A 72,089-nucleotide genomic window follows, 5' to 3' on the forward strand; every position below is an offset into this window, starting at 1 on the left:
CACAAAAAAGCCAGAAAATTGGGTGGGTTTGAAAGAGAGCTATACAAACAAGGATGTCATGAAATATATCTCTTTTTCCTCCTTCCCTCCCTTTTGACTGGAAAAGAAAAAACACTATCAAGGGAGGTGAAGAGGAGCGAAAACTATATCATATATTGCAAGCAATGGCCTCCAGGCTCTGCTGGTCAGCTTGACCTCATTATAAGCCGAGGGAGGCTTTTTCAGCTCAAAAAAGGGGCTGAAAAACTCTGCTTATCTTTGAGTATATGGTAGTCATGCTAGCACAGCAGAAAGCAGGAAAATGTTGTTATATTCTCAACTTCAAACTGCCTAAGGCAGAGAAGCTAGAGCATCTAAATGCAAAACATTCAGGATTCGTTCTGTGCTAGTGTAAGTAGTTCATAACAGTACAAAACCACAAAGTTCACTTTCCAGTAAAATACTAAAAGCAGGTAATTTAGGAGAATTTTAACAGAAACCTATTATGCAACCATAATTTCAGCCCCAAACATGCCTGTGGATATATTTTCTAACAACATTGCCTCTGCAAGTAGAAGATCTTCCCAGTATTGCATTAGAACTGCTCCCAAACCACAATGAAAGGAAACTCAGCCACTTGCCAAATGGCAAACACTTCTGTGGTGCTTATTCAAAACCAAGTTGCCAATCCCAGATTGAATTAATTTTGAATCTGTTTAAAAACAAGTCCCAAAGAGATTTACACCTCCACCATCAAAGTAGTTTAAAAACAACATGTATATTCAATCTTCCTTTAGTTTCACTCCAAATTTTGAAATGCAGACTAATTTGGCCAGATGGTGTTAGATGAATAACGTGTACAGAAAAATATCCAAAATATAGGGCAGGATAGGAAAATGGGATTTATTGCACAAAATTGTGGAAACGCTACAATTATAATAAAACATATTCCATGTGAATATAGTCTAACCTCCTAAAAGATTTGAATGTGAATTCAATTGTTCTTCTGAACTAGCGCAGGCACATTGAATCAAAGGAAAATTTAGACTTGAGCCTGGATGTATAGCCAAGTCATGCACTGTGATCCTAAGAGTGAATGAAATTCTTCTCCTGTTATAGCAGATGTGCCCTTTCTGATCAATCAGACCCTGCCAGAGTCATATATGACTTAGTGACCTTCAAATCTCAGTGAAATACCAAATGTCACAACAGAGTTCCTGGCAAGGGCAAGGTTTGTAAGTTATAACAGGGTTCCATTCAAGGTACAGGTTTTGACTGTTAAAAACTTAAACAGTTTAGTGCCTGATTACTTTAAGGACTACTTCCAACTGCATAGTGTTCCCGCCCTGAGTTACTTAGCTTTAGGAGGACAGATGGATATCTAAGAGGAGAGATGTGATGCACCACTTTTAGGGGCTTTTCTTGAATTTTTTTTCCTCCTGATCACCTAATTCTTCCTGGTGTTTTTATTTGCGTCTTCTAAAAGACATTTGCCTGACTGTTATAGTGTAACCGGTTGCTTTATGCTTTGTACCAAAAAGCTAAGAAAAGTCGGGCCTTCTTACTTGTGTAAAATACCACCAGGAAATCCAGAAAGGCAGAAAAAAAGAATCTTGTCTGGAGACCTGCTGCCAATAAGAATTGAAGCTGGCCCAGGTCACAGTGAGCTTCTGGCTAATTGTGTAGCTTGTTGTCAACCTTTGCAGCATGAAAGACAGTTGCATCTGTCAAGTAGGAAAATTAGATACCACTTATATATGTGGGGAGGCTAATTTAACTAATTTACAAGGCCATAAAAATCTCCAACAAGTGACAGCTCCCGTGGTGGCCAGAAAAAGTTGGAATGTTAAATAGCCTCTGACTGTCTGTCTATATGTGTTGTGTGTCTGTGGCATTGAATGTTTGCCATGTATATGTACATTGTAATCTGCCCTGAGTCCCCTGCGGGGTGAGAAGAGCAGAATATAAATACTGTAAATAAATAAATAAATAAATAAATAAATAAATAAAGGGGCAAAGGCCATGGCCTGTGTCAGCTGATGGAATGCATCTGAATCTGTGGCCAAAGAATTTGCCTCAATGTTGTTGTTGTTCATTCGTTCAGTCACTTCCTACTCTTTGTGACCTCATGGACCATCCTATGCCAGAGCGCCCTGTCGGCCGGCACCACCCCCAGCTCCTTCAGAGTCAAGCCTGTCACTTCAAGGATACCATCCCTCAATGTGTTAAGGGCAAAAAAATACCTCTTGTGATGTGATGGTAAGTCTTCTTGATAAATTAAACAAATAATATGATTTTTAGACAGCAGCAAATAATGACATTTTACAGATATTTGTCTATAGGAGATAAAGACTGTAGCTTATAGGAACATGTGAACCCCACTGGCTATTTTGAGGCATCAGTGTTGCATCACCAACTTTTATTGGGGGAAGGGGCAGTTAAAAATTGAATAAAAATATTTATTCTTCCCAAAAAGGCAAAAGAGCACATCTGGGCTATTTTAGGTAAGGAATATTTTTTAATAAGTAGATGCTAAACTAGACATCAATATCTAGTAAACTAGAAGTCAGCTTCTAGTTTTTTTCCTTTTTAATGCCTCTTCAAGCCTACTGGGACAAAAATGTGCTAAAACTGACTCCACACTTTAAGGTGTTTGCATGTTCTTTTTTAAAAAAATAATTGGGATGAAATTGTTTTAATTTGTTTGGAGACTGTGCCCGCTTAGATTGCAAAGACAAGTTTCATGAAATCTGTTTCCAGAATGTAACAACTGGACTAGGATATTTTTACTGTTCCAAATTCTTTCTGGTATTCCACTGGTTACAAACACTATATAACCACTAATTGTGCCATTATATTTGTCATTGTAGAAATAAATATTCAGCTCCTTTTTACACAATGAGTCATTCCTCCACATGTGCAACCATGTTTTGAAGCACCAGAGTACTTCTCATATCAAGGACAAAGGAACTCCTGGATGTTATATAGCAGGAGAAGAAAGTAATAGCTTACTTTCCAAGAAAGTCATAGCTTTTTTTTCCTCGATACAAAAACTGCTGCTAGATAATGTCAATGAATCCTCTGCCCCACCATCACTAGTTGTCCATGAGAATATGCTCTGGTACTTTAAGATTAGGTTGTACACAGAGGAAAAAGAAGAAACGGTGAGGTTTTACCTTCAAGCAAACCTGCAACTACCACCCATCCTCTCACTGTCATGGTCACCAAATGTGTGATTTTCCAACTCTTATCCCACCAGTTGTGGATTTATCCCACCAGTTGTCATCCCACCAACTATGAGGATTTCTCTTGGGAAATCCCACCACTGTGGCATAATATGAAGTTTCCACAGACCCACTGTGAAGATTTTCAAAGTGCTCACTACAAATGTAAGGGGGGGGGGGGGCTTTCCCTACCACTATTACACCAACATATCCCTACCATTGTGGCATATGCAGGTGCATTTTTTAATCCTCAATAGATTATACTCATCTATATTAAATGTCAGTAACTGATGCTTTTCTGAAGTCAAGCTCTCCAACAGCTAGCATTTCCGATGTCCATATATATATATATATATATATATATATATATATATATATGAGAAGGTTTATTGACACAAAGCATAGTACATAACACAGGTGCAGATTTATTACTTTTCAAACACCCAACTCCCTCCCTCATTCAGATTCTTACTCAGCTTAAACTCCTTTCTCTCAATTCAACTGAAACTCTATTTTAAATTGCATTGTACTCAAACCTTAGACTAACAGAATTTACCACTCAAACTGAATTCCCAACTGTCATATTCACCAACTTTCATATGCAGGCCTAATGGCAATTTCCTCAAAAACTCCACCAACCAGCATTGACACCAACATTATATTATCTCTCGCCCACAAAAGCAACTTATTTCAAATTTTAAAATACATAAAATAAATCAAACAACATTTTCAACTGCAATCTCCTGATTTCACAAAGGTCTCAGTGGGGATTTATATTATGACAATAGTGAATAGAATGTTTTCTGTAATGTTTTTCCGAAGGGCCTATCGGAGTATCATCAGTGGTTTGGCATCTGCTAAAGTTGCCAAGACAATTAGGGGAAATTGTTCATAATATCTGCTCTCCCACTCTATGACTAGTCAATCCAATTATCAACAACGGCTGCTATGGGAAATCAGATGCTATAGAGATGTACAAAACCCAATAATGATAGCACTTTGGCCATATTAGACCCATGACAATTAGCAATTTTGAATCTAGATAAAAGTCAGATACTTTCTACCATAGTACACTGCGTGAAAGTATGTTTATAACATACATACATTTTTCCTCTGTGGCACTATTATTTGGTGAACCAAAGAGCATACTTTCATAGTATCTGTCACGCATTGATTATCATTATAAGGAAAGTTGTGCTGATTGATGCAATTGTAAGCAACATAGTCTCTCTATATTAGACGAAAATATGTGTGGTTGGTCACTATGGAGACATAATGCTAGACAAGATAAGTCTGTGATGAACTCAACCATGGATCTTCTTATATTTTTATTTGATTCAACTAATCTTAATCAATTTTATTTAAACCGATAATTATTTAATATGAAATCCTTTTATTGTTGCTATTATTTATTGTTTACATTTATTTAAAACAATTTGTATTTGTATGCTGCCCCATACAAATGTCTAAATAGGGCCTAACTAGCTTTCGAGATCAAATCCTATATATCTATTAAGATGTTCACTTAGCCTTCCTATTCATACAGTGAGATTTATATTCCCACTGTGGTTTTTATCCTCTGGAATTCTTTTATACAGGGGATTTGCCCAGCTGTCAATTAATGTACTTTTAAAACACAATGAAAGGTCTTCCTTTTTAGGAAGCATTTCAAAAATCATTATGGTTTGAATATGTTCTTGTTGGATTTTTGTTCTTTTGACCCTGTTTTGTTAGTTCAGTATTTTGCATTACACTTTTAAATATTTTATTAACTTGGACTATATCTGGATAATGGATTTATTGCTGATATCTTGCAATGCTCTAAGCTATTTTGAATGAGTCCCATCAGCCCAATGTGGCATAGAAAACTAATAAACAAAATTAACTGTCTTAATTTTGTAATGACAGGCAAAAGCACAGCTGCCAAACCTTTTCTGCCACAAGTTCTCAATAGGTCAGGCATCAGTCTAATAGAACATATTTACTGTCTAGTTAATGAGCCCACAATCCTGTGCATCACTATGTCCAAGTTTTCAATCTAATTCTTGTATTTCTGACCCATCCAGCACTCCTTTTTAGGTATCTAACTTTACTCAGAAGAATGCTCTCAGTACATTCTCATACTTGAAGAAGTGAATGGCCAATTTATCTATATTTACTCTTTGCTTGAGATCAAAAGCCAACTTGCATTTCTTTAGGAAGACATTTTTGAACATCTTATAAAAGTTCTCTGAACACAAAAGCTGACAGATGTGATGGTAAACAGTACTTCTGTACTATTCCCTGTGAAGCAATCCAGGCTGTGATGCATTTGAGCCATAGTCTACTCCAACAGATTTCTGCTAACAGGCTACAAGCGTTCTGTTGGCTGAAAACTTGTAGGGATATACAGGCAGTCCCTGAGTTACAAACTTCCTACTTACTTACATACAACTGCACTTTAAATCTGTTTTCTGCCTCCTGCAGAATTAGAGGGCTTGTAGTTTAGTGAGACCCAGAACCTCGCTGGCTGAGCAGTTTAAAGGCCCTTCCCTAAACTACAAGCCCCATAATTTTGCAGGAGGCAGAAACTGGATTTAAAGTGGATTCACGCTCTAGTGCAGTGGTTCTCAACCTGGGGTCCCCAGATGTTTTTGGCCTACAACTCCCAGAAATCCCAGCCAGTTTGCCAGCTTTTAGGATTTCTGGGAGTTGAAGGCAAAAAAAATCTGGGGCCCAGGTTGAGAGCCACTGCTATAGTGTGATGAGGTCCTTAGTAACAAACATCCTTACAAACAACAGGAAGCAAGAGGAAATCTACCCATCGGAAGGGAAATTCACTCCTGGAAGACTTGTCGTGGAAAAAAGATCTCTGCACTGAAAATTGATCACCAATCCTTGTTTCCACAACAAGCCAACATTTTCAAAATGGTCATTCAAATGGAAAAATAATTTGTCACATTAAACTTTAAATGTTAATCCCATCTTTCTAAAGTTTAAAGTCCATTTCGTTATATAGAGTCAAGCAGAGCTATCAACTAGATTGAATTAACAATAACTAAAATGTTGAACCTGTTTGTCTTCTACAAAAAATGCACTTCTTCACAAAATCGAGAATATATTTCATACAATGTATGCTTTTTAAAAGATCCAGTGGATGCAGTAAAGTATAGCCTGGTTACCAAGGAGTTCCAGGAAAACTGCAATAGAGCAGAAATATAAAGTTACGGAAGAGAAAGACTGACTGAGGACGAAACAGTTTCTGTGAAAAGGAGCTCATCTCAGTTCTTTGGGTGGTAGACTCTGTATGCTTGGATTTTCAAAAACCTTTGGCAAAGTCCCAAACTGAAGCTTCTTCTGTGACCATAGAAAAAAGGTTATCATATGGATAAATAACAAGATATGGAATTTCTCCTTTATGTATAGTAATAAAGAGGCTGTCTGGGATGTATCAGAAATAGTGTGTCAGAAATTGGCAGAACAAGTAAACTTCAGTTCTATGCCCAGCTGCATCATGGAGCAAGCAATCAGAACAGCAGCTTGGATGTCTTCCCAGTGATGAGGTATTCCTACAATGGTTCCAGAAAATGTCCCACATTGTATTTCAGAGGAAACAGTTAAATCATGTTAGCCGTAAAGATCAAAAATAAATGTGTGCATACCTCAAAGGCATTTAGAAAAATTAGGAAAGAAACAGCTATTGTGCCAGATAAAATAATAAGAAGCAAACAGATATTTCTTTTAGGATATGTCTACATTGCGTGATAAATCTAAACCCATTCCATTGCTGATGGTGCAGGAAAAAGGAAATGGTGACAATATCCCACATGGCTAGTAGACCAGTCAAAATCAGACCAGATCCTGATGTCCGCATTAACCCAAAACCATGGGATTCTCTGAAGTGTCAAACAAACTCTGGAACTTTCGCTGACTTTTACTAAAGCAGGACAAAACTGGATTGACTCAGTTTAACTCATGATACTCACCAGAAATAGAGAAACACCATGGGGACAGCCAGAAGCCAACTCAGAGTGAGTCTGGATTGTAATGCCTGTGTAGCTGAGCCCTTAGTCAATATTTTAACTTTTAGATGTTATATAGTATATGACCAATAGCTGCTGTAAAATATAACAAAACGTATTATAGTTTTTTATATGATAAATAACAATCCAGTTTCAAAGCCAACTTCTATGTTTTTAATTATGATTTTTAAATGTGTAAATTTCCTTGAGAGCCAGCCAAGAGGAGAAGATAGGATGTAAAGAAAGTTAATAATAATGTTTAAAACAATAGCAAATTTAAAGTCCAACAAAGGATTGAGCTCATAGAATGAAAATGTACACTTGCGGGCCAAATTTGAAGTCCGTTGGTAACAGTGGAATTTACAGGATTTAAGTCAATCAGTTTTCATAAGACTCACGTCACTAATTTTAGCTGGATCGTCGGCATTGCCCCAAAGATTAGGCTTATTTATTTATTTATTTCGTATCAAAAGCATTGCATAAATTAGTATAAAAATGGAAGGAGCAGAGGCGGCTAAATATCTTTTGACCAAAAACGGGCAACAGCAATGGCATTGTCTGTACCCTCTAACAACTCTTCCTCTGTACATGAGGCAGGGCACAGTGGACAAGCATACAGATGCAGATTGTCTGTTCTGCTCCACAGATTATGCAAAGTACTCTGAGTCTTTTTTACCTGGAATAATAGCAAATGCATAAGTAGAGAGAAGCAAACAAAAGATTATAATTCGTAATTACAGCAAAAAATAAAATAAAATGTGAAATGCCTAACATCTACAGCTTAAAATTCAATCCAACACTGGCAATTCAATTTACCAATTAACCTGATTTTGCCCTAATTCAGATAGTACATATTATTGCAATTACCTAATAATGTAGTGTGTTTAAGGACAATCTGAAGCTAATCCTCATAACTGGCCATTTGTACTGGAACCAATCAAGTACCTTTAAAAAAACATGAATTTTATACCCACTGGCTCACTCTGCATTCTCCCATCTGTTCTCCCCATTCACTCCTCTAAGAAAATATGTTCCCTAGATGTGTCTGAAAAAAAGAATATATGCTCTTGAGCAATTTTCATTGAATTCAGTTTTTCTCCCAGATGTCTTGTGATGTTGGTTACAACAACATCTCTCATGTTTTCTTTAATTATGTGAACCAGACAGATTGAGTTATAACTGTCAAGTATGATTAACATAAAAAGAACTAACTAATGCCAGCATCTCAAGCCCAGTAATAAAGCATTGAGGTAACCATTAAGTTGACAAGCAAGTTAAGCAATAGGGCAAAGAGGCCAAAGTAATCAAACATCCCACTCTTTTTGCATACCTTAGCTTTCCATGTAAGCAAACCCAGTAAACAAAACTAGTTATGGACGTGAAAGCCAGGGAAGCTGTGTGGGCTTTCTAGTGTCACATTTATAACTACCTGCCAACAAAGGATATGTTCTGAGTACATGCCTAATGCAATGGGCTCCTGGCATTCCTGTGAGGCTAAGCAGCTGAACTGTAGAAGCTGAAACAGGCAAGTAGGTCTGTGGATAGACTTTAGAAGTAGGTTGTACAGTTCCAGTTATTTAATCCAGACCTTGAGGCATCCTGGCTCTGGGAACTGAAGCTTTCTACAATAACTCTAGAAGTTATTATAGAAAAGTCAGTTTCTAAGCTCTGTTGAAAGAATGGACATCTTAAACCTATTATGTTCAGAAATGTGGCACAAAGAGCAGAGGAGAAATAAAGACAAACATGGATGGAAGCAGTTTACACAATTGCCCACATCACAGGACAGTCTAAATGACACGATTAGCTTGGGGACACCTCTGGAAAGTAAAGCTATTCACTTCCGGAAGATTTCTACAAAGTGTTTTATCAAACCTATATGACATCTGTTTTTTGGGGGGGGTTTTGTCGTGTCAGAAGTCGCTTCTGGTGTGAGAGAATTGGCCGTCTGCAAGAACATTGCCCAGGGGACGCCCGGATGATTTGGATGTTTTTATCATCCTTGTAAGAGGCTTCTCTCATGTCCCCACATGAGGAGCTGGAGCTGATAGAGGGAGTTCATCCGCCTCTCTCCAGATTCGAACCAAAACTAACAAAATGAAGTTTAACAGTGACAAATGCAAGATACTCCACTTTGGCAGGAAAAACGAAATGCAAAGATATAGAATGGGGGATGCCTGGCTCGAGACCAGTACGTGTGAAAAAGATCTTGGAGTCCTCGTGGACAACAAGTTAAACATGAGCCAACAATGTGATGCAACAGCCAAAAAAGCCAATGGGATTTTGGCCTGCATTAATAGGAGCATAGTGTCTAGATCTAGGGAAGTAATGCTACTGCTCTATTCTGCTCTGGTTAGACCACACCTGGAATATTGTGTCCAATTCTGGGCACCACAATTCAAGAGAGATATTGACAAGCTGGAATGTGTCCAGAGGAGGGCGACTAAAATGATCAAGGGTCTGGAGAACAAGCCCTATGAGGAGCGGCTTAAGGAGCTGGGCATGTTTAGCCTGAAGAAGAGAAGGCTGAGAGGAGATATGATAGCCATGTATAAATATGTGAGAGGAAGCCACAGGGAGGAAGGAGCAAGCTTGTTTTCTGCTTCCTTGGAGACTAGGACACGGAACAATGGCTTCAAACTACAAGAAAGGAGATTCCATCTGAACATGAGGAAGAACTTCCTGTGAGAGCCGTTCAGCAGTGGAACTCTCTGCCCCAGAGTGTGGTGGAGGCTCCTTCTTTGGAAGCTTTTAAACAGGGGCTGGATAGCCATCTGTCAGGGGTGATTTGAATGCAATATTCCTGCTTCTTGGCAGGGGGTTGGACTGGATGGCCCATGAGGTCTCTTCCAACTCTTTGATTCTATGATTCTATGAACCTGCGACCTGTCGGTCTTCAGTTCTACCGGCAAAGGGGTTTAATCCACTGCACCACCGGGGGCTCCTATGACACCTGTTAAAATAGCCAAAATGCAGCCACACTTTAAAAACACTTGTAAATGTAAACAAGCAACGGGATCATTTTTCCTATGTGGTGGTCCTGCAAGAAGGCAAAAAACTGAGATCCAAAAAACTATTGAAAAAGTATTAAAGCTAAAAATACACATGCATCCAGAAGTATTCCTGCTAGGAATAACAGATCACTTCTGAAATCACAAAACAAACTCATCACCCTAATGACAAATGCTGTGAGAATTGTTTGTGCAGGAGCTGGAAATTAGAGGAAACAGCAGAAATGGAGGAATGGATTGTGAATGTGGCGAAGGTGGCTGAGATGGACATTCAGACAGGATATCTTCAGTCAAAAGACTCTTTGGAGTTTGGGGAAGACTGGGAACCCTTCAAAGGGTTTCTAGAAGGAAAGTCTATTTCAACATGGGGATTTCAAATTTAAAATAAAAAGTTTGACCATTATAAAATCTAAATTTTCATCATATTGTTTAATTTCTTCCTGAAGAATCTTTTGGAGCTATTTGATGTGACTTTCTTTTCCATAGTATATGTATTATGGCAGAATTATGGCAGAACTCTTGAGGGTGGTCATACTTGTGTTAGTAAAAGCTCAGTCGGAAAGCACAAATCATAAGAAATGCTTTAATTCCTGTTGCTGTTATCCAGATTGAAGCGGTTTTTCCTAAGATATAGCAACCAATAATTCTAAAATATAGCAACCAATAATTTGCACAGATTTTACTCTAAGAATGCCTTGAACTCTAGTGAATGGCATGGATGTTGTGCTTATTTTGCACCAGTTCCCATTTGAGTATAGGTCTATTAGCAAAGAAATTGAACTTCAGAGATACATCTCATTATTTTTGAATGTCTGTGTCAAATCAATAAAATATTTCACACAAAATGAAGTTGGTAGGGAATTCCACTTGTTCAAGTTTGCTTGCACTCTTAGAAACTAATAATTTTCACTGGCATCAACATTCAACTATGAGTAATCAAAACCACATTTAGTCATGTGTAGAATTAAATGGATGTTACTGGGGAAACAGAACAGCAATGGCAGCAATTTCACTTTCCTCTTGATGTCATGAGGAGGAGAGCAACATTGGTCAACATTGGTCTTGTGGTGGACACTACCCTTTTAATTTTCAAGGAGACATTAAGGACTTATTTTCAAGGAGATATGAGGACTTAAATTTAACTATGCATGTGGCTCCAGGAAAAACAAGAAAATTAAAATCAAGTCAGGGTACATGAAAGGAGAGGTTACATGTCCTTTATATACTCATAAAGACTTTACATGAGACTTGTATAAAGGTAGAAGCAAAAGAATCTTCTGTGGAGATTTTCTTTTGGTTAGAGGAAAAGCACATATAAGTCACTAAAGAGTCATGTTACAAACTATGAAAAGAAATGTCTCTAGGGTATATTATGGTAGTACTTGTTTTCAAAGACCAAATAATAGTTTGGACTGATTTTTTACACATCAAAAATGTTTTTATCGCATATTTACAGAACAACGGTTTTTGGTTCCAGATTAATGGACTATAGTTTCCATCAAATTTGGTACTGAAATATTTCTATTTTTGTTTATTTTATTTTGAGAGCTTGATGACAATATGTAATTGCCAAAAAGGATCATACAGCTTCAGATAGTTCTAATCAGCAAACACAGCCTAAACATTTAATAATTCAATCCAAAATTCTATTTTTTCAGGAGGGTCTGGGAAACTGTATTTTATTAGAGCATGAATAGTACTGCCTATAATTTAGAATGAAAACAGTGGTTTATTCTGAATTCAATCATTGGGTCATTTAGCTCAGAAATGGCTTCAAGACTATACAGCCCAACCAAAAAAAAATTCTTTGTTGTCTTGGTTTTAAGGCCTGTTTCTGGGTTTATTTGGGGCACCAATTCAGAAAACTGCATTGGACAGACTGCATCAGCTCTAGTTTCTTATATATGGTTATCATTATTTTGTATGAGTGAGCAGTTGATAACTGATATGTGGCATATGTTCTGTATGTCAAAAATTAGACCCAATAGAGAAAAACTGATGCCATTTTTGGAATTGGCAGGTCAGATATATACCCCAAAGCAAGTTTAACATTTGAGGCATCCAAATGTGTATTAGCCAGTGTTATCAATAGGTCTCCAAGCTATTTAGCATGCACATTTCCCAAACATACCAGAAACTGAATGCAGCACTTTGGCATAAAAAGCATGTTGTCCCACAGACACAAAACTCTGACCACAGAAATATTCTATCAAGCAATTCCTCTTAAACTCATGCCAGAAACCAGGACCAGGACCAAAAACTGCAACAGACCAGATTTTGAACTGGTTTATTTGCAAGCACATAAGCTGAGGAAAGCATCAACCTCAAATCTCCTAACAATTCAGCTGCCAAAAATGTTGCTAATGTGATTTTTATAATATGGCACTCATCATTCAGCATTTAATATGGCAATTATATTTCAATATCCCTTGGCACTAAAAACATCACTGCTCCAGAGGCACATTGTAATAGGTTTAATGAAACATCACATCTTACATTACTCGGTATCAATACACAGAATACAAGAAAACAAATACACATTTGGGAGGACAGAATTTAGAATTAATATATATAGTATATCTATACACAAATAGTAATATTTATCCACATGACAAAAGGAGAGAAACCCACATGCTTTTTTTCACCAGTCAAGCATTTCCACAATTACTGTACATAGTTAAACATCAATCTGCAGCTGTTGAAGCATAAATGTCACCAGATAAATGAAAAAACTGAGGCATGTGATCAGATGCACTGACATTTTGCACCATAACTCCAATTTCAGATTACATATTCAATTGGGCCATAGGGTAATAGCACTGATTTGGTATGGAGAAGCTATTATATCAAGCTTAGTCTTGCCTGTAGATTCCAGGAATTCAACTTGGGACCTTTTGCAGGTTGTAGGTGTAAAACAAAAGAATCCTAGTACAAGGTAGGGACGTATTTCTAATTCAATGCTCGCCTTCCCACTGACTAAATGTCTATGGAATTGTATCACTATATGCTAAATCCCTTCATTCTGCTCATCATTAATGCCTTATCAATCTGGTTTTGCAGGCCTGCACAACTTGTGAACTAGTATTCACATTCCAATAGGCAGCAACAGCAGGAATTGGGAACACCTAGTCAAGACCACTGGCCCAAATATCATAAAGGTACCAGATCCTACCTGATCTTTGAACCTAAGTAGGGTCAGCCTTGGTTAGACTAGAATGGAAGATCAACTGTGAATACCAGGAGCTGTAGACTTTATTTCAGAGGGAAGCAGCAAAACCCTGTGACATTTATGCCTTTTTTATCATGTTAGAAGCAACCTGAGAAACTGTAAGTCACTTCTGGTGTGAGAGAATTGGCCATCTGCTAAGAAGTTGCCCAGGATGTGTTACCATCCTGTGGGAGGTTTCTGTCATGTCCTCGTATGGGAAGCTGGAGTTGACAGACGGGAGCTCGCCCCATCTCGCAGATTCAAACCACTGACCTTTAGGTCAGCAATTCAGCCAGCACAAAGGTTTAAGCCATTGCACCACCGTGGCTCCTATGGCGTTACCATAGGTTGACAGATGACATGAAGGCAAATACACATATGCCCAGTGGGGACAACAATTTTCTCTAGGTTTCTGTCATCCTGGGAGGCAACAATAATCAAAAACACAAAAGCAGTGCCCAGAAGGTCACAGGAGTGCAGCATGATGTGTCTGGAACTTTAAAAACTGTACAGAAAAATCTCCTTTCCTACCACATGGTTCTAATCTAATATAAAGTGTATGGCTTTTGAAGGATTTCTGTGTCCTATAACACATAGTACATCTTTACTGTCAATAAAACCTTTGTGGAGAAGTAATAGTAATAGCAACTGGTATGATTGTTCATTTAATTCATATATTAGGTTTTGGGGGGGTGGGTTCAGCAGCTCAGGGCCTGGCTTAAGACTTATGTTCACAAATTTTAAAACGTTTTACTTGTAAACAAACTACAAGGTAAAGTTTAATGGCTTTGCTTCTTTTTCAAGTAAAACAAATGAACACTGCAAGCATATGCAAGATTGGAAAAAAATCTTAGGCACTTAGTTGCCTGAGAGCCTCAAAATGTTAGAGGACTTTAAATATTTACACAGAACTGCAAGAGGTTGGTATATAAACAATATGGTAATTGCTCCCAAAAAAGTAAGGCTGGCAAATTGTTAAACTGACATATGAATAAATTCTTCTTAAAGGCTTTTCCTTTATGGAATAGAAACAGCAATTCTTTTTTTCACCTAAATCAGTTTTTGTTTTTCTAGCTTTCAAAAGCAATTCCCCCAGCACCGCAATTACTTTTAAGACTCATTGTGAAATATTATATTGAAGGCTGAACATTCTGCCAAAAACATTCTATAGTTGTGTGCCACATCTTTCTTTTATTTAGATAAAAACAAATGTCTTCCAATTTCACTTGACTCTTGCAACTATTTATGCATGGCATTTCATCTTTTTCTCCTCCTTTGTATTCCTGTTGGTACACAGTAGACCTCAATACATTTGAGTTTTTTGGTGTGTTTATGGTAATAGATTGAAGCATGTATCAACTGCCAGAATAAAAATTTGGCACCCGGTATTTCACATGTTTACTATGTATAAATGTGATTCCTTAGTCACACTAAAACGTAGTAATAGTTTAACATCCATTTTTTTTTTCTGTGTCAGAAACAACTTGAAAAACTGCATGTCGCTTTTGGTGTGAGAAAACTGGCCAACTTCAAGGACGTTGCCCAGAGGATGCCTGGATGTGTTACCATCCTGTGGGAGGCTTCTCTCATGTCCCCGCACTGGAAGCCGGAGCTGACAGATGGGAGCTCAGCCTATCTCACAGATTCAAACTGCTGACCTTCAGGTCAGCAGTTCAGCCAGCACATTGGGTTTAACCCATTGCGCTGCCATGGCTCCAACGAATTATTAGACAATAAGGAAATGGTATAACATTAATAGGTCACAATTCTTAATCAGTAACTTTTTCCTGGCTCTTAAGGCCCTTCCAAACAGCCCTATATCCCAGAATATCAAGGCAGAAAATCCTACAATATCTGCTTTAAACTGGGTTATCTGAGTCCACGCTGCCATATATTCCAGTTCAAATAAGACAATGTGGGATTTTATTCAGCTGTGTGCAAGGGGCTTTGGATTTGTGTTTTGAATTCCATTTCTAAGTGCGCATATTTGAAGTTGTGATGCTGAGGGTCAAATGTCTAAGAAACTGAATCACTTCTGCTACCTATCAACCTTTTTCTGTTTTGGGGATTCACTTTACACTTTGCAAGGGAAAGTGAGCACAAAAGAGATTATATCTTCTTAAATTACTACAAATTCATTGCTGCTTTAACAGAAGCTTTAGCCATGAGACATTTCATCATTTTCAACCTCCTTTTACCTCATATTTCTATCAGGATTCGTTTAAACCAAGCTAAGTAGATTGTCTTGATACAAAAGGGGGAAAAAAGAGTCCTGCTGGATTGAATTAAAGGTCTATCTAATCCAGTGTCTTGTTCAAATATTTGTCAAATGGGAAGTGCTCAAGGAGGACATAGGTTCCCAGCCCCCAGCAAGCGATGTATGGAGGCATTCTGCCTAAAGTCTGCTTTAAAATAATCAAGTTTTTCTCACAGATGATCTTTGAAACTCAAAGTTGTTATGACACATATATGTACAAACCATAATCCAACCATTTCCTTAAAGTTTAATAGTCTTGTTTATTTTAAAGGTAGTATTAAATACTTCCTTAAACACATTCAACTGAAATCAATAGATTTTGCCTTGTTTTTATTACATATTTTAACCTACCGAGAGGTCATGATTTCAATACAAATTGTCTGATGTGCTCACCAGTCTATTTTAAATTTACATTTTCCACATTACATTAGCAGTTTATTGATGCATTTGTTTTTTCTTGTTATACTGAATCCTGGTCTCTTTGGTATTAGGTTTGGCAGCCTTAGTTACACAAGGACCATTCTTGAAAATATATTCAGAAAGTGACTATCTGGAATATCAGCTCCAGATGCCCATCAATAGAGCCAGATTTCATGTTTTAAAGATTAAGAAAATACCAGGCCACATTTATTCTACAAAATTTTGAGATGCCTGACCATTACATCTTCATTTCATTCCTCTCTTGTTCCACTTCACGGCACTGTTGAATTGAGTAGCTGCTGGTTGGTCGGTTTGGAGCTGACTGTTGAATCAGAAACTGCTGCCACTTTTAATGAATTTTTAATGGAGCTGAGTTCCCATGCATGGAAATTAATGATACGCACTCCACAAAATCTTCTAGCTATCTGGAACAGTTTTTTAAGAACAGCTTTTCTCAGAAGAATGTATACCCATGGATCTAAAATTTGATTCCATGTTGCCATTCGAAGAGCAAACAGTATTGTTTCACATGATTTCCAGGAGTGGTTTTCATTTATTCCAATATTTGCCATGGTCACCTGGAAAATGAAAGGAAATGAAAGCAGAAAACATTATTATCGATTTGATAATTATCTCTCATATAGTTATATTCGAGCTATCTGAAGAGCTCACAACCTGCACATTTGGAAGCTATGTTATGAAATGGTATAAAATCAGATTAATGAATCTGGTTCTGTACCAACAGTGGGGGTGGCGGAGGGCAAAACAAAGAAATATCTAAAAGTGGTTCTCAACCTGTAGGTCCCTAGATGTTTTGGCCCACAACTCCCAGAAATCCCAGTCAGTTTACCAGCTGTTCTGGGAGTTGAAGACCAAAACATCTAGGAACCCACAGGTTGAGAACCACTAGCTCAACCTGAAAATTACTGTAGCAATATTAAAAGAATATATATCACTGCTTTTAAAATAAAAAGATATCATAATGTCCTCTGAGTATTAGATAGAGCCAAGCCAATGTAATATGATGATGGTATCAATATTGTTATAATTCTTTATTAACTGAATACATTGGTCCTAAAAATCTACTTTTATTGCTTGGTGATGTATTTCTAATTATTTATTATCTAGAATTACGACTAATTTATTCATTTACTTTTTATTTAGTTTTCTATATGATTTTAGTGTTGAATGCTTAAGAGATTATATAAAAATGGTGTATAAATACTCTCTGTGTGTGTGTGTGTGTGTTTTCTTTAAAAAGCTGTTACCGGAAAGTGGCAAGAAAGACATTCTGCATATCCATGTAATAACTGAATAGCTGATAGTCTTGACAAGACTCTTTGGCAAGAGTCAAGTCATTTCCACAAGCCGTTCCCCAAACAAATAATGCCATAACATGGATAATTATGAAAAGAAGAAAATACATTTCCAGTACCCTTTCTATATATTAACCACCCCATATAAAGATACTCTAAATATCCTTGGTTGAAACCGAAAGTAGATGTCTTAAGAGAAATATGTAATTCATGTAAATAAATGCTCAGATTTCATATTGCATTTGTGATGTAAACAGTGTATTCATGTACATTTGTCCAGAAACCCTAAGAGACAGTTGGGTTGCAGGGTATTTTTTACTGTCCATCATTATCCAAGTATTCTGCAGTTCCAAACTCCTTTGATATCTCCATTACTGTTTCATCAGAATTATTATTGTGACTAAAATGACAGCCTTTTTTCATAAAGACAACCTTTTTTTTAGTAAAGTCCTTTCAGAAAATATACAGTAAAATGGAAACATTTTATCAGTCAAATCTCTTGCAGGACCTGGAAGGAAAAGGATCAGCATATGTATTTTGTGCACAATTTTACAGTTCCTGATTACTGATTGTTACAAAACCAGCTATCTGTTTATTATAAAGGTGCATGTCACAATATGCAAAAGGAAAATATAAGTTGGCGCTGCTGCAAAAACAGTGATTCAAATTATACTTTTCTTCAATGACTTACTCTTTTTTCTATGTTTTCCACTTAAAGAAATTGTGTTTCATTTAATATATATGTTCACCAACATTCTGTAACCTTGGTAAGATCTTTCATATTTTCCACCATGAACAAGGTAGTGAAATAGTGAGTACTGATTTATAAAATCCACAGTTCTCTGAATTCTGTATTCAATCTGACTTTTGACTTCTACAAAGGATGAATCTACACTAGCGTGTTAATGAGTGGTCGGTCTGGAACAGAAATTATCCAAACTGGCCCCAGAGGTGGCCACATTAGTGTCCCATGTGGCCAAACCACAATGAAAGCTGGGCCCTGCTGGACCTTCACATGGCCTTCACTTTTGTTGCCACTGTTCCCTAACAGCTACAGAACTCTGTGCCACCTCCTCGATATTACGGCCACCCTATTATTATTATTATTATTATTACTACTACTACTACTACTACTACTACTATGTTTATTTATATCCTGATTTTTCTCTCCATACGAAGACTTAAAGCAGGCCATAACTAAAAGCACTAAAATACAACTTTAAATGTACCAATATAAAATTAATAAGTAGTATTAAGCATAATTCAAAACATATAAAATCACAGCAGCCCCATAGGATCTTACACACCTTCTTCTTTAAAAGCCTACCTGAATAAAAAGATCTCAACCTGCAGTCTGAAGGACAGGAGGAAGGGGGCCATTCTGGCTTCCCTGGGCACAGTTCCAGAGTAGCCACTGAGAAGGTTTGCTCTCTCATTCCCACCAACCAAACTTGAGATGGGCCTCTCCTGAAGATCTCGGGGCTCAGGCAGACTCGTACAAAGGGATGCAGTTGGCCAAACATCCAGGACCTGAACTATCTAGGGCTTGAAAGGCCATTCTGACGTCAGCAGAGGCATGCAGTGACAAAGAAGAAGGAAGGTGGTGATCCCCTTCCCCATCTTCTTCCAGGTTGCACCTTCTGTATTCAAGGTTACCAGTGCTGGCTAGGAGCTCCATGGCTGGTTGGGATCAGTGTTGGCATTTCCACAAGGAAACTTGATTCCTATGGTAAGTGTGGTGTGACAGGAGCTCCCAGCCTTTGCAAAGACAATAAAACCTCTAGATTTATCCTGCACTCAGTACTGGAAGGGCAGAGCACCTTGCCAGAGTGAAGGACAAGTGTGAATAAACATAGCAGAATCAAAAGAGGAAGGTACTAGGGGGAAAAATAAGCAGTGTAATGGCTTAGCCACCAGCACCATCTAGTAGTCTCTTAAAGTTATGGCAACTCAATTGTGAACTTCCTTGGTACAGACTGATCATCCCTCTTTGGGAATTCTGAAATCCAAAATGTCCCTTAATCCAAAAAGCTGTGTTTCTCCCATTCTAAGGCACACTTTTTCCCTGTATAAACATCTCCAAAATGGGTGACTCTTAGAATCTCAGGTGGATTTTTGGTGATGGTGGTTGCACTGAAATTAGATCATGTCTTTCTACTGATGGCATCATACAATTGACAAAATACAGGTTACTCCTTTGCTTTCTGTTGGTCCAGCATACTATGTGGCAGTCTCAGATGGAAGAGGAATTCGGGGAGGGGGGGGGGGGACTCAAAATAAGAAAACACTTCAAAAAAGTTATAAGAAGGAAGCTTCTTTATTCAACAAGTATGAGAGATTATAAAAACAGATGCGAAGGGCAACAAAAATAATAAAAGATATTAAGAGAATAGAAGATGATTTTTTTAAAAGACAATAATAAGAAAACATTTAAAGAATAAAATTACTTCAGGCACAGTTATTGATTTGGATGGTGAAAGAAGTGGGGAAAATGATGAAATATATGAAGTTTAAGAACTTCAAAGTAATGAATAATCTTGAGAAATAAATTACGTTGGAAATGGGAAAATGAAGAACATCCTATGTGGTGGACTTTTGAAAAGGCAAAGAAGAATTAGAAACTGATCCAGACAGCACTGAAAGATAATTTTAGAACATAAACCCGGTTAAGTTTAAAATTATTTTCATTATAACTTACATATGATCAAACCATAGAGGTGAATCATGGGGTACTATACTATATAATATTAAAGCTTTATGCTCAAAAATGAGAAAGTGCAATTTTCTGACAAAGAAGAGTCAATTAAAATCTTTGAACTGGCTGAGTTGAATACATTGTCTTTAATGATAAAAAAAGATAAGTATGTGAATAACTTTGTAAAATATTGGAAGCCACTGTTATCCTGTGTAGAAAGGAAACAGAACTCAGGGAATTTGAAGATTAATTTACAGTATGGGCTTTTTATCAGAAGTTTAAATGCACTTGAGCGATAACAAGAAGAGTTTTATAGCATGATAATAGATCCCTTCGTCTAGTGGGTTGGGAAGTCAAGTCTGTAATATGCCTAAGTGAGTGGGAGGACAAAATAGAGATTGTTAGGTGTGGGTGGTAGAAGTAGAACTGGTGGGATTGGGCTTATTTTATTTTTAAATGGACATTTGTTATTTGTTTTTAGTGTTAAGATTTGTTTTTGATTAATAATGTACTGTTTGTTTCTGTTGATTTTATGTTGATGTCAATGTTATAAAGATTTGTTTTTGAAAAGACAGAGATTCGGCAACGTAGACTTGGATGTAGATCTCTGAATGCAGATACAGCCACTGTACAAAGACACACTGCTGGACAATTTGGGTAGTTTTACTGTGAGTGTTCATTGTGTTTTTTCATGTTGATTTATTGGATGCATTTCAAAGCATGCTTCTATTTCCATTCCAGGGGCACTTAATAGATGAGAAAATAGGAAATAAGGAAACAAATTTACTGTTTCCTCCTTTTAAAATGTATTCCCTATATGCTAGCATTTTTCAATCTATATAGGAAGTTAGTGCATTAATGGTTTCTAACCACCAAGCTTTTTGTTGTAGTCAAATTTCAGTTATAAGGAGTATATGGAGAATAGCAGACTCTCACGTAAAATCAATACATCAGGGCAAGTCAAGTTAATAGTACCTGCGTCTCCTTTATTCTCATGCCAAATTTCTCTTCCATTTTGATCACATAAATGGAGGCTATATGCATTGATATATGCACTGAATAATAGTAAACCCTTTCTGAAGCAAAAGTTTCTTGTGGAGTGCCAAGAAATGTTTATATATTGTATTATATATATATTCTATATATATCAGGCATGAGCCAGGCCAGTGGCAGATGGGTGGAGAGTGTTTGTGTGAACTAATTCACACAGTGTGAAGTTTAAAATAAAGACCAATTTTAACCAACAAAAAATTAACAGTATTTCAGTGGAAGACCTCCAGCAGCCATCCAATCCAGGGGAAAGGATGTTGGTGGCAAGGGAAAAAGTCGGGGCGGTGGGGGGGGGGGGTTGTGTCCTTTAATTTCAGGAGGAAAGAGGAGGCGGGAAGCAGCATAGCATTACAGAGCCCCTCACTATCACTCTCAGAGCTCCCAAGGGATCCATAGAGCACAGTTTGAGAACCCCTGATTTAGTGTATTGAGAGAAGCATATAGATGTTTAATGAGTACAAACCTCATATATAGCATGATATTACTATTGCTGTACCCAAGCCTATAAAATATAACTTAGTATAGGATTGTGACCCTTATAATTCCCTGTATTCAAGCATCTATACTAAAGATTTCTGGGTTTTGTAGAAAAGCTAAAAAGTTCATTTCCTGGTTAGACTCTGTTTACAGCTTCTTCACATTTTTTTGTAATTAGGTTGAAAGAGAAAAGTGGAGTCCTAAAGTACAAGATATTCAAAAGTAGCGTGATTATAAGATGTCAGATTCAACAGACTAATCATGAGACAACATGAAGTGCTAATGTAGAAAAAGGAAGAAATGTGTGCAAAAGCCATGAATATTATAATGAACTTCTAAATATAATGGTGAAAATACCCAATCTCCCTGTAGAAACCTCTTAAAATAGTCATTCCTATTCCTTGCTAAATTTTATCCAATGCCCTTATTTATTTGAAGATGATAGCAAGGCAATAAAAAATGTTGAATACAGCCCTGGCAGAAGGCTGTGTATCTGTCATCTTTGAAGTCACAGAATTGCTCATCACTAGGAAGATGGTTATCAGATGACATTTTGGCCACATCAGAATGAGACTAATGTGAAATACTTGCAACGGGATCACCTACATTTATGGTATCATGGTTTTTCAAGTGAATGATCCTTCAATTTCTGATACATCACAATGCATACAGAAAACGGTAGAAAAAAAATAACTATGATGGACAATCCTGAAAAGTGAAAATATCATTGGAATAACAGGTTTTTTGGCATTGCTCTGGAACCTGAACAGTTACACTGAAGAATTAATATAACATCATGCTGAAGATGGCCATAATTGAGCAATGGCAGGATGATGTCCCAAACAATGATTTCACTACTGCTCAGTTATGGGTGCCTTCCAACATGTAACTATAGTTTTATAGTTTGGGCATGTCATATTTTCTGAGAAGCAACTTTGGAAGCCCCTTTATTTTGCTTTAGAAAGGCTATTTCCAAGTTTTACCACATTGTTTATAATCTGAAGGTGTTGAGTCTATGATAACATCACACTTTAAAGTCTATTATTCAATGTCTTTTCTAAAATGCTTAAACTTTCTGACCCGTGAAGACACTCAAATTACTATTTGCAGAGAGCTGTACAATACATGAAATGGCAGACTTGTGAATCACTATTACAACACCAAGATGGAGTACATAAATATTTTCATTTTAAACTGACGCAGACAATTTATGTGACTGCAAATTCTGAACAAGTCAGCCTGTGAAAATATTTTACTCTGTGGTCTGAAAGTAATAGGAGAAAAAAATCAATTTTCATATCATTATTTATTTCTCTTTCTGCAAGATAACAACCTTAATATTAATAGAGATGATGATCATGATTATGACTGGCTCTTTTTTAAAATGTCAGTACAGCCAGGCCTCTGCATTTGCAGAAGATATGGGCCCAGGACCCGCATGACTGTGGGAAAATCGTGAATATAGTGGAGATGGGGACAAGGCTCCCAAGTGCTTTTCCTCAAACAAACAGCTGGGGGACTTTCCCTAGATGGAAGCAAGCAAAAACATTGCATGCCTGGCTTCTGGACCTTGATGCACTCCTCCCAAAGCAGTATGCACATTCATATAGCAACCTGGGTTTTGTGTGGGGTCATCACAACTGCCACCCATCTCCTGAAGCTGGACCTGCTATATTCACATTGCCACAGAAACCCAACTTCAAGAGGTGGAGGAAAGGAGTACCAAATCACACCCTCACCCCGCCCCTCACCCCGGCTGTCTCAGCACAGAGAAAAATGCCACAGTCTGAGACTTTAGTCCATGACTGGAAATGCTGAAACACTTTCTCTGCCCTCTCTCCAGAAGCTGTCAATGATCTTGTCTGCTTAAGTTGAGAAAGCAGCGGGGTGTGTGCTTCTTTCAAACCTGGGGATTTGTAATGTGCAGCACTAATTTTTCTTGCTCCTTACCCCATATGGATAGGAAATAGGCAGTGCCAAGTTTTGGAGAGCCTTAACTTCAGACTATAGTCCTATTTTTATGTACTAAGGAACCTGAGCCAAGTGCTGCTTCTGTTCTAGAAAAAGTAAATTGGCCAGCGCAGAGCAATGGCAAGTCCATGAATAATTGAATTCATGGATATCAAAACAGAGATTGAGGAGAGGCAAGTGTAGTTTTTTCATTACACAATTCACAGATTAAGAAAACATATGTTTGGGTGGAAGTAGGAAATCAACAATTATACTGGGCTGGATCCAAATATGCCATTACAGGAATGGGAGTTTTTGAATTTGCAGAAGCTGTCAAAAGGCCAATGGATTCTCCCTACTGAAAATGAAAAAATGAAATTTCTCGCCCCCTTTCCATCAGCAATTCCTGTGCCACCAGTATAACTGACAGCCCCATGACACCCAAAAGCACATTTTTGGAAGAGCAGATTGACATTAAATTTTCCCTCTTCCATAGGCCTGGTTTCACTGCTGAGAATATATTCATTCATTTGGTTTGATTCCTGTCTTTCTCGCCCACTCACCCATTCCACTCAAAAAGTGGGGTTCAAGGCAGCAAACAATTAAAATGGATAAATTAAGTTTAAATACAGGTTAAAATATAAAATGGAATAATTTAATAAAAATAAAACCATTTGAGAATAAAATCAAAAATCCCCTGCCATTTTATTCACCAAGAAAAATCCCTTATACATCATCTGGTTAAACTATGTATTATATCCTTAAATGTAAAGACAAAAGCTGAAAAGGAAAGGGCATCCTTTGGCTCCTGTACATATCATTGAATTCTCCAGCCTGGAGTAGTTACTAAGAACCTCATCACATTGATGAGGAAAAAGCAAGGCAATTTGCTAGCCTCCTTGGCGAAACTTCAGGGCATCCCGCCTTGCCCACAGCGATGCTTCCCCATCACATGTGCAGGCCCGGTTTCTCTCTATGGAACACGGGAAGCCTCCTGTGTTCTGGGAAAAGAACGTTAGGATGCTTGCCACAGTTGACTGACAGAGCCCTGCTGGAAGTGAGTATGTGTTGTGTGATGGCCGGCATGGGGCTCCATGGATCAACTGTGCTGCAAGTATCCTAGGTGATAAGAGTGGTAAGAAAGCCATCTTTTATGTCCCAAACATATATGCATCTGAATTCTAGGGCTGGAGGAAAAGGAGAAGAAGAAAGAGGGGTATTATTCCATTAGGGCATCCATAATAGAGCTGATCAAGTGCAATTTGTCATCTTCAACTTACTTTCAAATGAAGCTGGTAATTATTAGTAATGAGACCATTTCTTTTTCTTCTTCTCTTTCCCAATAAGTTGGAAAGCAGGTGTGAAAAAGTAATAAGAATGCATGAATGGTAGTGATCTTACAAAGGAATGAATAAGAAAGTGCTAGATCCTGTAAAGTATGGAAAAAAAGATTGTCTCTTCATCAAAAATAAGAGAAAATCACTTCCTAATTAGGTTCTTGTGGGAATTAATCTTAACTATATAGTAGTAAAGATCAGAACAGTGACTACTTGGGAGATATGGGATTTTTTCATTTCAAATAAATAAGTTTTTTTTTCTTTTTTAAGAAAAGATCTTCTAACAGAAGAGATACTTTGAATTACTGGAAGAGACTCTTTCATCAAATATATTCTCTCCACTACCACCATATTATTCTCTCTCTCTTTTTTTTTCCCCCTCGATGATCGAGAGTAAACAACTGCTGGTGAACAAGAGCTCTTGTGCCACTTCAAAATAACAAAGTAAGAACATGCTATAATGAAAAATATACTTTTCCTACTGATTATATTTTCTACTCAAGATTTTTAAAGGTAGAAATTTTCATGATTTGTGACCTTAGGGCATTTTCTTCCTCTTAATTTTGTAACTGGAGTGTTTCCAATGGAGGGAAAACCAAAAAACTAGCATGTTATTCACAAAGCACTCCACACAACAAAGGTCTTTACTATCTAAGAATAAAACTATTTTAACAGAAGGAATGTCGAAGACAAAAAAGAAATGGCACCATTTGAAAAACAATTTTCTATTGTTTGTTATTGTAAACATAATAGGATATGACACACATTTTAAGGTATAAGAAAAATATATCTAGATTACATATAATACTAAAAATGCTTCAAGTAATATATTAGAAAATATGGCAAAAAAATAGTAAAATGTCAGGATGTAAAATCAAGTTTTTCAAGTTCCAGTCCATTAAAATAGTTTCTTTTCATTTAAATTGATTTATCTACATGATCACACAACCCTATTTCTTTCCATTGATGGACTGATATTCTATGTAAAAGCCATACATTCACACTTTTTAAATTAGAGGGCCAGTGTGTCTGAAGTCTTTTACATGCACAAAATTATTGGACTGTGATACAAAACTAATATTATACATAACCAAACTAGAAAGAACCAACTGTATATTCATAATAACTTTATGCACATGTTTGTAGCTCCATAAAGGGAAAGAATGCTTCATAAACCACCATACCTGCATAGTCTTGACAATTTTATCCTATAATAAATACAAAAATGGAACAATAACTTTACTTCCAAAGCCAGGAAAACAGGGATGGGCTGCCCATGTGACCCTTCTGTCCTGATCCCCACATACATCCTCAGTCCCCAAGATTTTCTTGGATCAAAATATCCTTCCCACAATTTTAGGGGCAAAAGTAGTTGTGCAGCCTTCCTAAGATGAAAAACCATAAAATCACCCCAGATCATCCAGAAGGGGCTTCTATTTCTCATAACATCGTGCCTATTTTCAATTAAAATGGTGGTGATGTGGTCAACTCAAGGTCAACACTGTTGGGAGGAGTGGACTCCTCAAGTCGATCAGGTTGGCAAGTGCATGCTGCATTTACTATCCAATATAATATCCTGAAACCACCAGATTCCATATCTTCCTGGAAGCTTCCTGGTGGGTACTTAGATGAAGGCCTGTCAAGGAATATTCCTTGCCTAACGAAACACTATGAATTTTATGTGGTCAATAAAAGTCAAGTGGCAACTTGGATATATGCATACATACACACTCACATGTACACACAACTACAGCAGTTCCTCACACAGAGCCTGTATTTTGCAAAGTTTCTACAGCATTACAAAGACGTTTCATTAATGATATGAAAACTCACCACTGTCCTATAAATGATCATTGTGTTAGTCTAAAGGTGCCATTGCAAAATGTAGGGGTATCTGAGCTGTTCGGCTCAAAATAATCCTAAATTGGGGCATTTCCACCAAAATATAGCAGAGCACTAGGAATAAACTCCATAACCAGCAGTTAACCCTAGTGAGCAAGGGAAGGTTTCTATTCCTTTGGATGGCTCCGGATTGCAGAGTCAGAACTCTGGTTCAAAATATTTATTGAAGTAAAAAGAAATACATTCTTGATAGAAAAGTCCTGGAGCTAACTAGTTGTACTAAATCTCATCTTCGAAAGAAGGTAAAAGGCAAAAATACCAATGCAGTTACATTTTGCCTAGAGAGAGGCAAAATGTGCATCCTCACAGGGAGAAAGGAAAAGGAGAAGACCTTAAAATGGTGGAGACCGCATGGTCAACCCAGAGCAGTTTAAACTTAAGAGGAAGTTCCCTCACTGAAATTCCATTACTATATATCAAAGGGGGAGGAGACAGTGGCTAGCAGGAAGAGGAAAGACAAGGCCCTTTTGGGAAACATTCATAGGGATGTGGGGAAAGGAATCCCTCAGCTTAGCCCTGTCTCTAGCCTAGCTACTCATTGAGGACTAGAAACTTGATGACATAAGAAACTTGTGCAGTTCGGGGATGAAACCCAAGAAAAAGTAACTGTTTTACCTTTTATACCTTTTATGTATCTACTAGCTTGGGTATCCGGCAATGGCTTGATTATTTGAAAAAGGCATTATTTGTTTTTGGGTTATAAGTAATATAATTTAGTTAATTAGTGTAGAGATATGTTTATTATAAAGTGTTATTTATAATGTGTTTAAACTGTATTTATGTTTTACATTGGTTGCCATGTCCTAGCTGTGAGAGATAGGTTGCCATGGTGACAAGGCAAGAAGAGGAGGTGGGCGGAGCTTAAGGAGAAAAAGGTTTGAAAGTGACAGTTAATTTTCAGTCAGGAGGAAGAGACCCTGAGAGGAGGAGCAGAGTCAGATAGGACTCTGGAAAAGTAGTTTAGTCAGGAGGAAGAGACCCTGAGAGGGTAGCAGAGTCAGATAGGGACTCTGAGAGAATAGTTCAGTCAGGAGGATGAGACCCTGAGAAGAGGGCAGAGTCAGTTAGGGCTCTGTGGTGTGAAGCAGTATAGATTCAGTTAGTTTTAGTGTTTGTGAATATTTCTTCAGCAAGGTAGCTGAAGGGAAACCTCGTTAGATTGCTTGAGTTAAAAAAAGAATCTAACAGAGGGGGTTTTAGGATCGCCAGTAGTGGAAGACTGGAGATCAGTGGTTTGATCCGGTATAGGACAAACAGTGTGAATATTCACAACAGGGAACACTGAAATAATAAAGCACTTCACTGAAGAAGGAGTTTATAAGATTGTAACATCTAAAGCCTGAATGTATCTCAAACCAAGCCATATTGTAACCATCAAGCATATGCCAAGCTCAACATCTCAATATTGCAACAATTACGCTTTGTTTAATAATAAACTTGTTCTCTTTGTATTTTAAATCTGCCTCCTCCATTGATTTTACGTTCGGTGCATTCCACTCTACCAAAGTTACCTCACAACGCAAATAGGGATAAATAGAGACTTTAAGACCAGCGTCTCTAAACTTATTGGTGGCAGTTTAATTTAATAGCAGTCTAGGAACTTTCTTACATTTTTGGTGGTCCCATTTGGTGGGATTAACACCACGTCTTTACATTTTATTGGTGGCATTGATACCTTCTTAGTAACACTGATTATTAGAAAAAGCAGGTCTTTGATTTTGTCATTTATGAATGCTCCCATCAGATAATACATAATGATGTGGGTGAACTACCATTCTCAGAAATGTAGGTCAATTGGGGAGAATTGGAGAGCCAAACCAGGCCTGTTGGCCATGTTGTCTATCTGTGCCAGGTTTGGTCCAGATTGAACATTGGATCATCAAGCACTGTTAGGAGGCACACATAACAGAACTTTCTATGTAGCAACACTAGCTTGTGGAATTTGCTTCCAAGGGAAGTCAGGTTGCCATGCACTCCTCATAAACTGATCTATGTAAAAAGACCCTGGTTCCATACCTTTTGAGTTTCCGGTGAGGAACTTTTTTCAATACTGTATATTAAATATTTATTCACACCCCATTTTCAAAATGTGAACAGACTTCAGTCTCTTGCATAAATGTCAAAGTCCATACAGTCTGAAATAAGCAGCTTCTGACCTTGTGATTTCATGGTAGAATAAGTCATTTAGAGGAAATCCATTAATAAAGTGTTGCATTAATCTGCATGCACTTAGAATTCACACAGATTTTTACAGAACCTATGGTTACAGTGGTTTAAAAGATTTGGATAACAGGATTCCTGCTGGACCATTTTAGTCTAACCCTACCCAGACAAATAAGTCCACCATCCTCAAAATAAACAATAACAGAATATCTGCAATTGTATTATAAATCCTGCTTTTAGTTATGACTAGAATAGAACCACGATCAATAGGATTTACCTTCTTGTTGAGCCATGATTCAACAATTGACTGATCAACAGGGTTCATCTAATGTTTGATCAAAGCAACATTTAAATGTTAAAAATTTTATTCACAAAGAATTGCTTAGAAAATCACGTCTGTTTTGTTTTAAAATGCAGAACACCAGATTTTACATTACATCTGCGAATCATTTTATCCCAGCCATACACAATCAGTTTGGTGTCCTTAGAACTCAGCTTTCATTTGAAAATCACAGTGAAAGTCTAACAGCCTTGTGGTTATGGTAAAAGCATGAAAAACATCAATATTCATCCAAAACAAATCAGAACAGCATGACGCCTCCTATTGTATACAATATCGGCTTTGCCATGCACTCCTCATAAACTGATCTATGTAAAAAGACCCTGGAGTGCTATGATTTTTTACTTTTAATATATCTTTACCATTCTCCAAAAGCTAATTTTATCTATATTAAAAGGAAAACTTAAGTACCTGGCTTCTCTAATATTGCAACAGATTAATTCTACCCAGATTTAGAAGGCCTTTTGTGTGTGAGTGAGAGAGAATGATGTTTTATGTATGTCCTTTCCCACAGTATCCATGATCACAAAACTTGATAGGCCCATTGAAATTCTTCAGTTTTCTTCTTCAAGGAAACATACAAACTAGATTTCTTAAAGATCAAGTTTCCCCACCACCACTTCTTCTTCTGACCTAGATTCAGCAATATGCGTCAAAGACATCAGAAGACCGTAAAAACTTGCATACAGTTCTATGACTTTGAGCATCACCAAAATCATGGATTTATTAATTTGGTTTGTATTTCTTGTATTTAGTTAAATTGGGGGGTTTACCCCTGTTAAATGTAGTGTGTGGACTTCCTCTTTGGCCCATTAACAAATTCACAATGGCGCTGTTTGGAAACGCCCCCAGTCTTGAGGTATCAAAGCAATACTGTATATTCAGCTTAGTTAAATTCCCTTGAAGTAGTAACTTCTCTAATCAAAATTCCTTCGTTATATGTACACTTGAGAGGACCTAAATATTAATATATGTGGTATTCAAAAAAACAATTGTCTCTATTCATAAATCTGGTTATAGTTTGGGATTCATGAATATATACTAATTCAACGGCTTCTCTTTTCAGTATTCCTCTAAAAAATTAAAATTTTCTAACAGTAATTTTGGTACTGCTATTTTGAATGATAAATTTGTATTCATTTGTCTTTTTGAACAGAGGATCCCTGTTTGTCCATTATAGAGTTCGGATGGACACTGCTTTCAAAGAATGGTACTGAAGGAAATGCATTTTTCACGTTGTGGGTGACTGCTAGCATCTGTAATGTTGGCGCCAGACTTCTCTAAAATATCATCAGCAACGTAACAGATCCTATCATTTGCTCTTTTAGAAAATTCAGTAAGCTGTAAATCAGTAGGATGAAGACAGCTTCAGATATTTATAGCTTTAGCCATAAATAGCAGATTGTTATACTGTAAATAGAGTTACCTATAGCACAAATATTTAGCATTTAGCATCAAACATTGTGTGTGTGTGTGTGTGTGTGTGTGTGTAAGAGAGAGAAGAGGGTACTATACTTATTTAAATGTACTGCTTTTAAAGTCCTCTTTATTACTTTTAATTGCATGTTCTAAATTGTTTTCAGCAATTGCAGTACTTTATTTTATTTTAAGTTTGATCTATTACATGTTACAACCATGGTCTGCTTAGTTTAATTTGTATGCCACCCTGGGGAAAGATGGTGGTGGTGGTGATTTTTCTTACTATTATTGCTTTTGCTAATAATAATACTTATAATTAATACTGTTGTTGTTAGTCATAATGGCTTATGATTATTATTGTTGCTGTTGTTAATAATAATAATAATAACAATAATAATATGGTTGTTGCTGATTATAATGATGTAACCATTAATAGCATTGATCATATAAGCAAATTGAATTAGGAACCAGTTTACATAATATAGACTGAAAACTAAAGGGTCATCATTTTATGTACAATAAATGTAATATGGAATATATTAAACCTCCAGGCTGTTTTGGATTTCCAATCCTTGTAGGTCCATGAGCAAATAGGTATGCCAAATCAACTTATCGAAAAAAAGAAAATAACAAAATATAGTAAAGTAAATATAGTAAATATAATATTCTGCCACAGAATACAATATGTCAATAGATTCCTAGAGAAACTGATTAAGTGTTGTAATTGTTTAATACTCTGTGTCCAAGCTCCAATGCACTGAAGTTATCTTCACAGAGAATCAAATTAGTACACTGATTTCTTAGTCTTCTTGGCTTAATGTCTCTTAAGGAAATGTATTGAAAACTCAACTACAATCAGGTTTTTGGCCAGAAGAAGGAAAAGATAAATAATACTGGTGCTACATACAATAGGGTCCATAACTTTTAGCTGTCAAACCCATTTACTTTGAAGTTCTGTCTCATTTAACAGAGATTATTTAACAATGCACCGGTTATTTAAGAAAGACAATAAATTAATTCAAGAGCACTAATTGTATAAAATGAATCAACAAGCCAAAGTTAAAGAATATTCTAATAGTTTATCATGCCAAAATCACTCTTTGTACAATGGTGTCTAAACAGAACAATGTCATACATTTTTAATTTTCAACTTTGTCTTTTCAAACAAAAGTATTTTCTTTCAGAATTACTCACTCTGAAGTTCTACTGATTATTAACATGCAATAACAAATGTGTTGGTATAAGTATTTAATGCAAGAAATTGTAATTCCATATGAAATACTTGCCATCATATATTTATGTGCGAATAGGGAAGTGTTTTTCTCTCAGTTAGGGACAAAGCCTGTTTTACAATACTGAACTGCACCAAGACATTGGCTTATGTGCTATTTCATTCCTTCCCCTGCTTTCGTGTGGCTTGCAGAAGATCGAAAGCTCCTAGTTTACATTAACTGTCTTATCTACAGTTTCAGATTTAACTATGTTTGCTGAAAGAAATCAATACGATCAAGCTGGGCCGTTGATTGTCCTGTTTAAACAGAATGTAGATAATATTAGCAGTTTGTCTGAGTTCAGACAGGTCCCACTTCGAGATATAATCTAAATTAGGAGCAAAACTTTCTCAACTCCTCCAAAGCTACCTTATAGGAAAAGAATGGAGCACATCAGTCTGACGCTTACTATGGATTGTTCTTGCAGCACTAAATCATAATTATCAGCATGACATCATAACAGGTCAGGCATCAAGCCATGTGACCATAAACCTGAACAAGAACATTGTAGTCCTGTCATTGTTGATGAATTCAGTGCTGTCTCAATAAATTAATGACTGAAATAAATTTGAATTAAGACTGCTAAGATATCTTTCCTTCTGATAGCCCTTATTTATAAGCAGAAACCCATCAAATAAATTTTCCCATGTTGGTGATGTAGTAGTGGCAAAATGCAAAATCCTGTTAAGGAAAATCACTGACATATATAGTATAACATCTTATATTTTTAAAATCATGTCATGTCCAGAAAAGTCACAGACTTGCTATGAGTCATGTCCAGAAAAGTCATAGACTTTGCTATTGAGACATTCCAGATTCTTGAGCATGGTTATTAACAATCTCACACCCCTCCTGGGCACACAGAAAACTGGGCGACTTGGAAGGCACTGATCAGACTGCGCTCTGGCACCACAAGATGCATAGCCAACCTTAAGAAATGGGGCTACAAAGTGGAATCCACGACATGCAAGTGTGGAGAAGAGCAAATCACAGACCACCTACTGCAATGCAACCTGAGCCCTGCCACGTGCACAATGGAGGACCTTCTTGCAGCAACACCAGAGGCACTCCAAGTGGTCAGCTACTGGTCAAAGAACATTTAACAGAATACCAAGTCTGCAAACTTTGTGTTTTGTTTGTTTGTTTTTAATGCAAAACCCTCACTACCAGATATATGCTGTTTCTTTAAACATACACAATTGTCTACTAGAAAGTATGAAGCAGCACATACCATCAGACCACTGATCTATTTAGCTCACTTCATTTAATTTGTAGCAGCTCAACCAGGTTCAGACATCAGTCTTTCCCAGTGCTACTTGGAGATAGCAGGGATTAAAATGATACTTACTACATACAATATTTGTAGTACCTGTTCTGCAGAGGTTAGTCCAAGGAATTAATCATTCATGTCATACCAAGTCATGGATGTAAAACCCATACTGTAGGTTCCAGTCAAAAAAGCTTCCAAGTACATATACTATAATAAACAATGGTTATGGAGGCACTTTCTGCTTTTGTCCCATCTGCTGAATAGTCAGTTTTGAAGTGCATTAGGTTGTTCCTGTTTCTATGTTGAAGATGGCTATTCCTGTGTTCAGTTGACATTGGTGGTTCCCAAACTTCCTAATGCCGCGACCCCTTAATACAGTTCCTCAAATTGTGGTGATCCCAACCATAAAATTATTTTTTTGCTACTTATAGCTGTAATTTTGCTACTATTATGAATCATAATGTAAATATGTTATGCAAAATGTATTTTCATTTATTGCACGAAATTTGTCACAAATACCCAATACACTCAAATTTCACTACTGGTGGGGTTGGGAGGGGATTTATGCTGTCATTTGGAAGTTGTGGTTTCTAGGATTTATAGATCACCTACAATCACAGAGAACTCTCATGACCAACATAAAATACTGGAAGGGTTTGAAGAGCATTGACATTGAGTTTTGGAGTTGTAGTTCATCTACAGTCAGAGATCACTACGGACTCACACAATGATCGATCTGGACCAAACTTGCCATGAATACTCAACATGCCGAATGTGAATAAACACTGGTGGAGTTTGGGGAAAATAGACCTTGGCATTAGAGAGTTTTAGTTCCTGGGATTTATAGTTCACCTACAATAAAAGATCATTCTGATCCCCACCAATGATAGACAAACTCTATAGAGAAATAATATCTATAGATAGATAAACTCTAAAACCACAAACTTCTAAAACATCCTTTCTCTTCAAAACCTAATCTTTGACTTCTCCTTTCTGTCATTTAAAAGGCTCTTTTTCCCTCCAAACCTCTCTAAACTCCGCCCCCTTTTCTAAACCAATCCTGGTCAATCTCTGCTGACTCAGGCCTAAGACACTCCCCCTCTCTAAACTCTCTCTAAGATGGTGCCTTCCCTGATCTAAAATGGCTACTGCAGTTTCGCCAGGCCCACCTAATCTGCAAACTAACTGGCAGACTAGGCCCTGCAATCCTGGCTGCAAATGGTAAGGGACCTTTACATCTTACAGGGGAAATATTTGCCTCATCAACATTATCTGTATTGTTTTACACAGAATCCCCAATGGAAGCCACCCAACATGATGTATCAATATTACTATTTTTACTCAAAATGACATCAAAGGATTTTATTTTTTCCTTAAAATGTCAGCCACATTGTTTTTAAAAGCAAGTCTAACTACAAATATTCAATGGAATTTCACTTCTCACTCCCACTCAAAATTACATTGAAACAACAATTAGTTTAACTAACTGTTATTGTTTTTAAAATATGTATTTCTTTTTCTTTCAACCTATGTACTCGAAGCTATTTCAACAGACAAATTAAAAATAAAACAATTCAATCTGTAAATCACATCACTTTTGCTAAGAAGAACTAAACAAAAAGACATACAAAAAGACAAAATCATGTGGACTCACCACTCAGTTGCTGTGGGGAGTCCACATGAGGCATGGACCAGATTTGCACATCTAGTCATGTACCACTGGATTGATGATATGAGTAGCTGGATTTAGCTGGATCCAATCTGATCCACTCACTGTTGTTCACACTATCAATGGGCACACAGTTGCATCATCACCAGCAAGCTGTCTAGGAGGAGGCTTGTTAGCAACCTGGCATTTCTAATGATATCATCTCTAGCATTAAACCATGTGACCATAAATGCTATGTTGTCAGCCGGGCTTTGAGATAGAGTTGCTCGATAGCAGTGATGCAGCAATGGCAGCCTTGGTGCACCCTCGCCCTGTATGAATAATCAATGGAGAAGCTCCAGAACCCTTTAAGCCAGATTTTTGTGCTAAATGATCTTAGGTAGGAGATATAAGTCGAGAATTAGCAAAGTAGTTGAAAAGTTTAATAATTTCCCATGGTACTTAATGAAATATTTAATGGTAAAATTATTTTGATTTAAATGGGACAAGTTAATATGTGTGTTCTTTTTTTCAAAAAGGCAAATATCTCAATATTTGGGAGGAATGTTTTAATCTCTCAAAAACTTCCTGCTTGTTACTTTGCTTTCAGCTCTCTCTATATTTGATTGTCACCATCATTAAATAACATCTCCTATGTACAATGCATAAAGTTATTTTAAATACATCAAAATATGTTATCTGATACCTTGGATTTTGCCCCAAACCAACAAGTAACAAATGATTTGAATTGAACATGTCAGAATTTTGCTTTAGTAAAAAAATAATTCTAGTGGTAGGTGGGAGAACAAGGGAAGAAAAAGAAAACATTTGGAGATAATAGATTTGTAATTAAGTAGTTGCAACTTTACAAATGTCTAATAGGAGAAGGAGAAGACAAAGAGGGTGAGGCCTGTTGAGGTATGGAAAGTTCTTTTACAAAATTATCATTATTATAACTAAGCTTTATAATATTTTCATAACTCTATGGAAATTACCTGGTGACTATTTCCAAACTCATTTAATTTTCATATGAATGACAAGGAAAAGCAGAAGAGGGTAAGGGTTACAGTCTATTAATTGGATCTGTAGTGCTCCAAGGGAAATGCACATAATTAATGGAGAAGCAGTTTTATTACATCACAGTAATTGTTTTGTGTCTTATTCTAGCTTGATTTTTAATCTTCAGCATGAGTGTTCACTTACTATAATTAACAGGATGTTTATGTTTCAAATTAAAATAACAGCAACCTTTTCATTCAAGTTTATGCCCTTTTATTCTACTTTTAATTTTTGTGCAATAATGAGCATACTGACACTACTTCATTCACAGTACTCATTTAAACTGCTTTTGTCTTGTTCTTTCTGGATCACTAAGAAACATAATTAAAAATGATAAGAAGTTCTGAACCCATCTCAGTAAAACTTCCCTCAACTGTTTTATATGAGATATGGAATTTCAGAGAGAACAATAAACTCATTTTTACGATATATTTTTTACATACATAAAATAAGTAAGTCAAATACATATAAACTATATATAAATAAAAGTGTTATATAAAATTTAAATTGTAACATAAAGGTGTGTGATAATCATGGATTGTATTACAAACATCTGACTTACAAATGACTCCTAGTGTGAGACAACAGGAAGTGAAAGAAATCTACCTCTCGGAATGGAAATTCATCCCTGAAATAGTTATCATGGGGAGAATACACACACACACACACATACGATACCTCTGGAGTTACACTTAAAAATGTATCTGTTCCAATATATATGCCAATTCAGTTTAAGAATAAACCTACAGAACCTATCTTGTTTATAACCTACAGGCTGCCTATATTTACTCCCTTAAAATTATTAAACCTGCAGTGAACAAACATTTTTCAATACTGCACTATTGTTGTTTTTCAATTTACTTCTGAAAAAGTAAATTGCCAGAAAAACTTTTAAAAATTTCCTACTGCTCACATTTCTATCACAAATTTAATAATAATTTCATTATTAATTTCATTCAATCTCGTCTTCCAACATAAAAATGTCAAAGATATGCAAAACTGTATTTGATGGTGAACATCTGAAGACATTTTTGGATTTAGAATGCCAAATTTCTTTTAAAAACATGCCTTTTGGTGACATCCAATTTTTGAAGCCTGTGTTATTTCTTAAAACTATGTAACAGATAATATTTAGTATAAGGTAAAGTTACTCTTCAAGGGAACAAGTGCTTGACACGATGGAGGATTAAAAGAGACAAAATAGTTTTGTTTCTTTGCTAATACTGATGGTTTCTTCTGTTTTTATTGTTTATGCCTACTTGCTTTCTTTCTTACAGTTCAAGTGCTTTTTATAGTTCAGAACATAGTTGCATTTGTAAAATAAATAAATAAATGTACATCCTAGTTATCACTACCATCTGAATAAACTTTACTTTTTTACTCATTTTAGTCAAACTCAATGGAATATAAGACTTTTTGTTCCCGAAATACACTAAAAGGGGACATTCTTTCCATAAACAATGCCACATATACTCTGCCTTTCTATAAATTTCCTATACAGTTTATACTATATACAAATCCCAGGATTCCTAGGGATTGATTCATGACATTGACACTGACATAAAGCTGACATAATTGTACAAATGCACACAGTGACCACATGTCCAGCTGGAGTTTTGCCCTATATTCACTCACCACAAAGAGCATACCTGAAAAGAACTATTGTACAAGCAGTTTCAGAGTTGCAAGCAGTCGGCTTACAAATGACTCATAGTTAGGAACAGGGGAGAGACAACAGGAAGTAAGAGAAATCTACCCCTCAGAAGGAAATTCAGAGTTATCATGGGGAAAAGGTGGCTCTCAGCTGAAGCTTTACTCCCCAATCTTTGTTTCCACAAGCCACATTTTTGAATATGCAATTATCACAGGGGTAGAAATTGAGATGAAATCTTCTGAACAGAGGCACAGGCAGCAAAAGAAATATCACAGGGATATTAATCCTTCTGTATGCTATCCAAAACTAATATACAGTGTGTGTGTGTATGTGTGTGCATGTGTGTGTGTGTGTGTGTGAGAGAGAGAGAGAGAGAATGGTTGAAATTACATTTTAAAAATATACCTGTTCTGACTTACATACTACATTCAGCTTAAGAACAAACTTCCAGAACCTATCTTGTTCATAATTTGGGAACTGCCTGTATTTAGCAATAGCCTTTGGCATCACTTAAACTATTATATTGAAACAAGAGGGTAAACAGTAATATCCAAACTATTAACTTTTCCTGTGCTGAATGCTGATTTTTAAAGGCGCCAACGGGGAGGAAGAATGCATTAAGCCAAACTTAATTACGTCCATAAGAAAACAGGTATTAAGAAAATGGTAAAATGATTTAAAGTCTTACCAGGAATGGGCTCCAGCAAATGCATGAGACACACATTATAGCCAAGAGCTGAATGATCATTTCAAAATGATGAGATCTGCCTTGTCTTTGTTGACTTTTGAATTTGACTTTTAAAAGTGTAATTCCTGTTACAGCGTTGCACAAGAATGAAACACCAAGGGCCAGTAAACCCAAGCATGAAAAAAGTAGGAGGTAAAATCTGTCTTCCCAGTCATCAAAATGTTCTGTTTTATAAAAGCACCAAGTCCTTGATGCTTGAATCTGATAGGCTCTTAACCTAAGTATAGGCAACAACGCTATGAAAATGGCAAAAAGACATACCATAGTCAATATTACTTTTACATGCTTGTAAGTCATCTTCGTTGAATGAAATATTGGCTTAGTGACTCCAATGCAGCGTTCAACAGCCATTACACTGCCCAGAAAAAGAGGGCATAATCCAAAGAACACCATACAGATGCCAAAAACACTGCAGAGAATGTTTGATTGGTTAAACCGAATCCAGTCTTTATCAGATGCATATACAAATACTGCAATGGTTCCAGCAATTAGATGGCCCAGCAGGTCTGTGATAACCAAGCCACTGGCAAAAAGCAAAAAGGACGCTTTTGACTTCTGTCTAAACCTCTGGTAGGCCTTCATAAGAATTGCTATTGCAAGACTGTTGGATAAAATCCCCACAGTCATGAAGATGATGGAAAAAAACACAGAGATCTTCTTTTCTGTGTGGCAGGTAGCATTGGAAAACAGACCAATTCCAGTCAGTGGCAATGGTTTTGAATTGTTCATCGTCAGAAAGGCAGGTTCAGAACATTTCAATATTCAGGAAATCATCAGGTATCTGTAACATATTTTAAAAGTCTGTTTAAAGTACAAGAAAATGCAATGTATTGCTCATCTCACTTGATATGTACAGCAAGAAGTATAATATTTCTGTAATAGACATTCAGCCACCCCTTTCAAGTGCAACCAAGCTTAATACTTAGTGCATATTTCCACATACCAATAGCTACTTAAGTCTGCAACTCCCATGCATTATAATTTTGAAGTAAAACTGATTGAACCTTGCAGTAATAAAGATCTCATTGTACATTCAAAAAATGCTAGGAGAGAGAACAGGTCTCTCTGTCATTCTGCACAATGTATAGCCTACAATAGCAAAGCTGATACACAGAAGATTTGTGCAATTAAAAGTATATGCATACAGTCAAGTGCAAACAACATAGATGAGGTGATCATTGCTTCCAGCAAATATTCAAACAGTGCATGTCAAATTTGAAATATTTCAACAAAGCCAAATCCTGTTGGTGTAACTGATATAGAACATCAGAATTCACTTTTTTCCATCATTGCAAAGGTTTCTTTACTACATGAAACAAACCACCTCCACCCACATGTTAAGTAATGCAACATTTGCATTATCACAATTTTTCTTGCCATTGAAAAGAAGGGATTAATTGGAGATGCATCTGACTTTTCCCCTATAGATGGATGTGCTATGACAGACAGTAACCAACCCCCCCCCCAACACACACACACACACATGTTCAAAAGAGCTGCAACACTTAAAAGGTAATTCCTTGGCTAAGTGATAGCATAGCAATGTGTCATACATATATTTACCAATGCATGATTCTAGTCAAAGTTGAGAAATGCATAGGTAGTAACAGAGTAGCGATTTTATCACCAAAACGATACATCAATGTTTATGAAATACTAAGCACCTTTCAATGCTATAATCAATTTTTATGACATGAAACCTCACTAAGAGACTATATAAAAACACCACAGCACAAGGTTAAAAGTATCACAATAAATTTCTTTAAACCTGATGGACTGGAAATATTTTTATTTGCTGATAAAAGGAAAGCAAGGAGAGAGCTATCCTAGCTTTCCAGAGCAAAGGATTCTAAAATGTGAAAGCCGCAATGAAAAAGGCCCTCTCCCTTGTTCCCACAATATAAGCCTAAGGTAATTTGGACAAAGGATTCATAATGGGCTTTTACAGAAAGATACAATCCTTCAAAACCCTTGGACCCAAGCTGTTTAAGGTGTTATGGGTCACAACTAATACTCTGAATTATTCCTGAAAATGAACTGGCAGCCAGTAGAACTATTGCAAAAAAGGGAAATATGTGTTCCTTGATGCCAGCACCAGTATATGTGTTCCTTGATGTCAGCACAATCTGGCTGCATTTTTAAAGCCAATTGAAGTTACTGAGCACTTTTCAAGGCAGCCCAATAGAGCACACTACAGTAATCCAAATGGCATGTAAGCAAGTTATATGTTAACATGATCATATCACATTTTCTTCAGAATGGATGCTGTTCGTGAACTAGCTTTGGCTCCTGGCCACCACTGAAACCTGGGCCACCAGGCTTCAGGCTGAATAACCCCATTTAGCACAGGCTGAATCCCTATTCCCTGGTCAGGAACCCCTTTGTCTTGTCTGCATCAAGTTTCACTTGCTCACCCTTATCCACTCCACTATAGATGCCAGATGTTGATTTAGAGCAGTTAACAACTTCTTGGAAAGAGCTTAGAAACTAGGCCTATCTGAGAAATATACAGAACGAGAAATCAGGCAATAGACCACAAAGCAAGAATCATATCAAGAAAATATTTGGCAAAATACTTTTAGTGATTGAAAGTTAAACCTGCAATACCGAGCTTCTGGGGTTGTTTGTTGTCTTTTTCATACAATGACCCAAAGAGGACCCACCTTATTCCTGCCAGATTCCTATCCAAATTCTCCTTGCTCTATATTCATTTAGTGACCGAAGCATCTGGCTATGTTGTTTTGCCCAATGTTTCCCAACCTGTGGTCCATGGACCACCAGTGGTGCACAATAATTAAAATAGTCTGTGGCCTCACTGTTACTACACCGTTGCATCGAGAGTAACTGGTCTCGCAAACCCCTCTTATAGTGTCGAGGCAACAGGGATGTTGGAAGGGCAGAGGCTGAATACCCACAAAAAGTGCGACAAGAAACTTGCTATCTCTTCCTCCTCCCTCCTGCTGAGCAATGTCGTTCCATGTGATGCCTGGAAGTGGGAGCGCCTTGGTGTCTTCATTTTGATGGCTGTTCGTGGGGTTATTTGAAATGCTGATTCAAAAAACTGCATTAGATAGACCACATCAGCTCTAGATTATTAAATTTCTGTGGGCAAGCAGATGGTGACTACTGGATGGGATATGTTCTGTATCAGAAACTAGACCTGATGTGGTCTATACAATGCAATTTTCCGAATCAGCACCCCAAACAACCAAACCAAATCTAAAGGTGACCAAAAACTGATACATAACCCTTTTGGTACTAATACTGGAGAGTGGTTCCTGGTCAAAGTGGTCCCCGGTTTTAAAAAAAAAGTTGGGAACCACTGCTATAGCCACACACAGAATGGCAGAAGCTCTCATATCATGTCATGTTACAAAAAAAAACACAAATGTGCAATATTGTCTTTCAGACAAACAAAAGCAATCATTCAGTCTTGCCCCAGTCAAGATTGTCATCAGGAACTGAAAATGGTTCTTTGGCACTGAACTTTACGATTACAATGAAACAAACAAGCCTCAAAAATCAGTAAGTATAAAGAAGTCTCTGCATGCAACTTTACTAAGAACAAATTTGTTAGGTATTCTCAAAAAGGTCTTGAATATCTGCCATAAAGCATTTGATTTGTGTGCATATGCACAGGAGGTCTACTTTTCAAGTCCACAAAGATCTAATATATTTTAGCATATGTATATCTTCTCCATCTGGTCATTTTTTAGATTTGTAAGATACAAATCTAGTTAATACTGCAATGTTTTATTCACCAATATGTAGTCCTAACTACCAATTGCTGAAAATTAAATGCAAATAATACACACATTTCACTGAATGTTTAAAAAAATCAGCTTTTTGATAGGATAAAATATCATGATTTTGACAAGAGGTTCCATAATTGCACATTGTTCAAAACTGTTTCTGATACATTGTGCAAGGTAATTGATTATTGATTTTCAATTATAAAGTATTATCATTACAAGTGACTACATCATATGTAAAAACACTAGACTATTTTACAAGCCTTGAAAAAGATATTCTTAATTTCAATTCACTGCACAAGTGTGCAAGAGGCATTCTGAACACAGCATGATTTCAGAATTGGAGGGGAAAGGGTTGAACAGCAAATGATCATACTTAAGAATTAATGCCTTGCAAAAACTTGTGAAAATTACAAGGTTAAGAAGGAGAACAAGCAAAACTACTTTTTGCTCATTCAAATATCTAAATAGATGCTGCAAAATATACCTTTTTAAAAGCACATACGAACTTAACATACGACCTCTACGCAGAGAGCCAAATGCTAATTTGCTTTGTGACTGTTATTCATAAAATTATTGTCTAACCATCATTAGAATCCAATCAACTAAATTATAATTGAATTGAGTGAATGTGGACGAATTAAAGACTTTATACTACTTAAATGTTTATTGCAATTTTTTAGTGAAGCAATACCAAGAAACTGTAGAAATGCCACATTGTCACTGATTGTCCTATAAATGGTTCAGTTACACAGTACAGGATGTGTGAGAATTAGGCAGCCCTCCATAAGTGGCTGAACTTCAACTCTTCCAACATTTCTTACTAAGGGCAGCTGCTGAGGACCAAAAGAAGTTATAGTTCAATAATATCTGGAGGTTCACACAGTTCCCACCACTGCAGTAAACTAGTAGTGTTGAGCTTGTTGGCCTTTTGCACATTTATCTCTGTGTCACTTCTCATCCCACATATTCCAGTACATTCCCTGATGTTTCCCCTTGTTTCTTGCCAAATATTCTTCTGGTCTCCAGTTGTCTGCTCTAGTCACAGGGGTTCAGCTGGTCAACATGGCAACCATTAGTCAACTGAGAAAAAGAAAAGCAAACAAGGCATTTCCAGCATGAAGGCTGCAATTCCTTAGTGCCTTAAACCAACAAATCCACTGGAGATTAGCTGTACTGATTTCAATGACTCAGGTTCTAGTATGTTTGCCCATTAGAAGGCTGTGATAAAAATACACTTAAATACACTTAACATTTATATAAATGTAAAAAAAAAAAACCCACTAGACCGAACAAAAGTGGTGCAGTTCTTAGCAAAAAGAACTTGCTGTTTACAATAGTGTGGCAAGAAAGGATTTTCTGTTATCAACACTAAAGCTGTTGTAAGTCCAAACTGTGTGTATCTGTGTCTTCAAGTGGCATGTCGACTTAGGGCAGTGGTTCTCAACTGGGGTTCCCCAGATGTTTTTGGCCTACAACTCCCAGAAATCCCAACCAGTTTACCAGCTGTTAGGATTTCTGGGAGTTGAATGCCAAAAACATCTGGGGACCCCAGGTTGAGACCCACTGACTTAGGGTGACCACATGGATTCAATATCATTTTCTTAGGTGAAGAATACTCTGAGGTGGGTTGCCATGTCCTTCCCCTGAAATATAGCTTACAGCACCTGGTGGTTTCCCATCCAAATACTAACCAGGGTTGACCCTGCTTAGCTTGCAAGATCAGATGGGATCAGAGAACTGTACAATGATGAAGGACATGTTGAAACATTTCCACAAGTGATGTTAAATTTGCTTCTATAGAAAATGCCACCCATGCAAATTGGAAACAGATTGACATTAAATGCAAATAAATCTCAGTGTCTTTTTTAATTCAACTGGTAAAAGTGGGAAATTCAAGCACTGTTCCTAGAATCATTGTGTTTTGTGTCACAATGTCACCCCCATACAGGCAATTGTGACAAGCAATTCTGTCTTGTTTTTAGAAACTAATGAAACAGATAATATCACATACTAACAGAAATTGCAAGACCTAGCCCCAAAGTTGTTATTACGCCAGACAAAGGCCCCTTCTGCACTGCCATATAAAATCCAGATTATTTGTGTTGAACCAGGTTATATGCAGTATAGGCTCATATAATCCAGTTCAAAGCAGATAATGTGGATCATCTATTTTGATAATCTGGATTATATGGCAGTGCAGAAGGGGGCCTAGGTGGGGTTCTTAGATTTAGATGACATTCTACAGTGTTAGGTGGTGTTGAGATCTGGAACTAAAGCAAGAAATCTGATGCAGTTTGACGGCATGTTCCTATCTAAACTCAGATAGAAAGCAGGACATACTGTGGGGATACAACTGTAGCTGGAGGCTAAACAGAGAAAGAGGAGCAGGGTGTGAAGACAGGAAAAGAAAGGATCAGGAGGCAAGATTCAAAAGGAGCGTAGAATCCCCTTTGGGGACATAAAGTGGGGTAAGCATCACCATAATCCTCATCATCATAGAGGGAAATCTTAATTTACTGGTTGAACTGCTGGGAAGAGAAACCCACAGTTTCCAGTAAGTTTCAGAAAAGAGGAAATTTGGAGGAGAGACAAAACTAAGCTGAAATGAATGAGAGATTTGAGATTTGGAGATGCAAATGCTGATGGACTGCTGAAAGTTGGGTAATGGAAAAAATAGGAGGAATGGTGAAGGAGGCACAGCCCTGTGATGTAAAAGTCCTAATGAAAAGCAGAAACTTATGCACAAGATGAACAATGAAAAATAAAGGTGGGAAATGACCAAAGAAGAGGGGGGTGCAAGTTATAAAGAAGTGTAAGAAATAGAAAAGGAGTCTGAAATGAATGATAGAAACTGAGAATGGAACAGGCTGCGAAGAAGCAGCAACAATAAATGGGAGGATAGCAGTATTCCTCTCACAGCCAAACTATATCCTTCTGTACAAATCTCACTGAGGCTGGATCTACACTACCTTAATGCACAGGAAGTCACTGAGTTACAAATATCCGATTCACAAATAACTTATAGTTAAGAACAGGAATGAGACAACAGGAAGTGAGAGAAAACTACTCCTGAGATGGGAAAATCACTTTCTGAAAGAGTTTATCATGGCAGAAATGCATCTCCACTGAAGCTTTTTCACCAATCCTTGTTTCCACAACAAGGCACATTTTTCACAATCCAATTCTCACAAGAACAGAAAGTGAAGGTAAATCTTCTGTACTGGGGCGCAGACAGCAAAAGAAATACCACAGGGATATTAACCCTTCCCTATGCTATCCAAAGCTCCCTCACTTGCTCACTTTCTCTCTCCCTCTCCCTCTCCGTCTCTCTCTCTCTCTCTCTCTCTCTATATATATATATATATATATACACACACACACACACACAGAGCTTACAGGCAGTCCCCAAGTTACATACAAGATAGTTCTGTAGGTATTTTCTTAAGCTAAATTTGTATGTAAGTAATAACAGGTTTAAAGTGTATCTCCAACCAAATATAAATAGAACCCTAGCCAAATATAGATAGATAGATAGATAGATAGATAGATAGACTGATAGACTGATAGACTGATAGATAAATAGACAGACAGACAGAGATAGAGATATAGCTGGAGTTACACTTAAAATGTAAATGGAGGTACATTTTAGTGTGTATTTGTAATGTTTTTTGCTTATGTATTTTAATAGTTTTGTATTCCGTCTTGAGTCATGAGGCAGGTAAGAAATAAAGGTAAAAAGGTAAAGGTTTCCCCTTGATATTAAGTCTAGTCATTTCCGACCCTGGGGAGTGGTGCTCATCGCCATTTCTAAGACGAAGAGCCGGCGTGGTCCATAGACACCTCCAAGGTCATGTGGCTGGCATGACTGCATGGAGCACCGTTACCTTCCTGCCAGAGTGGTACCTATTGATCTACTCACATTTGTATGTTTTCAGACTGCTAGGTTGGCAGAAGCTGGGCTTAACAGCAGGAGCTCACCCTGCTTCCCGGATTTGGACCATCGATCTTTCAGTCAGCAAGTTCAGCAGCTCAGCAGTTTAGCCCACTGCACCACCAGGGGCTCCAAGAAATAAAATTATCATTATAATAAATAATAATAATTTAAATAATAATAACAGTAAAAATAATAACTTTATTTTTGTAGCCCGCCTCCATCTCCCTGAAGGGACTCGGGGTGACTTACATATGACAGAAAGTGCCTAAAGCAACACATAGAATAAACACACAGTACAATACAAAAAAGTAAAAAACCAATAGCATATAAAACAACAATTTAAAACTCAGAAGAAAAAGAAGAAGAGGAGGAGGAGGAAGGAAGGAAGGAAGGAAGGGAGGGAGGGAGGGAGGGAGGGAGGGAGGGAGGGAGGGAGGAAGGAAGGAAGGAAGGAAGGAAGGAAGGAAGGAATAATAATAATAATAATAATAATAATAATAATAATCTATAAGGCTTTATGTTGATTACCTTCTGGCTGACCAGCACCCCAAAATTACTGCCAAAGTCATTAGTTTTTGTGCAGCAGCAATAGCTTGTTGGTGCAAGATCACAGAGTGTTTCGAAGATTTTAATACTTATTTTAATTTTTACCTTTGCCATTTAAGTATATAAATGTTTAATACTGTTTTCACTATCACATTCAATACTGGTTTTTTAACTCTGCTTTTGACAGTGTTTCCCAATACCTAGAATGCATGTCATGTTCCTATTTTGATGTTTGTTCTTTTTTTGTGCCGATTATTTTAGTGCTGGTTTTTATATAATTATTGACATGCATTTAGGTATTAGGAAACATTGTCAAAAGCAGAGTTAAAAAACAATAATTGATGTGTTTGTGTGTGTGTGTGTGTGTGTATTACGGTCAATAACCAGCACCAAAAAAAGAACAACCGCCTATCTATATAAATAAAAATGTAATGTTTGTTTGTGGGATCAATATAACTCAAAAACCACTGGACAAATTGACACCAAATTTGGACACAAGACATCTAATAACCCAAGGAATGACCATCACTCAAAAAATTGATTTTGTCATTTGGGAGTTGTAGTTGCTGGGATTTATAGTTCACCTACAATCAAAGGGCATTCTGAACTCCACTAACGATGGAATTGAACCAAACTTGGCACACAGAACTCCCTTGACGAACAGAAAATACTGGAAGGGTTTGATGAGCATTGACCTTGAGTTTTGGAATTTTAGTTCACCTACATCCAGAGAGCACTTTGGACTCTAACAATGATGGAACTGGACCAAACTTGACACGAATATTCCATATGCCCAAATATGAACACAGATGGAGTTTGGGGGAAATAGACCCTGACAATTGGGAGTTGTAGTTACTGGGATTTATAGTTCATCTACAATCAAAGAGCATTCTGAACCCCACCGACAGAACTGGGTAAACTTCCCACAGAGAACCCCCACGACCAACAGAAAATACTTAAGGCCATCCAGTTCAACTCCCTTCACCAGGGCAAAAAAACATAATCAAAGCCCTCCTGACAAAGAGTATCCAGTCATGTCTGACTCTGGGGTGTGGTGCTCATCTCCATTTCTAAGCCGAAGAGCCAGCATTGTTTTACGGTCAATAACCAGCAAAAAAATTTTTTTTAAGAATAACCATCAAAACAGGAACATGGCATGCATTTAGGTATTAGGAAACATTGTCAAAAGCAGAGTTTTAAAAAACCAATAATAGAGAAAGAGAGAGAGAGATACCGGTATATATATTATGGTCAAAGAACAACATATATATATAGTACTTTACATACCTATTCAACTTAAGAACAAACCTACAGAACCTATCTTGTATGCAACTTGAGGATTGCCTGTACTGCCCTTTCAGACTGCAGAGTAACTGCATTGAACTGGTTTAGAGGCGTCCACAATGCCATATAATCCAGTTCAACCTGCATTCTGAAGTCATATCATGTATGGCAATAGCTTCAGTTCAGCTATGAGTATCCCGTTTCCTCTCTCCCAAAGGACACTCAAAGCAAGCGGATCAAAAGGCTGCCAGTCCTGACTACAGGGCAGAATTCATGCAGTTTAGCACCGCTTTAACTTGCCACGGGTGAGTGCTCTGGAATAATGAAGGTCGCAGTTTGGTGAGGCAAAATCCCTCTTGGACCGAGGAAGATAAAGTGGGTTGCAACTCTCACAGAACTGAGCCGTGGTATGGACTTGCCAGTGGAGAGGCACCCACAGAAGAAGAAGGATAGGTCTCAAGGGAGACCACCAAGTTCAGCATCTGAATCAACGTGAAAGAGAGGCAGAAGCCAGCTCTGCGCTCCCACGCCGCCTTCCAAGGCTGGGAAGAAGAGTGAGTGAGGCTGGTCTGCTCCAGCTCTAAAGCGCGGGAAGAAAGGCTGCTTTACCTGCGCTCCTGGGTCCCCTCCGCGACGGCTCGCTTTCCCCAAGGTCTCCCCATGGTCTGGTCTGCTTTGGAGGCAAAGAAGGGCTTGTTCCTTCTTGGCCCGGCTCACCCCTCAGTGGAGGCAAAAGCGGCCTCGACCCCAAGACTCGCCCACTTTCCCGCCCCTTTTGGGCTCGGAGCGAGCGTCACGCTTCATTCCTCCGTGCTTTGGTCCTTCACTCCCTCTTCAGCCTCCGCACAGCTCCACGCCGCTCTCTCCATCCCGGGAGAGAGAGGCAGAGACCAATGCGCCTCTCTTCCTGCTTTAAACAGCCAGCGCTCCTCAGTCACAAAAACACACACACCTCCAGGGCTTTTGAAGGGACTAAAAACTAAGATATTCTCCATCACGAAACAATGCAAACACACCCAAGCCCCTGCTCCCAAGAGACTATATTAAGGACCTCATCCCACTGAACTTCTGGTCGCTTCTGGTGTGAGAGAATCAGCCGTCTGTGAAGACGTTATCAGAGGACGCCTGGCTGTGTTACGATCTGCGGGGAGGCTTCTTTCGTGTTCCCCCAGAAACACTTCAGCAAGCGAGAGTCAAAATGTGGCAGCCTAAAACCCATAACATTTTTTACTTTTGAGTTTCAGAAGCGACTTGAGAAACTGCAAGTTGCATCTGGTGTGAGAGAATCAGCCATCTATGAAGACATTGCTCAGGGGCCTGGATGTGTTACGATACTGCAGGGAGGCTTCTCTCATGTCCCCTCAGGAACACCTCAGGAAGTGAGAGTCCAAAAGTGGCAGGCTAAAACCCAGAACCTTTTTTGTGAGGGAATTGGCTGTCCCCAAGGACATTGTCCAGGGGACAGCCGGATGTTTTGATGTTTTACCATCCTTGTGGGAGGCTTCTCTCATGTCCCGACATGGGGAGCTGGAGCTGACAGAGGGAACTCATCCATGCTCTGCCCAGATTCAAGCCTCCTGTTGTTTTTGTTTTTCGTTGTGTCAGGAGCGACTTGAGAAACTGCAACCCGCTTCTGGTGTGAGAGAATTGGCTGTCTGCGAGAACGTTGCCCAGGGGACGCCCGGATGTTTTGATATTTTATCATCCTTGTGGGAGGCTTCTCTCATGTCCCTCCAGGAATACCTCAGCAAGTGAGAGTCCAAAAGTGGCAGGCTAAAACCCAGAACCCTTTTTGTGAGGGAATTGGCTGTCCACAAGGACGTTGCCCAGGGGACGCCTGGATGTTTTGATGTTTTGTCATCCTTGTGGGAGGCTTCTCTCATGTCACCGCATGAAGAGCTGGAGCTGATAGAGGGAGCTCATCCGTGCTCTCCCCGGATTCAAACCTGTGACCTGTCGGTCTTCAGTCCTGCCGGCACAGGGGTTTAACCCACTGTGCCACCTGTTAAGGTTGGTAATTGTGAATAAGCAGAGTAAGTAGAAGCTTTACCACAGTTAATAAACCAAGATATATCCTGCTGTATATAAAAAAGGTGAACGACGAATCCGATGCTCTAAAGATCAACACACCATAGGAACCTGGAATGTAAGATCTATGAGCCAGGGCAAATTGGATGTTGTTATTGGTGAGATGTCAAGACTAAAGATAGACATTCTGGGGGTCAGCGAACTGAAATGGACTGGAATGGGCCACTTCACATCAGATGACCACCAGATCTACTACTGCGGACAAGAGGAACATCGAAGAAATGGAGTAGCCTTCATAATTAATAAGAAATTCGCTAAAGCGGTGCTTGGATACAACCCAAAAAATGACAGAATGATCTCAATTCGAGTGCAAGGAAAGCCTTTCAACATCACAGTGATCCAAATATACGCCCCAACCACAGCTGCTGAAGAAGCAGAAGTAGATCAGTTCTATGAGGATCTGCAGGACCTACTGGATAATACACCAAAAAGAGACATTATTTTCATTACAGGAGACTGGAATGCCAAGGTGGGAAGTCAAATGACAACTGGGATCACAGGCAAGCATGGTCTGGGAGAACAAAATGAAGCGGGACGCAGGCTGATAGAATTCTGCCAGGAAAACTCGCTGTGTATAACGAATACTCTCTTCCAACAACCTAAAAGACGGCTTTATACATGGACCTCACCAGATGGTCAACACCGAAATCAGATTGACTACATCCTTTGCAGCCAAAGGTGGCGGACATCCATCCAGTCGGTGAAAACAAGACCTGGGGCTGACTGTAGCTCAGATCACGAACTTCTTATTGCCCAATTTAGAATAAAACTAAAAAGATCAGGGAAAATACACAGACCAGTTAGATATGATCTCACTAACATTCCTAGCGAATATACAGTGGAAGTGAAGAACAGATTTGAAGGACTAGATTTAGTAAACAGAGTCCCAGAAGAACTATGGACAGAAGTCCGCAACATTGTTCAGGAGGCGGCAACAAAGTACGTTCCAAAGAAAAAGAAAACCAAGAAGGCAAAATGGTTGTCTGCTGAGACACTGGAAGTAGCCCAAGAAAGGAGGAAAGCAAAAGGAAACAGTGAAAAGGGGAGATATGCCCAGTTAAATGCGCAATTCCAGAGGTTAGCCAGAAGAGATAAGGAACTATTTTTAAATAAGCAATGCATGGAAGTGGAAGAAGACAACAGAATAGGAAGGACAAGAGACCTCTTCCAGAAAATTAGAAACATTGGAGGTAAATTTCAGGCAAAAATTGGTATGATAAGAAACAAAGATGGCAGGGACCTAACAGAAGCTGAAGAGATCAAGAGAAGGTGGCGAGACTATACAGAAGATCTGTATAGGAAGGATAACAATATCGAGGATAGCTTTGACGGTGTGGTGAATGAATTAGAACCAGACATCCTGAGGAGTGAGGTTGAATGGGCCTTAAGAAGCATTGCTAACAACAAGGCAGCAGGAGACGATGGGATCCCAGCTGAACTGTTTAAAATCTTAAAAGATGATGCTGTCAAGGTGATGCATGCCATTTGCCAGCAAATATGGAAAACACAAGAATGGCCATCAGACTGGAAAAAATCAACTTATATCCCCATACCAAAAAAGGGAAATGCGAAAGACTGCTCCAACTTCCGTACAGTGGCCCTTATTTCTCATGCCAGTAAGGTAATGCTCAAGATCCTGCAAGGAAGACTCCAGCAATACATGGAGTGAGAGTTGCCAGATGTTCAAGCTGGGTTTAGAAAAGGCAGAGGAACGAGAGACCAGATTGCCAATATCCGCTGGATAATGGAGAAAGGCAGGGAGTTTCAGAAAAACATCTACTTCTGCTTCATTGACTATTCTAAAGCCTTTGACTGTGTGGATCATAATAAATTGTGGCAAGTTCTTGGTGGGATGGGCATCCCAAGCCACCTTGTCTCTCTCCTGAGGAATCTGTACAAGGACCAAGTAGCAACAGTCAGAACTGACCACGGAACAACAGACTGGTTCAAGATTGGGAAAGGCGTACGCCAAGGCTGCATACTCTCACCCAACCTTTTTAACTTGTATGCAGAACACATCATGCGATGTGCGGGGCTGGATGAATGCAAAGCTGGGGTGAAAATTGCTGGAAGAAACATTAACAACCTCAGATATGCAGATGACACCACTCTGATGGCCGAAAGCGAGGAGGAGCTGAGGAGCCTTCTAATCAAGGTGAAAGAAGAAAGCGCAAAAGCCGGGTTGCAGCTAAACGTCAAAAAAACCAAGATTATGGCAACAAGAATGATTGACAACTGGAAAATAGAGGGAGAAACCGTGGAGGCCGTGACAGACTTTGTATTTCTAGGTGCAAAGATTACTGCAGATGCAGACTGTAGCCAGGAAATCAGAAGACGCTTACTTCTTGGGAGGAGAGCAATGTCCAGTCTCGATAAAATAGTGAAGAGTAGAGACATCAGACTGGCAACAAAGATCCGCCTAGTCAAAGCCATGGTATTCCCTGTCGTAACCTACGGATGTGAGAGCTGGACCTTACGGAAGGCTGAGCGAAGGAAGATCGATGCTTTTGAGCTGTGGTGTTGGAGGAAAGTGCTGAGAGTGCCTTGGACTGCGAGAAGATCCAACCAGTCCATCCTCCAGGAAATAAAGCCCGACTGCTCACTGGAGGGAAAGATACTAGAGACAAAGTTGAAGTACTTTGGCCACATCATGAGGAGACAGGAAAGCCTAGAGAAGACAATTATGTTGGGGAAAGTGGAAGGCAAAAGGAAGAGGGGCCGACCAAGGGCAAGATGGATGGATGGCATCCTTGAAGTGACTGGACTGACCTTGAGGGAGCTGGGGGTGGTAACGGCCGACAGGGAGCTCTGGCGTAGGCTGGTCCATGAGGTCACGAAGAGTCGGAGACGACTGAACGAATGAACAACAACAACATATAAAAAAGTATCAGTCAGGCTTATAGAACAAGTAACAGTATCTTTACTTCAGTTCAAAGGTTCAAACCATGTAACAATGTATACATCAGTCTTTTTGAATACAGGTTCAAATTCTAACACCTCCGACCTGTCGGTCTTCAGGTTTAACCAGGCATCCTCAAAGGTTTAACCAGGCATCCTCAAACTGTGGCCCTCCAGTAGCTTGGGCCTTCAGCTCCCAGAATTCCTGACAACTGAACAAACTCATTAGGGCTTCTGGGAGTTGGAGGTCCAAACAGCTGGAGGGCCACAGTTTGTGGATGCCTAGTTGATACCAATGAGAGACTCCCTCCTTGGCACACAGAAAACTGGGTGACTTGGAAGGCGCTGAACAGACTGTGCTCTGGCACCACGAGATGCAGGGCCAACCTTAAGAAATAGGGTCACAAAGTGGAGTCCACAACATGCGAGTGTGGAGAAGAGCAAACCATAGACCACCTACTACAATGCAGTCTGAGCCCGACCACTTGCACAATGGTGAACCTTCTTACAGCAACACCAGAGGCACTCCAAGTGGCCGGCTTCTGGTCAAAGGACATTTAATAGAATGCTAAGTTTTTTTAAACTTGGTGTTTTTTAAATACTTTACAGCTGTACCCTTGGTCCGCTCCTGATACGATAAATAAATAAATCCCACTGAACACAGAACGGATGGCTTTCCAATAATAACACTTTGTAAGCACCATAAAGCCCGAATAAAAGGAAGACACAGCACTGTGAGACAAAGTAGACTTCAACCCACTGAATATCCCAAGTGTTTGGAAGAGTGGATTTACCATTCAGCTCAGGAATGCCCCGTTTTGAAATTAAATGGGTGGTTTCCCTCCTTTCATTACACACTAGCAAAGTATCTGTTTTATTCATGAGTTCTCCATTGCTTTGCCATCACATTATAGAAAGTGGTTCCTGCCCACTGTCCTTCCCCCATTTTCTTTGTGAAAAGAAACACCTTCTCTCCCAGATGATCATTTTTGTTCCTTGGGTTATCAACGTCATTTCCTAATTGGTCCTATCAAAAACACATGGGGAAAGTTTGTTAAATTGCCAAAACTTGGTCTTTGCAGGAGGGACATAATGCTATAGCACATTTTGCTCTAGTTTCGCAATGTTTGAATATCTTGTAGAGTCTCCACCAATTTCGCATAGTTTGTAGGCACAAAAACAAAGATTCAAGAGCACAACATCTGCAAGGGTTGAATGAAAAGTTATGCCTTCACCTTTGTTACTTGGGTTTGGATGGGAATAATAAGTCGCATTGACCGACAGTCTGCGCAGGGTTCCATATTTCGCACTTTAACAACACAATCATTCAATGCTGAGGCTTCCCACCAAAATGGAACTGTAAAGGAGAGTCTACTGAACAAGCCAGTACCTGCAGCATACCAGTACTGCCCTCTATTGAGGAGTTATTAAGGTGGAGGCATTACTTTTCATTCAACCCTCATACTTTGAAAGTAAGGACTACACAATTCAACAGGAAATAACACTTGCAAACTAGGAACATAATTTCTTTATTTTTATTCTTATTATTATTCAGAGGCAGGATGGCCATCTGTCAGGGGTGCTTTGATTTTGCTTTTGCTATATGGCAGAAAGAAAGGGTTTGGACTAGATAGTCCTTGGGCTTGACCAAAGGAAGAGGAGGAGGGAAGGAGGTGTCTGGGAGCTCTCCCTTTGCCACCAGTCCTCCTCCCTCTCCCTTCCCCTTAGAAAGGAGGGAAGAAAGGGAAGAAAAGGGACAGAGTCTCCCCTTCCCAGGTTCCATCCTAGGCCTGGTTCTGTTCAACCTCTTTATTAATGACTTAGATGAAGGGTTAGAAGGAATGATCATCAAGTTTGCAGATGACACCACATTGGGAGGGAGAGCCAATGCTCCAGAAGAAAGAATCAGAATTCTAAATAATCTTAACATGTTAAAGAGATGGGCCAAAACCAACAAAACAAAATTCAACAGGGACAAATGCAAGATACTCCACTTAGGCAGAAAAAAATGAAATGCAAAGATATAAAATAGGGGATGCCTGACTCAATAGCAGTACGTGTGAAAAAGATCTTGGAGTCCTTGTGGAAAACAAGTTAAACATGAACTAACAATGTCATGTGGCAGCTACAAAAGCCAATGGGATTTTGGCCTGCATAAACAGGAGTCTAGTGTCTAGATCCAGGGAAGTCATGCTACCCCTCTATTCTGCCTTGGTCAAACCACACCTGGAATCACACTGTGTCCAGTTCTGGGCACCGCATTGAAGGGAGATGTTGATAAGCTGGAATGTGTCCAGGGAAGAGCGACTAAAATGATCAAGGCTCTGCAGGACAAGCCCTATGAGGAGCAGCTTAAGAAGTTGGGCATGTTTAGCTTGCAGAAGAGAAGGCTGAGCTGAGACATTATGAGGGCCACGTATAAATATGTGAGGGGAAGTCATAGGCAGGAGGGAGCAAGTTTGTTTTTTGCTACCCTGGAGACTAGGATACAGAATAATGCCTTCAAACTACAGGAAAGGAGATTCCACCTGAACATTAAGAAGAACTTCCTGACTGTGAGAGCTGTTCAGCAGTAGAACTCTCTGCCCCAGAGTGTGAAGGAGGCTCCATCTTTGGGTGCTTTTAAGCAGAGGCTGGGATGGCCATCTGTCAGAGGTGCTTTGAATGCAGTTTGCCTGCTTCTTGGCAGGGGGTTGGACTGGATAGCCCATGAGGTCTCTTCCAACTCTATGATTTTATGATTCCCTCAAGGCTCGCCTCTTCCTCCCATCCCCCCTTTTCCTCATTGGAGGGAGAGGGAGGCCCTGTGTCAATGAATGAGAAGGAGGGAAGGAGAAAAAAATGGGGATGGGAGAGCGAGAAAGAGAGAGGGAGAGAGAGAGAGAGAAAGGCAGCACAGGCCCGGTTAACTTGACTACATATATAAAGTCTTAGCTGGAGAGCCCAGATTCTTGCCTTCCTTGTGGAATAGCCTCTTTGAAAACAATAAAACCCTAAACTTCCCTACAATGAGGATGCTGATTGTTCCTGTGGTCTGGCATAGGCTCAGAGGTTTCCACATAAAAATGCTTCGCCCCTGACATCTTCCAAAACCCTGCACAAACAAAGCTGGGTTGCATCAAATGCTCTATAATGAGGGACTTCTTTCCTTCCACCTTCGGTGTAGTGGTGTGGTTTGAAGAGCAACACAAAGAACGAGAAGCTCACGCCCTCGTTAGCAAAAGACTCAATAATTCAGTGGTCCAGAAGATGTGGTTAGAAAAGCCAGCGAGGGCCTTGAATTGGCTCAGTAAGCCTGTTTTCTATTTGAGCCCATAAAAGAGGCTGCCACATTTGCTTTGGCAAGGCACACGGACTCATCACTCCGTCAATATAGTCCCAGACTCTTAATGGTGCAACTCTGCTGACAATGAGTTTAATTTTTTGCAACATTTCCAAATGAAAGCTTTTGCATATGTGTGAAAGAGGAGGGAAATTCAAGTACATTTAACAGAAATGTAGTGGATGTTCTTCCTCTAGCAAATGTTGGCAGGGAAGGAACTTTAATTTATGGTTCAAATTTCAACGATACGTGGCAGATAAAAATATGGCTTGGCACAAGAGCCTCTGCAATGTGTGTGTGTAATATAAGCCTGGTTCCAGTTTTAACTGTAACACTTTGTCATTACACTGAGAATCCAACTTATTAACGTAATTGCCATTGGAATGGTACGAATAAAAATTGATTTGATTTAGGCCAATGATCTTAACCTTTTTCTTAACTAGACAGAATCTGGATGTGCAGGTGACAATATCTATCTCCATATTACGAAAGGATCTTAAAGTTCATTGATTTCATTCAGTCTACTCTATGTCTGAATCCAACTCTATGTTTTTGTTTGAATGCTTTTGTTTCATTTTGTTGGCTTTTAACTTTCTTGTCTTACTTGTTTTTCAGCTTTATATGGGTTGTAAACCAGTCCACTTACAAACTGTCTTGTTTTAAAAGAAATATAGGGTTATAAAGTTGAGTGTACTGCTTTTCTTTATCAGGATCATTCCACTTTTCTTCTTTGTCCTCCCTTTTAACAAATATTACCTGTCCTTTCGATATATTCCCAGAGGCATGTCTCTAACTGTCATATAAGCTGTATGTATACACTGAATGTAATCTTTATGGACAATGGTTGGGCTCATCTGACCAGACTAATAGGGTACTTTTGGCCTTAACATTTCTAACATATACTTTTATTTCTTTCTTGGAATATTCCCTTCCGCACACAATATCCTCTTTTTATCTTTTCCTCTTCACTTGTAACTCATGTTTGGATGCCCCTGACTCCTCAATTTAGCCAGGTTAGATGGGAATTCTTAGGTCACAGTTATCAGGCCTATGCAGGCCTGTAGCAAGGGGGTGGTTTTAGGGGTTCAACCCCCCCCCCCCCGAAATGTTTCAGATTTTTTAAAAAACCTAGTTTACTCATGAATTTTAACTGGTTAACCAAATCCTCATGCTAAGTCTATGAGATGCAAAAAATTAAGAGTCCCTCCAGAACTGCAAGCACTATCTCAAGCAAATATTGACAATGTATTCACACTGTCATTACTTGCAGCAATAGCCAATGTAGTGAAGCAACCAAGTTGGGGGGGGGGGGGTGAATGCTCTCATTAAGGAGGCCAGGCTTGGTGGAGGTGGTTGACAGGGGTGGAGCTGCAGGCTACTGAAGGGGTGGAGCTGCAGGCTACAGTGAACCAACACACATTAGGTTAAAAGATGACTAAAAATATTATCATTAAAATGTCAAGATAAAATTTCATACCACAAAAATTAAAAACGAAGGTTAAAATGAAGGTTAAAATAGGCCAGCTATTACACAATTCCAAGCCACTTCAGATATCTGCGTCACCCCTACAGTCAGGCCTGTAGCGAGGGGGTGGTTTTAGGGGTTCAAACCCTCCCCGAAATGTTTCAGATTTTTTTAAAAAAAAAACCCGGTTTACTCATGAATTTTAACTGGTTAACCAAATCCCCATGCTAAGTCTATGAGATGCAAAAAATTAAGAGTCCCTCCAGAACTGTAAGCACTATCTAAGCAAATATTGACAATTTATTCACACTGTCATTAGTTGCAGCAAGAGCCTATGTAGTGAAGCAACCAAGTTGGGGGCCAGACTTGGTGGAGGTGGTTGACAGGGGTGGAGCTGCAGGCTATTGAAGGTTGCTCTGCCCCCTGCTGTGCTCTTTGCTTCAGCGTGAGCTATGAGGCAGGTTTCAACTCCACCCACCCACAAAATTTTCAACCCTCCCCGAAATTTTCACCCCCCCCCCCAAATTGTCAACCCTCCCCAAAAAAATTTTCTGGCTACGGCCCTGCCTACAGTTGATCCCAATTGCCTCCAGATATGCAGTTCTCAGCTGCGTTGCTTTATAAAGGAAAAGGGCTGTTTGGTGTGTTATCTTAGCATTCTGGCCAGCCAACATTTGCTTAAGGAATTGCACCTACTTTTTTCACAAGCAAATAGCAAAGAATTATAATTGTGATAGTAAAGACTAAATTATATGAAGCAACTGTTCATTGGAGACAGTTCCATCTTGTCTCCTCCAACATCAGACCCCTTTCCGCAGCACCAACAGCCACTCTGGGACCAGAGTAAAGAAGGAAGCCAAGAAAGACAGTTCCATCTTGTCTCCTGCGACATCAGAGCCCCTTCTCCAGCAACAATATAATATTATATAATACTAATATTATGAATGATGTATTAGTACTATGCTAATAATATATATAATATCCATATGACTTAGAAGCCACTCTGAGTCCCCTTCAGGGTGAGAAGGGAGGCATATAAATGTCGCAAATAAATAAGTAAATAAATAAATAAATGGATCTGAGACTTTAGTAGAAGTTATATCCATAATGTTTTGGAGTTAATGAAGGACAGAGCAAAGGAAGAGTGTGATACACAAACGTGGTGAAATGGGTATGCTTTATGTAATGGCACATTTTGACTTCATAAAATAATGTTATTCAGGTGTATAGGGGTGGTGAGTGCTACTGAACATAGCACAGACTGGTTGGTTCTATGTTAATTTTCAGGTACATTTGCATCCGTGGATCTAATCAAAGTAATCAAAGGCCAAATGTATATCTGTCAGATCTCATGGCTTCTGCCAAAATGAATACTTGCATCTCCCCATATGATGCTACTGCATACCCTAAAAACTGGCTTCAGAAAACTAGGAAATCAACTGCAGGTTTCATATGCCATGGACAGCTACAGTAGAAAAACAAAGAAAATCCAGTTTCCACTAGCACACTTAACAGAAGTATCTCACTGGATCTTGACCTAAGACATCGGGCAAAATGCCTCTTTCCCCCTCTAGTGTAAATGTTGCCAAGATCCATGAGTTGCTGATGTCTTAATATAGAGCACCATGTGCAAATATAAAAATCAGCACTGGTAATGGCAAATGTACCCAAAGCAAATCCGCTACATTTCAACTTCTTAGCACATTGTGTCCTAGACATTTAAGCATTTGTGGTAACGGGAGATGTAATTTGTTATAGAAAAAATTCCAGCTGAAATCTGACACTAGAGTTCAAAAACTAGCCTCATACCAGCTTCCCATTTTGAATGGTAAACGTACCTTTATTTTTAAAAGGTGAAAGAAAGTATGACCCAAAACTGTTCCATCCAGCTGAGTCAGATGGTGGCAAATCAGCTCATTAACTTTATGGCAAAGGTGCTGAGACTGACATCTTCGTAGATTTTACAATTTAGATTATAGAGATAAAGATAATAAGGAAAGATAAAACTAAAATAAAGCTTAAGGCTAACAAATTACACAGCATGCCAAAAGAGTTAATGTGATCTTCCCAAATGGCTACTATAGTGGCAGATTTGATATCAGTATTCAAATGTTGGGCAGGGCAAGCTATGTAAGAATAAAGAGGGATGCTCACTCATCTCCTAACTGGACCCAATAAATTTTAGCTACAGAAAACCCACAGATTTGCAGAGACAAGGAGCAAAAGTGATACAATCTTGTGTTGTCAGACACAAATGACTCAGCTCAGCTTTCAATACCACAATTTAATAGCATTATGGAATAATCAAACTGCATATACTCTACTCCTGATATAGATATGGTACCTTGGATAGTTTTTTAAAAGAAAGGAAGGGCATCCCAACATGTACCATTGCATTGAAATCAAGAGTGACACAGTGTCAATTCCGTTTTCATTTTTGGCTTTTTTTTTTCACCCATTCATGAAGATGAGGTCAGAGAGGGGATGTAGCAAAAACACTGCATTCATTTTTGTCCTTTTAGATTGATTTGGAGGCCACAAAAATGAGACAGATTTTTAAATAAGTGTCTATGAGCTCAAAGTGGAGGACACCAAGGGCCAGAAAAAGGCATTTGGGGCCCCTGACTTAATCTGAATTAAAACTAATTTTGATCTATTGCTCCAGTGCCCTTGGAATCACTGCTATCAGTCGCTTCTGATTTCTTCTGGTGAGAGAGAATCAGCCATCTACAAAGACATCCACGAGATGCAAGTGTGGAGAAGAGCAAACCATAGACTACCTGTTACAATGCAGCCTGAGCCCTGCCTCATGCACAATGGAGGACCTTCTTATAGCAACACCAGAGGCACTTCAAATGGCCAGCTTCTAGTCAAAGGACATTTAATAGAATGCTATTTTTTTAACTTTGTGTTTTATAACTGTACCCTTGGTTCACTCCTGATACGATAAATAAATAAATTGGAGTCACCAACTAACATTATATTTTAGGCAAGAGCTTTCCAAATATTTAATATTGGTGACACACTTTTTAGACATACATCATATCACAACACAGTACCCGACTACATGTGAGGAAATGTATGGGAACACAGCATACCTGATGAAAACCTTTCACGTACTGTGTGTATGTATGTATATACATAATTTAATGCTTATTTCACATAGACTCAGAGGTTTCTCATTACATTCATGAAACACATCTACACATTGCAGCCACACACAGTTTGGACAGCCCTGTCTTAGACTGTTATTAAGGATGCCACATTCGTTAAAATCTCTTTTTTTACCCATTAACTCAAAACTAATGGATTGGCCACAGTAGACACAATTGGAGTGTATTAGCTAAGAAAACTAATGACAACTTCTATTACTATCAATGCTGAGATCATTCAGTGATGCTTCCATGCTCCATGAAAACTGTATTGGATCACAGTTGAATCACTAACTGATGAGACAGTATATAATGAATAATAAATATTTAAAAAATGAGCTTCCAGTGTCTTTTAGCGTAGCTTTCAAACAGCACACGTTCCTCATAAATCAAAAGGAGTGTAGTTCATTAATTTATTTATTTGCTATTATCTGATATAAAGAGTCCTAATGTTGTTGCTTCTTGTGGCTCACAATTACAAGCTTTATTAGTGTGTTGTCTTCTCTTTTTGAGTTATCATTCCATACTGCAGTTCTGAATGCACTTTGATGCATACTAACTGGTGGTGCATACTAACTAAAACGTCATAGATTTTCAAAGTTGTAATACATAATAGGTTTTTGTAATTACTTATCTCTGAAAACATATTGTAAAAAGAACAATAAAACAACTTTAATTGGGCAGGTACATCAGCAAGCATTGATTGTGGCTGAAGTAAATGAGCATGGATTAAAAGTGAAGGATGGATTAAAAGAGAAGGATAGAGAGTGAACAATGTCAATATAAGTTCAAGGGATAATTATGTGCATGTGGCTTGAGTTTTTTAAGGAGCTACAGACTGTGAACTGAATTCATTCTCTATAATTTCTCCCAAACTCTCCCCCCCCCCCCCCAATTTCACTATAAAATATGTGAGATATTCCATCCTTTCTGATTGAACTGATTGAACTAAATAAATCAACCCTTGTGTAAATTTCCTGTTTGGTGAGGCACCAGCACTCTTTGGAAAAGAAAGCTAAAGATCTTATAAAAATATAGCTTCCATGATTCCATAGTATTGAGCCATGGCAATTAAAATGGTATCAAACTGCATTAATTCTGTGGTGTGTCAAAAATGTTCCATAGTTGCTTCAAAAATGAAAGACTAGAAAGTTGAGCGCAGTGTCATTGCTTAGATACTACACCATCTAGTGCTCTCTTTATGCTATAACAGATTGTTGCTGTTGAATGGACATTGTTGGTACAGATTAAGCATCTCTTATCTAGAGTTCCAAAATCCGAAACTCTCCCAAATCCAAAATGATCCATTTGAGTGGCGGAGATAGTGACACCTTTGCTTCCTGTTGGTTCAATGTACACAAACTTTGTTACATGCACAAAAATGTATAAAATATGATATTATCTTCAAAGTATGTGTATGAGGTGTATTTGTAACATGAGTTAATTTTTGGTTATACTAGAATTCCATCTCCAAGATATCTTATAATTTATGAATATGAAATAACAAGATATTCCAAAATCTAAAAAGAAAGACTCTAATATTTTGGATAAGGGATATTCAATACATTTAACACATACATTTAACATAAGTGTGGTGCTACTGAATGGAAATATTCCAGTTTTAATATACAGTGAATGAATGATTACTTCTATTATACTATGTACTAAAATGTGATAGCTCCTGTTTAATTTTCCGGTTCTTACTTTGAAAGTAATTGTTATATTCCAGAAACTTGGTTTTTGCGGTTGCCACAAACTATGTTGAATTGGTTGAAACTCAATGAGCTATTCATTGAAAAACTATAGCAAAATGTGCTGTAGGTTGTCTCGTAGAAACAAAGTTGTTGCAGTTTAATATACCTTTACTGTGTTTTTAAAAAGGAAAATTAGGAAATAACATTTATAAACCAGGGACAAAAATCCTGTTACACAGTGTTATTATTGTTTCTAGTAATTCCCCTAGAAACAATAATTGGGGGGGGGGGGGGCACACCATATTGTTTCTGGAGGATTTTGAAAATTTATTGGTCACAGGCTCTCATGAGCAGATAACAAAGAGAAAATTGATCCAATCTGTATCTTGGCATTCCCCTTTTCAGTAAATGCATTACCACATTTGAAACTAGTGTGTTGTTACTATGTGGAAATATTCCGGTTTAAATAAATGGTGAATGAATGATGACTTCTACTATTAATGTTTCTAGGAGTTCCCTTAGAAACAATCTTAGGAGAGGGGAGAATATCAGATTTTTTTTATTACAGGCTGTCATGAGCAGATGACAAAGAGGAAATAGATCCAGTCTGCTTGGCATCCCCTTTTGGGGTAAAGGGTAGGCTTCTGGAATGACCTCTCTTGATTTTGAGGTTTGGTGACTATGAAAGGGGCTTCTCTTGGGGCTTAATGGGAGGTTTCTCACTCTTAAGAAGTTCTATTTCATGGAGGGAAATCAAATGCTGATGTATTATATTAGGTTGGAAAGATATAGTCAAAGTGAGATGATAAGATAATTGTTGAGTGCTAAAATGTTGTGCAAGTATAAATTAATGAAATAATACGACCTTTTAGTGGCTTTGGAGAGGGGAGTGTTAATACTCAGAGGACCAAATAAAATGTAGAAGTTTATTTAATAGTTACTATAGAGGAAATAAGATGTCAGTACCTACAACGATTAGCCAGAAAAATAGGAGTCATTTGTTTTCCCCATTTCTTTAGTTTAATTTTGTTAAGAACATGGATATTTTAATTTAGTGTATTATGTTATTTTAGGGATTTTGTTTTATCTTATTGTTTTATTTAATGTAGGCTCTGTTAATACGGTTGTACAATTAATTTGATTGACTCATGTTGAAAACTGGGTGATTTTCTTTTGTATATACCATTATGGATTTAAACCAAATTGGTCTGTTTCTATTCCAGCATGGAACAGCACTATCTGAAGTGACTTGCGTGAATCTAGAGACTGGAGATGTCAAAAATCAGTGAGAATATCATCACACAATGGATGTCCAACATATTATGTAAGGAAAATGTCATGGTAATATCAAGCAGAGGAAAAAGAATAAGTTGGTCTTGGTTTCTTGACAATTCAGCCAATGTATACTGGGAAATGAATCTCAGACCCATCTACGCTGCCATATAATGCAGTATCAGAGTGCAGATTAACTTCATTGAACTGGATTATATGGTAGTGTAGATGGGTTATATGGCAGTGTAGATGAAGTTTTGGTATCACTTTCCAATAACCATGGAAATCATGCCTCTCTTTGCGATTTTTTTGTGTGTGTGTCAGGAGCAACTTGAAAAACTGCAAGTTGTTTCTGGTGTGAGATAATTGGCTGTCTGCAAGGATGTTGCCCAGGGGATGTGGGAGGCTTCTCTCATGTCCCCGCATGAGAAGCTGGAGCTGACAGATGGGAGCTCACCCTGCTCCCTGGATTTGAACTGCTGACCTTTTGGTCAGCAATCCTGCTGACACAAGGGTTTAACCCATTGCATCACCTTTCTCTTTGTGATAAGAGTTTTGGATGGTTAATTGTCATTTTAACATAGTCTAGCTTTGTTTTTTTTTATTAAAAATTGGGAATGTTCATCTTGTTGTTGCCTAGCTTAATACGCTGTTTGTTTGTTTTTTCTTGTCTAGTTGTTAACTTGAGTTCTAATTTCTTCATAAACATTTGTGTTATGGTAAAACTTATTATCTTCCTCCCGCTGCCCCAATTGCTCCTAGATATTATTAGATTTCCTTCCTTGGTGTGATTCATTTTCTAGTTTGTCTTTGCACAGAACTTCTGTCTGCCAGCAGGTACCTTTATTTAATTCACATGGCATATATGTTATCATATGGCGTGTTTAATTCAAATTAGCATAGTTCTTGTTAGTTAAATGAGCAGAGTAGGGTTCATTTTCTGTTACAGAAGAGGGGAATTTGTGGTTCTTAAGAAGCTCAAGATGGAACAACTATAGGTGCCCATTTGAACACACACAACTTCACAACTTCTGAGGATGCCTGCCATAGATGCAGGTGAAACATCAGGAGATAATGCTTCTAGAACATGGCCATATAGCCTGAAAAACCAACAACAACTCAGTGACTCCAGCCATGAAAGCCTTTGACAATACATAAAACCTTCTGAGTTCCCTCATCAAATATGCATGCATTTGCATCACATGTCCTTCTGTTGTTTCTAACATTAACAAGTAGCACAACATTCAAAGCTCTTTTCCTGTTCTCTGATACCTTTGATCTAATCTCTTTTCTTAGAGTTTGCTTTTCTTCCAGCTACTTTGTCTAAAGGGTAAAGCCCAGTGTAATAATTTCCTGCCATAAACACGGAAATCCTGTTGTTAGTCCAACTCCCCAAAGTTTATTCCAATCATGTTGCCCAGGTCACATAGATTTCTACAATGTGGGTTAGAGTTTTGCTGAAAGGCAAGAAGTTATCCAAATGATTTAACATGACAATGACAATGATGCTGAAAGTGATCATCGCCAAACAAGCTTCAACCATATTTTCACTACAACGTAGCACATTTCTCAGTCTGCTGGTTATACTATACAGAGCTACATGCTTGACCACAAAGCTACCAAGCTTGATTTGTTATATATCTGGATCAAATAGGAGATAAAAATATGTTTTTGGATGAAATACATTAAGCTACATTGGTATTCCCTGAGTACACACTTCAGATTTCTATATTTTTTTCTTCTACAATGTACATTTATGGGTTTATTCGGACTAAATGTTATATTTTGGCTTAGGCCAATTGACAAATTTTGACCTTTTTTGGGAAACACATTGCATGGTACATGTTAGTAATCAAACTTCTGATTCTGCTGAAATAATCAACATCAATTCAACCAATGTATATTTGCTGATACTAATAGTTTTTATTTATTTTGTGTCAAAAGCATTGCATAAATAATTATTTTAAAACTGATAAGATAAAGGGAACACACACAGCTAAATAATTTTAGACCAAAAATGGTCAACAGTGACCACATTGTCTGTAGCTTTAAACGGTTCTTCCTCTGTGCATGAGGCAGGGCATTGTGGGCAGGCATATAGATGATGAGTTGTGTGTTCTGCTCCGCAGTCACTCAAGGTGGAGGATTCTTCTAGATAGTGCCATTTTGCCAGGTTGTCTTTTGATCTGCCAACTCCACTTCCCAGTCTGTTCAGGGACTTCCATGTTGCCCATTCTTGGTTTGCCCCTAGAGGCAGACCCTCATGGGGCCATCCATTTGGGATTGCCTGGTTTAGCTACCCAGAGGGATAGTCTTGCTGTTGCTGGGGGAACATTAAGAAAAGTGGTGGTTCTCATGAAACTTTTTATTGATTTGAGTCTAGTGGGAGGAGTCTGATAGCCATGCAGTGGATGGCTTTCACAGTGTTCAACCTTACTTCCCATCACACATCGGGGGACAATGCCAGCTAGCTTTTAGAGTCTATCAACAGGTGTAGGTTTGAGACATCCTGTGATTATTCTACATGTTTCATTCAGTGCTATTTTCATCTACTTCGCGTGCGCAGACTTGTGCCAAACAGGCACAAGTTTATAAATGTTTAGCTCAGAACACTAATCATTTAGTGATTTATATCACCAGAACCTGCAATTAGGGATGAGTAGGGAATATGGATTTACATTTTTAAGACTAATGAGAGGGATCAAAATTTAATTACCTGACAAAATCCACACCTCTCTTGTGTTGTTTCAGAGCTCTTGATTCAAATATGTGTTTTCAAGATATGTATTGTAAAAAAGAAAAATATGGTTATAATATTTTTGAGAGGATATGCATTTAAAGACCAATCCTGTGGTCCTGGAGATGATTCCCTAAATCTCTAAAACTGATTGGTGGAATACTCGGGTGTGTTAGAGGTCTTAGTCCAGGCCCATACTGCAGTTCATAGGTCCTTTCTCAATTCTCCTGTCCATCTCAAAAATATTTCACAAGAAAATGCAAATTTATTTGAGATTTTTTCCTTTAAAAACAAGGTGCAAGAATCGTACCTTCTTTGTACAGAAAATATCACAAAAGGAAAAGTTTTAAGTACTCCTGCTTTTGTTTGTTGTTTGTATGTGTCTCAGATTTTTCAACCTATCTTCGAACCTTGGAATGGAAGATCCGATCTTAGATATTTTTTCTTGGTCTTTCCACTCACTGTATTGTCCCTCTCTGTGCTGGACAACTTCAGCAGATCAGGCAGGAAGCATTTTCCACTCCTTTGACTCTATGGAAAACTACAGATACGCAAATAGGAATAGGACACAGATATGTTGAATCTACCAACTTTTCAACCTCCAACCATACCCCAAATGTAGAGAGGCCTTTGCTTCTAAACAGAGAGGATTTGTTTAATTTTAAATTTGTTTGTTTCATTTTTTGGTTGGTCATTGTTATTTTGCTAAGACTGCACAGAAGAATGTGAAGGCCAAGAAATAGCTCTTTTCTTATTTTTGGAAAATTTTGATACTCCAATAGCAGAACTCCAATCAACAAAGTTTAGGCAATGATAGAATTGCCATTAGGCTGCAATCTATTATATATGGAGAAATCCTATTGTATTCAAGGGGTTTTTATTTAGGAATAGACATATATAGATTACAGTATGACATGATCCTCATTAAATCTTTAGGAGCCGAAGGCTTAAATAGCATTCAAAATGCTTATTTAAATATACATTACACATGAGTTTTACTATCAGTGCATATATGAGGAAATTGGTCTGGCTTGAAAACAAAAATGCAACATTATGCTTTTTCACATTTTAATTGAAACTGGTTTTGAAACTTGATTTCTGGTTTGTTTGTTTTTTAGTTTCTTCTACTTACACTAAGTAACAAAATTTGGAAAAAATCTGTTCCTGATTTGAAAGTGCTATTGTTTGTTTAATTGTGCGATAATTAGTTTGAAAATAGTTGCTATACTCCAGAAACTTAATTTTTGTGGCTGCCATAAACATGGAATTGAAATATTTGTTGAAAACCTATAGCAAATTGTGGTGCAGGATATCCCTTAAAAACAAAGTTTTACAGTTTAATAAACTTTTTCCATGTTTTAATGATCGACCCAATTAGGAAATGACATTTATAACCCAGGGACAAAAATCGTGTTACATAGTGTAATCAGTATTCTTTTGTAGTTATCCTATGATTGCATAGGAGATAAACAAAATTCCATTTTATACTCCTAGCTCGACATTTAAATCCTTGTTGTTATCCTTTTTCTTCCTGACGCCTTTGAATTCCTCTCCTTAGATACCATTTTGATGCTATAACATGATGCAGTCCAGATTTCTAAGGAAGAAATTATGAACAGGTTAACAAGCTCCAAGTTATTTGATTCTGAAAGAAAGTTTTGGCAAATTTTAAATAATATTATTGCTCATAAAAAGCACATAAATGGAACAAGTTCTTAAATAATAAGGGCACATGCCTTCTTTCCTCCCACGATACAGGCTATAATGAATATGTTTATCTTGAAATTGCTAGCTAATTTAGTTGTCATGATCCAAATTGTTGGATCATGACAAAGTTAGTTCCCACTGAAATCAATGTGCGTCAAGTTAAACATATGATTTTCACATAGTTTTCCATGAAATAAAGACAATTGAATTTCATTAATGCTTTCTGATCAATGTGATCAACATCATATACAGCAAGACAGAACTCTCATGTATAGGATTTACAGGTATGCACAGCTTCCGGCCCATCTATTATGAAACCCTTCCTAGAATCACAGAATTGGAAGAGACCACATGGGCCATCCAGTCCAACCCCCTGCCATGCTTGAAAAGCATAATCAAAGCACCCCTAACAGAAAGCTATCCAGTCTCTGTTTAAAAGCCCCCAAAGAAGGAGCTTTCACACATTTGGAGACAGTTTACTGTTGAATTATTATTATATTTAATTATACCCCGCTTTATCTTCCCAAAGGGGACTCAAAGGGGAATCAAGTCAGAAAGTTCTTCCTAATGTTCAGATTGAATCTCATTTCCTGTAATTTGAACCTATTGCTCTGAGCCCTAGGACCTCATCACATTGAGATCCTTAAGCCAGGAGACAGTAGAAGAATCTGCCGTGTAGTGTCAGGCAGCCTACAAAACCAGCATTAAGCACCGTGCCTCATCTGCATCACTCCCTTCCCCATCATAAATGGGAAACCGTCATTCCTCGGCTTCCCCCCACACTGTCCTCAACTTACCTAATGGGAACACGGGTAGCCACCCGTGTTCTCAGGGCTCCGTCCTACAACACTTCCAGGATAGACCCTCACTGAAAGCAGCCCAACGTCATGTGATAGGTTCTGTCCTAGAAACGTTGTAGGAAGGAGCCCAAAGTCTGTGTGATGAAGTAGTCTCCAGAGCTATTCCTATCCAGTGTCCAAATGCAGGGGGAAGAGATGGAGATGGAAGCCTTCTGTACATATCCATTATCTACATGAAATTCCAACCCATGGTGGGAATAGGCTACAACCCTATGGAAACAGTACATTTGTCTACAAGCAAACTGCTTTCTGGGTGCACCTATACTATAAAATTACTGCAATATGATATCACTTTGACTGCTGATGCTATGGAATGATGAAAGTTGTAATTTTACAAGTTTTTTTGAAATTCCCTGCAAAAGAGTCAGGTGCCTCACCCAACTTCAGCTCCCAGTATTCCTTTGCACTAATCCATGAGAGCTAAAATGGTGTCAAACTGCATTAATTCTGTGTAGATGCACCCTGTATTGAAAAGACTCTTACCCCCAAGGAGCCCCGTATTTGTCTGCTAGTATGAAACCACTCTTCAGACTTTTATGTGCATAAGTGTGGAATAGAGTTGGTAGAGACAGCCTCACTCTTGTAATCCATGGAACAAAAATGTTTCATAACCAGATACAAGATACAGAAAAAATGGCATGACTTTACTGAGTCTTGAAACTTTTTCCTCCCCCTCTTATCAGATGTTTTTCACTTCTTCAATCTTTCAAAAGAACTTACAGAACAAGAAAATACATGAAAGATTACACTGATATATATTATTTCAGGGTTATAGAGGTTTGTATCATTCATTTTGTGACCATATAACATGCTCTTTTAAGTATAAAACTGTTACAGAAACTTGCTTTCATGAACTGAGGTAAATTTCATATGACTATTCTTTAAAATGATGATGTTTTGTTACCATGAAATTCATCTTACTGCTTAGGGGGAGATGAAGGCAGTAACATGTATATATGTTTCAAAAATGTGTAGCTGACTTTCCACAAAGTAAGTGAACTGATACCTTGCAAATATTTAAAGCAAGGAGCCAAAGTGGTATGTTGATCAGAAAACTGGAAAACACAATTTACAGTTATCTATCATGAAGTAATTATTTGTACTGTGTCACTCATTCAGTTCTATTGTTTCCCTTTTTCCATTCCTGATTTGTGTAATTGTATACAGGGTTTCTAATGTTCCAGGCCTATCAACTACCACTTATAGTTGATTAAACTCATTATATCAAACTCATTCTATCAAGCTGTTAAATATATTCCCTTCTCTTCTTACCTGAGGACTGCTTAATTGTACATCTAAATGTAGATGTAAAATTAAATAGGCATATAGTAAAAGAAGAAAATAATATTTTACAGGTTGACTAGAAAGTGACAGCATCCAGGCCAGCCATGAAACTACCTTATAATGGGACTTCCAATTGGAAATGCCACTGCATGGTGGTCATACTTAATGATCCTGGTGAGGGGACCACATTAGTTTTGGCAACCAGCAATAATTGCTTCCCTGTCATGGAGACTTCTGAGGCAATCTTGACTTGAATCTATTGTCTGTCTCTGGTGCCTGAAAATAAAATATTTTGCTGCTTAGCAACATGAGTTAGAGAGAACAGACCAGAGATAACCTTGCACCTCCCTGCAAATAAGCATTTCAGTGGTAAATAACCACCATTTGATTGATTTTAACTGATATATCTCACTACTGTTTAAAGAAAATTTCCAGCTACTGGAATAACACATACTTCCAAGACTAAGCTTCTGTAGACTGAGAAATAATAAATAAATAAATAAATATAAGAAATAAAGAGGAAAAGGCATAGTATGACTGATTGGACTTTTAAAGACAGCTACACTGGAAATCAAATTTGTGTGTGTGTGTGTGTGTGTGTGTGTAACAATTTGGGGAATTTAATTCTTAAATAAGGGAAAGTGTGTTAAATAAATACATATTAGTGGGATAATGATGCCTCCCAACCTGAACTGAAATTAAATGTTAGATGGGCTATTTCTAGTTAATAAATTGTGGCTCATGGTAGTTAAGGTGGGATACGACAACCAAAAAGATTTCTTGAGCTCAAGCTTCTTTCACTGTCCAGCATTTACATTTGTGCATAGAAACTGGAAATACTGCTGAAGTAATACATCTGACTTTGGTATTAAGTGAAATATCTTAAATTTCTTGAAGATCTCATCTCATTTTACAATTTCAAAATTTCCCCAATGCACGTTCCATGTTCCCAGTGGCATCACATATGGGGTCAATGGGGTGACACTATTCATTACTGCACTGAGTAACACCAACTCTAGTGACTCTAGTGCATGTTACTATTACAGTATTGTGCAACTTCAACATTTCCTTTCATAACTGAGCATGTCATCAGATGAATGTCATATTAGTATTACTCCAGTTCCATATTAGACCCACTATTATATATAATTGTGTTCAACTTGCTCCAGTACCTGTTTTGAGCACCATTGATCTGGAAAACTCAGTTTCACCACTTTCTCTTGTTTCATCTTGTATTGTCTTATTATCATAGGGGTTTAGAGTTAAAAGTACACCCTTCCCCAAAATGTTCATAATCTCTTGAGGTAGTATATCAACTCCAGCAATGTAGTCTTACATCAGCTTTTGAAGAGATGTAGGTATGATGGACTCCAAATTCCTGTGTCTATACAATTTCCTGCTGTGCAGAAATGGGTACAGCCCTCAAGGAATAATCTGATCTAAAAGAAATAACAAGGCTTGTTTGTGCTTTGCTGCTTTGATGGAGTATGTTAAACAGTTCAAGTCCTCCCAAGTGTTGCAACATGTGGCTCGCCTTGCTGTGTTGTATGCCCTAGGGTGAACAGCAGCAAAATAGCCTCAGTATTGATCTTACAACAGACTGCCCATCTGTCAGTTGGGCAATACACAGTGCTCATAAGCACAATGCTCAAATACAGCATAAACATAATGCACAGGAAATTATTTCTGCTC

General features: G+C 38.1%; 1 protein-coding gene across 1 annotated transcript; it reads right to left on the minus strand.

The window, feature by feature from the left end:
• Positions 1–12,674: 12,674 nt before the first annotated feature.
• Positions 12,675–48,934, minus strand: PTGFR (prostaglandin F receptor). The gene is made up of 3 exons (XM_060773789.2): positions 48,528–48,934; positions 38,340–39,180; positions 12,675–16,678 (listed from the first exon to the last, which is right to left on the minus strand). The coding sequence occupies exons 2-3, from the start codon at positions 39,126–39,128 to the stop codon at positions 16,373–16,375; spliced, it is 1,095 nt and encodes a 364-aa protein (XP_060629772.1). The 5' UTR covers positions 39,129–39,180; positions 48,528–48,934; the 3' UTR covers positions 12,675–16,372.
• Positions 48,935–72,089: the final 23,155 nt, after the last annotated feature.

Source organism: Anolis sagrei, chromosome 4, assembly GCF_037176765.1.
Source record: "Anolis sagrei isolate rAnoSag1 chromosome 4, rAnoSag1.mat, whole genome shotgun sequence".
In the NCBI taxonomy this organism is placed as follows: Eukaryota; Metazoa; Chordata; class Lepidosauria; order Squamata; family Dactyloidae; genus Anolis; species Anolis sagrei.

Excerpts from the sequence above, each read along its gene's own strand:
- PTGFR (XM_060773789.2), bottom strand. The coding sequence starts at position 39,128 with ATGAACAATTCAAAACCATTGCCACTGACTGGAATTGGTCTGTTTTCC. Across the intron at positions 16,679-38,339 it reads TTTGCTGGAGCCCATTCCTG|GTGACCATGGCAAATATTGG; the intron begins GTAAGACTTTAA and ends TTCATTTTCCAG.